The sequence below is a fragment of the Oncorhynchus nerka genome, linkage group LG11, assembly GCF_034236695.1.
Source record: "Oncorhynchus nerka isolate Pitt River linkage group LG11, Oner_Uvic_2.0, whole genome shotgun sequence".
Lineage (NCBI taxonomy): Eukaryota > Metazoa > Chordata > Actinopteri > Salmoniformes > Salmonidae > Oncorhynchus > Oncorhynchus nerka.
Window position 1 is genome coordinate 21,429,585 of NC_088406.1, and position 72,089 is coordinate 21,501,673.

The following is a 72,089-nucleotide window of genomic DNA, read 5'->3' on the forward strand; positions in this document are numbered from 1 at the left end:
TCTCTGGAGCAAGAATGGGATGGAGAAGTCATCTCTTTCTCAAAGGGACTCGTGTTTTCAGTAGATTATTCTTACTCTTGATGAGTACACCTGTAAACCAATCAACAAGTTCATTTAAGCATGGGCTCTGCTTCACTAAGACTGAAGAGTGGTGAGGAATCATGACTTAAATGAAGTATGTGTCTCAGTTCTTTGAGCTCACAGACAACAAGGTGTGTTGCCAGGATTCTGTTGTATTTAGAAACATCTCAGACACAGTTTCAGAGTGTTTCCTTCAAACTAATAAGATGTGTCATTTCTATGAACTATAATCACTGACCATAACAGACTGACAGTGCTCTCTGAACAGGTTTGACATGGGAATAGGAATTGGTCTGTCATCTTAGACTAACGATGGAACATTCCAGAGAGACAGTAGAGCGCTAAAGAAAAATGGCCTGCCATCCACTCATGAACATGACACTTCCTATTCTCCAAAGTAATTACTCTGTAATGGACTTGGACCAGTTTTAATACAGAATAGGTGAAGGAGGAGAGGACCAAGGTGAGGGAGAGGAGAATATATTTGTCTGGAAATAAAAGGCCAATGTCTTTTGTGAAAGACTTGCGACAGGTTCAGAGGCTGTGTGTGCATTCTCGTAGTACATACATGTACATGCATTCTACATCCGCTGTGTTTTACAACAGGTGTATATATACGCTATGTCTGAGGCAATACAAGCTGGGATTTAAGATAAGTGTCAGCGAAATCAAAATCAGAGGGAACATAGACGTCAATTTCCAAACATGCACTTTTATTTTCTTCCCTATCTCCACCCTTTTCCTCTGACAATGATACATCCAATAAGGAGAATTACAGTGCATGCTGTGGAGATATTTTACGTGTCCAGAAAGCATATGCTGTCATTTTGATGAATCCATGTCTAAAATGAACACTCTCTGATTGAAGAAAATATTCACCCTCCATACCAGCGAGCACAAATTAAAGTCAGCTTCCTGCAAAGCAGGATAAAACCAAGGGGGAAATTCAGCTTCTATCACCTCTTAGTGGTATGTCACGCCCACTAACGTGACTACCAGAGGAGAGAGGGTTAAGGAATATGCCCTTTGAACCTTTCACTCAATGCACATGGGACGAGAAACAAAAGACACCGAAGGAACCTTCCACTAATAGGACCAGACACATGTATTTGCATAATATATTCCCCATGAACATCCCCAAAATCAAACTGAATCAATCAACCATTTTCAGTCACATTACATTTTATGTGCTCTGAATATTGTTTTTTACCAAAGTGTTATAGGAGACATGACAAAGGAAACATTGACATAAACCCATCAGCCCTGAAGAGAAAACGTAATAGAAAAACTCTGGCATTATTTGTGGCCTACATTTATCTTGATTATGTATAGTACTACCTCAAAATACTAAAAAGCTATTGACACATAGGATGTCTAAAGATAGTTGCATTTTAATTTTGCCATGAAAGGCTAGAAATGTAAACAAAACATCTGAAAGCCAACATCAATACGCCCACATGAACATCAATACGCCCACAAGATGAACATCAATACGCCCACTTGATGAATACGCCCACATGATGAATATCAATACACCCACATGATGAACATCAATACGCCCACATGATGAATACGCCCACATGATGAACATCAATACGCCCACATGATGAATACGCCCACATGATGAATACGCCCACATGATGACCATCAATACGCCCACATGATGAATACGCCCACATGATGAACATCAATACGCCCACATGATGAATACGCCCACATGATGAACATCAATACGCCCACATGATGAACATCAATACGCCCACATGATGCCCACATGATGAACATCAATACGCCCACATGATGAACATCAATACGCCCCACATGATGAACATCATGATGACATCAATACGCCCACATGATGAACATCAATACGCCCACATGATGAACATCAATACGCCCACATGATGAACATCAATACGCCCACATGATGAACATCAATACGCCCACATGATGAACATCAATACGCCCACATGATGAATATCAATACGCCCACATGATGAACATCAATACGCCCACATGATGAACATCAATACGCCCACATGATGAATACGCCCACATGATGAACATCACGCCCACATTATGCGCCCACATGATGAACATCAATACGCCCACATGATGAACATCAATACGCCCACATGATGAACATCAATACGCCCACATGATGAACATCAATACGCCCACATGATGAATACACCCACATGATGACCATCAATACGCCCACATGATGAACATCAATACGCCCACATGATGAACATCAATACGCCCACATGATGAATATCAATACGCCCACATGATGAATACACCCACATGATGACCATCAATACGCCCACATGATGAACATCAATACGCCCACATGATGAACATCAATACACCCACATGATGAACATCAATACGCCCATATGATGAATATCAATACGCCCACATGATGAACATCAATACGCCCACATGATGAACATCAATACGCCCACATGATGAATACGCCCACATGATGAACATCAATACGCCCACATGATGAATACGCCCACATGATGAACATCAATACACCCACATGATGAACATCAATACGCCCACATGATGAACATCAATACGCCCACATTATGAATACGCCCACATGATGAACATCAATACGCCCACATGATGAATACACCCACATGATGAACATCAATACGCCCACATGATGAACATCAATACGCCCACATGATGAACATCAATGAATACGCCCACATGATGAACATCAATACGCCCACATGATGAACATCAATACGCCCACATGATGAACATCAATACGCCCACATGATGAACATCAATACGCCCACATGATGAATACGCCCACATGATGAACATCAATACGCCCACATGATGAATACGCCCACATGATGAACATCAATACGCCCACATGATGAATACGCCCACATGATGAACATCAATACGCCCACATGATGAATACGCCCACATGATGAACATCAATACGCCCACATGATGAATACGCCCACATGATGAACATCAATACGCTCACATGATGAATACGCCCACATGATGAACATCAATACGCCCACATGATGAATACGCCCACATTATGAATACGCCCACATGATGAACATCAATACGCCCACATGATGAACATCAATACGCCCACATGATGAACATCAATACACCCACATGATGAACATCAATACGCCCACATGATAAACATCAATACGCCCACATGATGAACATCAATACACCCACATGATGAACATCAATACGCCCACATGATGAACATCAATACGCCCACATGATGAACATCAATACGCCCACATGATGAACATCAATACGCCCACATGATGAACATCAATACGCCCACATGATGAACATCAATACGCCCACATGATGAACATCAATACGCCCACATGATGAATACACCCACATGATGAACATCAATACGCCCACATGATGAACATCAATACGCCCACATGATGAATACCCACATGATGAACATAAATACGCCCACATGATGAACATCAATACGCCCACATGATGAACATCAATACGCCCACATGATGAACATCACGCCCACATGATGAATATCAATACGCCCACATGATGAACATCAATACGCCCACATGATGAACATCAATACACCCACATGATGCCCACATGATGAACATCAATACGCCCACATGATGAACATCAATACGCCCACATGATGAATACGCCCACATGATGACCATCAATACGCCCACATGATGAACATCAATACGCCCACATGATGAACATCAATACGCCCACATGATGAATACGCCCACATGATGAACATCAATACGCCCACATGATGAATACGCCCACATGATGAACATCAATACGCCCACATGATGAATGAATCAATACGCCCACATGATGAACATCAATACGCCCACATGATGAACATCAATACGCCCACATGATGAACATCAATACGCCCACATGATGAACATCAATACGCCCACATGATGAACATCAATACGCCCACATGATGAACATCAATACGCCCACATGATGAACATCAATACGCCCACATGATGAACATCAATACGCCCACATGATGAATACGCCCACATGATGAACATCAATACGCCCACATGATGAACATCAATGAACACGCCCATGATGAACATGATGAACATCAATACGCCCACATGATGAACATCAATACGCCCATATGATGAACATCAATACGCCCACATGATGAACATCAATACGCCCACATGATGAACATCAATACGCCCACATGATGAACATCAATACGCCCACATGATGAACATCAATACGCCCACATGATGAACATCAATACGCCCACATGATGAACATCAATACGCCCACATGATGAATATCAATACGCCCACATGATGAACATCAATACGCCCACATGATGAACATCAATACGCCCACGTGATGAATACGCCCACATGATGAACATCAATACGCCCACATGATGAACATCAATACGCCCACATGATGAACATCATGATGAACATCAACGCCCACATGATGAACATCAATACGCCCACATGATGAACATCAATACGCCCACATGATGAACATCAATACGCCCACATGATGAACGCCCACATGATGAACATCAATACGCCCACATGATGAACATCAATACGCCCACATGATGAACATCAATACGCCCACATGATGAACATCAATACGCCCACATGATGAACATCAATACGCCCACATGATGAACATCAATACGCCCACATGATGAATACACCCACATGATGACCATCAATACGCCCACATGATGAACATCAATACGCCCACATGATGAACATCAATACGCCCACATGATGAATATCAATACGCCCACATGATGAATACACCCACATGATGACCATCAATACGCCCACATGATGAACATCAATACGCCCACATGATGAACATCAATACGCCCATATGATGAATATCAATACTCCCACATGATGAACATCAATACGCCCACATGATGAATACGCCCACATGATGAACATCAATACGCCCACATGATGAATACGCCCACATGATGAACATCAATACACCCACATGATGAACATCAATACGCCCACATGATGAACATCAATACGCCCACATTATGAATACGCCCACATGATGAACATCAATACGCCCACATGATGAATATCAATACGCCCACATGATGAACATCAATCAACGCCCACATGATGAACATCAATACGCCCACATGATGAACATCAATACGCCCACATGATGAACATCAATACGCCCACATGATGAACATCAATACGCCCACATGATGAACATCAATACGCCCACATGATGAATACGCCCACATGATGAACATCAATACGCCCACATGATGAATACGCCCACATGATGAACATCAATACGCCCACATGATGAATACGCCCACATGATGAACATCAATACGCTCACATGATGAATACGCCCACATGATGAACATCAATACGCCCACATGATGAATACGCCCACATTATGAATACGCCCACATGATGAACATCAATACGCCCACATGATGAACATCAATACGCCCACATGATGAACATCAATACACCCACATGATGAACATCAATACGCCCATGATAAACATCAATACGCCCACATGATGAACATCAATACACCCACATGATGAACATCAATGAACATCAATACGCCCACATGATGAATACGCCCACATGATGAACATCAATACGCCCACATGATGAATACGCCCACATGATGAACATCAATACGCCCACATGATGAATACGCCCACATGATGAACATCAATACGCCCACATGATGAACATCAATACGCCCACATGATGAACATCAATACGCCCACATGATGAACATCAATACGCCCACATGATGAACATCAATACGCCCACATGATGAACATCAATACGCCCACATGATGAACATCAATACACCCACATGATGAACATCAATACGCCCACATGATGAACATCAATACGCCCACATGATGAACATCAATACGCCCACATGATGAACATCAATACGCCCACATGATGAACATCAATACGCCCACATGATGAACATCAATACGCCCACATGATGAACATCAATACGCCCACATTATGAATACGCCCACATGATGAACATCAATACGCCCACATGATGAACATCAATACGCCCACATGATGAACATCAATACGCCCACATTATGAATACGCCCACATGATGAACATCAATACGCCCACATGATGAATACGCCCACATGATGAACATCAATACGCCCACATGATGAACATCAATACGCCCACATGATGAAATCAATACGCCCACAATACGCCCACATGATGAACATCAATACGCCCACATGATGAACATCAATACGCCCCACATGATGAATACGCCCACATGATGAACATCAATACGCCCACATGATGAATACGCCCACATGATGAACATCAATACGCCCACATGATGAATACGCCCACATGATGAACATCAATACGCCCACATGATGAATACGCCCACATGATGAACATCAATACGCCCACATGATGAATACGCCCACATTATGAATACGCCCACATGATGAACATCAATACGCCCACATGATGAACATCAATACGCCCACATGATGAACATCAATACACCCACATGATGAACATCAATACGCCCACATGATAAACATCAATACGCCCACATGATGAACATCAATACACCCACATGATGAACATCAATACGCCCACATGATGAATACGCCCACATGATGAACATCAATACGCCCACATGATGAATACGCCCACATGATGAACATCAATACGCCCACATGATGAACATCAATACGCCCACATGATGAACATCAATACGCCCACATGATGAACATCAATACGCCCACATGATGAACATCAATACGCCCACATGATGAACATCAATACGCCCACATGATGAACATCAATACGCCCACATGATGAACATCAACACCCACATGATGAACATCAATACGCCCACATGATGAACATCAATACGCCCACATGATGCCCACATGATGAAACAATAAATACGCCCACATGATGAACATCAATACGCCCACATGATGAACATCAATACGCCCCATGATGAACATCAATGATGAACATCAATACGCCCACATGATGAATATCATGATGAAATCACGCCCACATGATGAACATCAATACGCCCACATGATGAACATCAATACGCCCACATGATGAATACGCCCACATGATGAATACGCCCACATGATGACCATCAATACGCCCACATGATGAACATCAATACGCCCACATGATGAACATCAATACGCCCACATGATGAATACGCCCACATGATGAACATCAATACGCCCACATGATGAATACGCCCACATGATGAACATCAATACGCCCACATGATGAATATCAATACGCCCACATGATGAACATCAATACGCCCACATGATGACCATCAATACGCCCACATGATGAACATCAATACGCCCACATGATGAACATCAATACGCCCACATGATGAACATCAATACGCCCACATGATGAACATCAATACGCCCACATGATGAACATCAATACGCCCACATGATGAACATCAATACGCCCACATGATGAATACGCCCACATGATGAACATCAATACGCCCACATGATGAACATCAATACGCCCACATGATGAACATCAATACGCCCACATGATGAATACACCCACATGATGAACATCAATACGCCCACATGATGAATACACCCACATGATGACCATCAATACGCCCATATGATGAACATCAATACGCCCATATGATGAACATCAATACGCCCACATGATGAACATCAATACGCCCACATGATGAACATCAATACGCCCACATGATGAATACGCCCACATGATGAACATCAATACGCCCACATGATGAATACACCCACATGATGAACATCAATACGCCCATATGATGAATATCAATACGCCCACATGATGAACATCAATACGCCCACATGATGAACATCAATACGCCCACATGATGAATACGCCCACATGATGAACATCAATACGCCCACATGATGAATACGCCCACATGATGAACATCAATACGCCCACATGATGAACATCAATACGCCCACATGATGAACATCAATACGCCCACATGATGAATACGCCCACATGATGAACATCAATACGCCCACATGATGAATACACCCACATGATGAACATCAATACGCCCACATGATGAACATCAATACGCCCACATGATGAATACGCCCACATGATGAACATCAATACGCCCACATGATGAACATCAATACGCCCACATGATGAACATCAATGATGAACATCAATACGCCCACATGATGAACATCAATACGCCCACATGATGAACATCAATACGCCCACATGATGAATACGCCCACATGATGAACATCAATACGCCCACATGATGAACATCAATACGCCCACATGATGAATACGCCCACATGATGAACATCAATACGCCCACATGATGAATACGCCCACATGATGACCATCAATACGCCCACATGATGAACATCAATACGCCCACATGATGAACATCAATACGCCCACATGATGAACATCAATACATGATGAACATCCCACATGATGAACATCAATACGCCCACATGATGAATACGCCCACATGATGAACATCAATACGCCCACATGATGAATACACCCACATGATGAACATCAATACGCCCACATGATGAATATCAATACGCCCACATGATGAACATCAATACGCCCACATGATGAATACGCCCACATGATGAACATCAATACGCCCACATGATGAACATCAATACGCCCACATGATGAACATCAATACGCCCACATGATGAACATCAATACGCCCACATGATGAACATCAATACGCCCACATTATGAATACGCCCACATGATGAACATCAATACGCCCACATGATGAACATCAATACACATGATGAACATCAATACCCACATGATGAACATCAATACGCCCACATGATGAACATCAATACGCCCACATGATGAACATCAATACGCCCACATGATGCCCACATGATGAACATCAATACGCCCACATGATGAACATCAATACGCCCACATGATGAACATCAACGCCCACATGATGAACATCAATACGCCATGATGAACATACGCCCATGATGATCAATACGCCCACATGATGAACATCAATACGCCCACATGATGAATACGCCCACATGATGAACATCAATACGCCCACATGATGAATACGCCCACATGATGAACATCAATACGCCCACATGATGAATACGCCCACATGATGAACATCAATGAACATCAATACGCCCACATGATGAATACGCCCACATGATGAACATCAATACGCCCACATGATGAACATCAATACGCCCACATGATGAACATCAATACGCCCACATGATGAACATCCACATGATGAACATCAATACGCCCACATGATAAACATCAATACGCCCACATGATGAACATCAATACGCCCACATGATGAACATCAATACGCCCACATGATGAACAATACGCCCACATGATGAATGATGAACATCAATACGCCCCCACATGATGAATACGCCCACATGATGAACATCAATACGCCCACATGATGAACATCAATACGCCCACATGATGAACATCAATACGCCCACATGATGAACATCAATACGCCCACATGATGAACATCGCCCACATGATGAACATCAATACACCCACATGATGAACATCAATACGCCCACATGATGAACATCAATACGCCCACATGATGAATATCAATACGCCCACATGATGAACATCAATACGCCCACATGATGAAATCAATACGCCCACATGATGAACATCAATACGCCCACATGATGAATACAATACGCCCACATGATGAACATCAATACGCCCACATGATGAATACGCCCACATGATGAACATCAATACGCCCACATGATGAATACGCCCACATGATGAACATCAATACGCCCACATGATGAATACGCCCACATGATGAACATCAATACGCCCACATGATGAATACGCCCACATGATGAACATCAATACGCCCACATGATGAACATCAATACGCCCACATGATGAACATCAATACGCCCACCCACATGATGAACATCAATACGCCCACGCCCACATGATAAACATCAATACGCCCACATGATGAACATCAATACGCCCACATGATGAACATCATACATGATGAATACCCACATGATGAACATCAATACGCCCACATGATGAATACGCCCACATGATGAACATCAATACGCCCACCCACATGATGAATACGCCCACATGATGAACAATCAATACGCCCACATGATGAACATCAATACGCCCACATGATGAACATCAATACGCCCACATGATGAACATCAATACGCCCACATGATGAACATCAATACACCCACATGATGAACATCAATACGCCCACATGATGAACATCAATACGCCCACATGATGAATATCAATACTCCCACATGATGAACATCAATACGCCCACATGATGAACATCAATACGCCCACATGATGAACATCAATACGCCCACATGATGAATACGCCCACATGATGAACATCAATACGCCCACATGATGAACATCAATACGCCCACATGATGAATACGCCCACATGATGAACATCAATACGCCCACATGATGAACATCAATACGCCCACATGATGAACATCAATACACCCACATGATGAATACGCCCACATGATGAACATCAATACGCCCACATGATGAATACACCCACATGATGAACATCAATACGCCCATATGATGAACATCAATACGCCCACATGATGAACATCAATACGCCCACATGATGAATACGCCCACATGATGAACATCAATACGCCCACATGATGAATACGCCCACATGATGAACATCAATACGCCCACATGATGAACATCAATACGCCCACATGATGAATACGCCCACATGATGAACATCAATACGCCCACATGATGAATACGCCCACATGATGAACATCAATACGCCCACATGATGAATACGCATGATGAACCACATGATGAACATCAATACGCCCACATGATGAACATCAATACGCCCACATGATGAATACGCCCACATGATGAACATCAATACGCCCACATGATGAATACGCCCACATGATGAACATCAATACGCCCACATGATGAACATCAATACGCCCACATGATGAATACGCCCACATGATGAACATCAATACGCCCACATGATGAACATCAATATTCCCACATGATGAACATCAATACGCCCACATGATGAACATCAATACGCCCACATGATGAACATCAATACGCCCACATGATGAACATCAATACACCCACATGATGAATACCCCACATGATGAACATCAATACTCCCACATGATGAATACGCCCACATGATGAACATCAATACGCCCACATGATGAACATCAATACGCCCACATGATGAATACGCCCACATGATGAACATCAATACGCCCACATGATGAACATCAATACGCCCACATGATGAATACGCCCACATGATGAACACATCAATGATGAACATCAATACGCCCACATGATGAACATCAATACGCCCACATGATGAATACGCCCACATGATGAACATCAATACGCCCACATGATGAACATCAATACGCCCACATGATGAACATCAATACGCCCACATGATGAACATCAATACGCCCACATGATGAACATCAATACGCCCACATGATGAACATCAATACGCCCACATGATGAACATCAATACACCCACATGATGAACATCAATACGCCCACATGATGAACATCAATACGCCCACATGATGAATACGCCCACATGATGAACATCAATACGCCCACATGATGAACATCAATACGCCCACATGATAAACATCAATACGCCCACATGATGAACATCAATACACCCACATGATGAACATCAATACCCCCACATGATGAACATCAATACGCCCACATGATGAATACGCCCACATGATGAACATCAATACGCCCACATGATGAACATCAATACGCCCACATGATGAATACGCCCACATGATGAACATCAATACGCCCACATGATAAACATCAATACGCCCACATGATGAACATCAATACGCCCACATGATAAACATCAATACGCCCACATGATGAACATCATCACATCAACGCCCACATGATGAACATCAATACGCCCACATGATGAACATCAATACGCCCACATGATGAACATCAATACGCCCACATGATGAACATCAATACGCCCACATGATGAACATCAATACGCCCACATGATGAACATCAATACGCCCACATGATGAATACACCCACATGATGAACATCAATACGCCCACATGATGAATACGCCCACATGATGAACATCAATACGCCCACATGATGAACATCAATACGCCCACATGATGAACATCAATGCGCCCACATGATGAACATCAATACGCCCACATGATGAACATCAATACGCCCACATGATGAACATCAATACGCCCACATGATGAACATCAATACGCCCACATGATGAATTCCTACAACGCAACAGCTCCTTGTCTTTCCCTTTTTCCATCTCTCCAGTACATCCTAGTTTTCTAGCTCAGCAGGAGAGGCTGTCTGGCGCGGTTCATCCATTGTTCCCTTCCCTCTTGATTCGTGTGAAGTTGATCCACCTGTGTTGTGCGAACTCCCCTCCTGTGGTTGTGATTGATTCACTATGACCTGACTGACTCAGAGCCCAACAGTGTCTTTCCTGATTACCAGAAACTACAGATCGCCAAAAAAGAGGAAAAACAAAAGTAACCTTCTCAATAAACGCACATTTCCACCAGAAAGCCTCTAAGGGTTTTGAGAATCCTCATTCAGTGAAGTGAATATATTCACACCATGAGAACCAAGAGGAGGATGCATCCTACAGGGATCTCTCCCAAACCTTGATACCAGGTTTAAGATGAAGCTGCTGTTCACTTCCTTTATCCAGGCTGTTCTCTAGATGTGTGATTAGATTAAAGTGCCCAGCAGTGAAGATATGAGCCCACTCCACAGCTCTTAGAGGAAAAGCAATGTTCCACAAGACTACACATTCATTACTCAAAATAAATCTCCATTACACAAATGCCGTATGCATAATTATAGAAATAATTATAGTTGTGATTATTTCCTCCGTGAGCCGAACTCCTTTAAATTGTGATTGACACATAGTGTGAAAGACTAACACAGGCACATGTGAATAAATAAATCTAGTCACAGACACTCACACACGTTGAATATGCTTTAGAAATGTGTTTCAGCGTGATGGCAACCAGTATAATATAGAAACATAACAATGGGAGCATGGATGGCTAAACACATACCACCACTCATTCATAATTATATGGAACAGTGTGAATACATTTGAGGATACAGGAAAATCAGAGAAAGAAATAATTATATTTCCTTGCTTTTGAAGAGCACATTTTCATGTAAGTACATCATTTTCTAATAGAGATAATAACCAAGATCAAATCTATAGCATGTTGTTTAAGCATACAGATAGGATACAGTATAGGCTAAAAAAAACTCAGTTGTGGGTGGAAGTATGGGAGGGTAGCAGGACATTGATATGGATCACCTCCATCAACAACGCACTGAACTCAGACACCCTCCCACTGTGAGCCAGCAGGCCTCAAATTAATCAAACTACAGTACAAATGAGGGACGAGGGAACACAAGCAAAACCCCAAACACACAACCAACCCAGTCTGAATGGGGCGGGGAGCTGGCCGATCCCTTATAAAGGACCTGATTACCGCCAAGCCCTTGATGTGTCCCACAGCACAGCAGTGCAGTCCCGCTGGCAGGGAATAGGAGAGATATCCTCGTGAAGGAGTGTCCATTACACGTCTGGGCCTGGACCACTTAATGTGCACCTTTCCCCCCAAAGCCATCTCCTATGGAAACAATAACCAGCCTATATACAGCATCCCTCCCTGGGCCTTTTGATTTCATCCCTCCCTGGGACTTTTGATTTCATCCCTCCCTGGGCCTTTTGATTTCATCCCTCCCTGGGACTTTTGATTTCATCCCTCCCTGGGCCTTTTGATTTCATCCCTCCCTGGGCCTTTTGATTTCATCCCTCCCTGGGCCTTTTGATTTCATCCCTCCCTGGGCCTTTTCAATACAACAGGAGGGGGAAAGCATACAGACATGAATGACCAGGTGACATGGGGTGACTTCTGCATGTTATTCACGCATGGGCCTTGCACCAATAGAGAATGATAGAGGCCTTTCGTGGCCAAAAGGCCTTATTAGCATGGACAGCGCAATTGAGGGCTTCCACCATTTGAATCTAGTCAACTGGGTGAGACTTCCAAATTCATTGGCTGATCCCTCCTGGTGACCCTGTTGGAGTCATGTCCAACCGGGTCATCAGGAGGGATCAGCCAATCGTGAAGATTGACTACTTAAAAATGATCCTCAATGGCGCTGCCCATGCTGTCACATACACTACAATGGCACAGATAAAGAGTAGTCCTCTATCTATCTCTATGCTTGCACCTCTCACAATACATTTGGTAAAACCAATGTCAGCAGGTTTCATACATATGCAAAGGACTAGACAGCCTGCACAGTCTGGCTTCGCTTCCATTTTAATGGGATTACCAGGAATGTCAGATAAAAAAAGCATTGATTGAAAATTGAGGATTTATGTGGTTCTACCACCGGTTACGAAAGGAGACAATTTACAGACTATTCCACAACTGCCTTTTGGAATACAATCTCACCAATCCACATGGCTTCACTCAAACATGTCACACCAAAACCATGAAAATTATTCCATTAAGCGGGTGAAAAAAATATGCAACACCAAAAATAAGATATGTTCACATTTATTTCTTGTGCAGGGACTTTTATATACAGATACATTTTATACACCTAATTTACATGAATTGTGAAATAAATGTATCAGCTAGTGTTCCAATATTCCTAATTTTTAATGTTGACTTTGGAAGTACTAACATAACAGAATTAGAAAAAGGAGCACAATGATAAGTGAACAGTGACATGAGATACAGTATAGTATTATACAATTCAATCCAGTCTAATTATGTCAGATAGTGTTTCTATATTTTACATGTTTAATTTTGTTAGTCAAATAACTATTGCACTAAATACTTCTGACAAACACATTTCATCTGTATTTTATTATTTTTTTACATAAAAACCACAACTAGTCTGATTTGTTCTCTAATACAATCAATAATGAGCAACTGTGCAACTGCTCCTCAGTAGTGTCCATTATAGTGTATGAAAACAATACAAAATACATTACTTAGAGGGACCATGGCCCAAACAGAGCAAAAAGTGGTACAAAAAAATGTAAATAAATAAAATCATAAATCATTCTCTCAATGTTATCCCTGTCCCAGGGCGCTGACTAAAGGAGACAGATACTGACCTGCTCTCAGCTACTCAGTGGAAAGGACCTGACAGTGACAACTAATCTACTACTAGCATATATATTGATAGACACGGATACAGGCTAGTGACATGCCTTACAAACAGGTACAGAATTCAGCCCTCTTTACCATGAAGTAGCACACATCTAGTATGTTACAATAACTAAGAGTTCAGCACTAAACCGCTGCAGGCAGATATGAACCTGGTTATTCCTCTAAGCTATTAAAACATGCAGTGTGTGGTGAGGTCCTACACTACTATTTTGGTGGTGGTGGTTACCAGCTGCGGTTGACTGACTCAGATAGAAAACTCAGGCCTTGAGCTGTTGTGTTTTCTCAGTCACTTTTCCATGATCAGAAGTCTATTTTCACCATTGCCTCTTGTTGTTGGCTAAGCCCTAGTCAGATATAGCCAGGCCCCTACATTAAAGAACCCACAGCACAGTGTGTGCTGCTATATAACCGTTTGGAAGCCATTCTACCAACACCACATACAGGAAAGTCTGATTATTGCACAGAAGCACTGAACTTGCAAATGTTCATGCAAATGTAGGGGAAACGCAACTACAGTACACTCTGAAATCACTGGTTGTTCACTACGACGCGACATGATTATTCACTTCTTTAATGGAAGACTAAAACACACTGTTTGCAGTGGGGAACATGAAGCTCTCTAGGTGAACCTTGGGCTCTTAGAACCCCAGTTGGACAGGAGTAGAGGCTGAGGAGTGTACAGGGTAATGACACGTAGAAAACAAACATCAGGAGACTCTACTAGGCTCGACAGTGACTGCATGACCTTCTTCAGACACCAGTAGAACATTTTTTAAAAGAGGTGCTGTTACTGTTTGGGGAAGAGCACGGCCCCATGACTCAACCATAGTTGCAAAGAAATTAGATGTATTTCTGTGTGGAATCCTCCTAGCTTCCTACAGTGAAGAAACATGTAGTTACATCCCATAATATGAACGCTTCCTGCCAGACATGGTTTCTGCTAAAACACAAAAATAGTGACAAACAGATTAAATCCCAACAACAGAACAAACAATGGGCCGTTGTCAGGGCTTATTCAGTTTGAGTACAAAGCTAAAGGAGAGTTATACAGTAGATGTATAGAAAAAAAACACTTTGCAATCACTAGTAAGTAAGCATTTCCTCAGTTACATATAACTCCATGCACTAATGAAAGGACTATCTCTAAGGAAGGCCAAAAGGAGTGTAAGGCCGACAGAAACGGCAGAAAGCGAGAGAGAAAGAGAGAGAGGAGTGGAGGAGTGAGCTGGAGATGCTGTGATGGGTTAGTGTTGGTGGGGAGGAGATCTTCTCTCTTCTGCTCAGGGGGACTGGGACCCTGACCTGTACTGCTTGAAGCTTCCCAGCAGACTCTGGACCCCCATCCTGACCCGGCGGGCCATGGAGTCAGCGGGCGGAGTGGGCAAGCAGGAGCCCAGGCTGGGAGGCCTCGCGTCCAGACACTTCTGGTAGCGCAGCTGTGTACAGAACACACACACAGCAGGACTCCATCAGTACAGACACTGAAACACATCAATACCATTCCAGTTTATTAATAAAATGTTCTATAGTCTAGACAACATATCATCCTTCAGCCCGTCTCTCTAGACCACTGATTAATCAATAATCAGTCTGTTGACTCACCATGCAGGCGGCCTGCACCGCCTCACTCAGGCTGGCAGCGTTGGGCTCACACCAGAACATGTGACAGATGAAGTCCCCGGGGCCCTTGGCCATGATGAAGGCAAAGGTGTGGATGTCCTTTCCCACGCCCATGAAAGACAGGAACCGCACCCGGCACTCTGACATCACCTCCTCAGTCTGGGGAGGACAGAGGACACAGCAGGGTCAGGAGAGAGCCATACTGACATGACTGCTACCAAATGTCTGTGTGTAACAGAGATGTTGTGGATGGGTTAGTTAGTAACTACCTCTCTGGTGAGGATGGTGAGAGTGGCAGGGGCCACGTTGACAGAGACGGGGGTCCAATCCTGCTTCCTTGTGCTGTTCATTGCAGCCTCCAAAGCATCATTGATTGTATCCACACCTAGGAGACGAGAAAGTTTGGCTGTTAACAGTATCCACAGGGCAAGGTAAACTGCATGGGAGTAGCTAGCTAGCCACATGTGAAGTGAAGCAAAACACAGTCCCACACAAAGCACAGCCATATGCTTTATTGCACAGCTAGATATATTTACCTAACTACTAAGTAAATAAAAGATGTCCTTACCCATGCGTCCCTTACCTACAGGCTTGGTCACAGGTACGTTACCAAGGTAATACACAAGGAAACGTTGGAAATTCTCATTTTTTGGAACGGGAAACTCTGCAGAGGAAGAAGATAGGGATGGAGTTAGTGTCTGGTGTTTTACTTCTGTTCTAAAATTAACTGTAGAACTATCACAGGGGTTACCTTGAGTAGGAATCTCCATGGCTTTGCACTGGTCAGAATTGTACCTGCTCAGAAATGGCTTGGATAGTTTCCTCTCTGTCATTATCTGAATGTAAAGAGAGACATATTCAGCTCATCGTGAAATGAGATTCCACAGGAAATAGTATATTAGATATGTGACATACAGTGGAAGTTGTAAGTTTACATACACCTTAGCCAAATGCATTTAAAACTCCGTTTTTTTAAATCCTAGTAAAAAATCCGTTTTAGATCAATTAGGATCACCACTTTATTTTAAGAATGTGAAATGTCCGAATAATAGTAGAGAGTGATTTATTTCAGCTTTTATTTTTTTCATCACATTCCCAGTGGGTCAGAAGTTCATATACACTCAATTAGTATTTGGTAGCATTGCTTTTAAATTGTTTAACTTGGGTCAAACGTTCCAGGTAGCCTTCCACAAGCTTTCCACAATAAGTTGGGTGAATTTTGGCCCATTCCTCCTGACAGAGCTGGTGTAACTGAGTCAGATTTCTAGGTCTCCTTGCTCACAGACGCTTTTTCAGTTCTAACCACACATTTTCTATAGGATTGAGGTCAGGGCTTTGTGATGGCCACTCCAATACCTTGACTTTGTTGTCCTTAAGCCATTTTGCCACAACTTTGGAAGTATGCTTGGGGTCATTGTCCATTTGGAAGACCCATTTGCGACCAAGCTTTAACTTCCTGAATGATGTATTGAGATGTTGCTTCAATATATCCACATAATTTTCCATCCCCATGATGCCATCTATTTTGTGAAGTGATGCTGCCACCCCCGTGCTTCACGGTTGGGATAGTGTTCTTCAGCTTGCAAGCCTCCCCCTTTTCCCTCCAAAAATAATGATGGTCATTATGGCCAAACAGTTTTATTTTTGTTTCATCAGACCAGAATACATTTCTCCAAAAAGTACAATCTTTGCCCCCATGTGCAATTGCAAACCAGTGTTTTTCTTAATGGCGGTTTATGAGCAGTGGCTTCTTCCTTGCTGAGCGGCCTTCGAGGTTATGTGGATATAGATACTTTTGTACCAGTTTCCTCCAGCATCTTCACAAGGTCCTTTTCTGTTGTTCTGGGATTGATTTGCACATTGACACCAAAGTACGTTCATCTCTAGGAGACAGAACCCGTCTCCTTCCTGAGTGGTATGACAGCTGTGTGGTCCCATGGTGTTTATACTTGCGTACTATTGTTTGTACAGATGAACGTGGTACCTTCAGGCCTTTGGAAATTGCTCCCAAGGATGAACCAGACTTGTGGAAGTCCACCATTGTTTTTCTGAGGTCTTGGCTGATTTCTTTTGATTTTCCCATGATGTCAAGCAAAGCGGCACTGAGTTTGAAGGTAGGCCTTGAAATACATCCACAGGTACACCACCAATTGACTCAAATGATGTCAATTAGTCATGACATAATTTTCTGGAATTTTCCAAGCTGTTTAAAGGCAGAGTCAAATTAGTGTATGTAAACTTCTGACCCAATAGAATTTTGATACAGTGAATTATAAGTGAAATAATCAGTCTGTAAACAATTGTTGGAAAAATTACTTGTGTTGTGCACAAAGTAGATGACCTAACAGACTTGCCAAAACTATAGTTTGTTAACAAGAAATGTGCATAGTGGTTGAAAAATTTGTTTTAATGACTCCAACCTAAGTGTATGTAAACTTCCAACTTCAACTGTAGAAGACATTGGAGTCTCACCCTGGAGCACATCTCATGCAGACTGGTGGCGATGTTCTTGGCAGGTGAGTCACAGCGGAACACGTGACACTTGAGTACCTGGGTCAGGTTGTCTCGCGCTACATAAGCAAAGTCTCTGTTGTAACAAATACAGAAAAGTACACCATTTACATATTGGTACATGAACCCACGCATTTCTCCAACTTTAATGATAACAACCCACAAGAAAAATACTGGCAAAACAAAAATGATTGCATGCAATCATGTTAGATATGACAATACAATAAATTTAACTATATGTAGGATAAACAACATCGGACATGAGAATACATTTCTAAAAGAAAAACTGCAAATAATCATATCTGTACAATACCTTTCCCTGTATAGGGCAGCGAAATGCAGCATGAAAATAAATAATGATCAGTTAATCACAGTTATTACAAAAACACTAGCAGAAAATTCTAATCAGATTCATGGTGAATGTCATTGAAAGGAAATGTTATTGCAATACCATGGACAACCCACCAGAGGGCAGATGTATGGACAACCCACCAGAGACAACCCACCAGAGGGCAGCTGTATCATTGCAACACCATGGACAACCCACCAGAGGGCAGTGTTGTCTCATGGGTGCAGTTCTGTATTTAAGCATGCCATTTGCCAAGTTGGGTTCAAATCCTGTTTGGACCCATAGGCCGCATTTACAAAGGCAGCCCAATTCAGATATTTTTTTCACTAATTGGTATTTTGACTAATCAGTTCAGGTCTAAAAAATTCTAATGTGAAAAAATCTGATGTGATTGGTCAAAAGATCAAAATGTGGAAAAAAATATCAGAATTGAGCTGCCTGTGCAAATGCAGCTGTAATGACACACAGCTGGGCAAAGAACTGCTATGTGCAAATTCAGCAGGAAAACAGACCCATATCCACAGGTCTAGGATGGGAAAACACTACCCTAAGGCATGAAGATGAACATGTTTTAATAACACTTTATTTTTTACATTTATTTCACCTTTATTTAACCAGGTAGGCAACCTGGCCAAGATAAAGCAAAGCAGTTCGACACATACAACAACACAGAGTTACACATGGAATAAACAAACATACAGTCAATAATACAGTAGAAAAAAAGTATATATACAGTGTGTGCAAATGAGGTAAGGGAGGTAAGGCAATAAAGTAGGTCATAGTGGCAAGGTAATTACAATATAGCAATTAAACACTGGAGTGATAGATGTGCAGAAGAGGAATGTGCAAGTAGAGATACTGGGGTGCAGAGGAACAAAATAAATAAATAAATACAGTATGGGGATGAGGTAGTTGGATGGGCTATGTACAGGTGCAATGATCTGTGAGCTGCTCTGACAGCTGGTGGTTGAAGTTAGTGAGGGAGATAAGAGTCTCCAGCTTGGAGAGTGTGCTGTGGATGGGTGCTGCTATGGTGACCAGTAAACTGAGATAAGGCGGGGTTTTACCTAGAACAATGTAATGCTGCAATATGTAACTTTTTGGGGGGGCCCGACCAAATTCACATACAAATGAGAGTTATAGATCTGTCACTCATTGAAAGCAAGTCTAAGAAGTGGTAGATCTATTCTATGTGCACTATTTCTATGCTTCAATGAGAATGAATATTTTTTGTGTACACCAAATTCAAACAGCTGAAAATACAATATTTTTAGTTTTGCAAAATATATTTCACAGCGGTTTAGAAGGTACAAACATTCTCTACACTTAAACTTGCTTGTTTTGTCACAAACTGAAATTTGGTAAACTATTAGAATTTTTGCAACCAGGAAATGGAGTAGCAATTTCTACAGTGTGCATCTTTAAGAAAATGGAACAAATTACCAGCTATTATGTCATTCCCAGTGTCTAATATCTCTTAATTAGGTGTGGATGGGTCATGATGAAGTAATAGTTAAGTGACGGCTAAGACTAGATAAACAATTTACTAATAGATTGTGCTAAATAAACACTATATAAAATAGTACAAATTCCAAAGAGTTAAACAGCATTTGCTGTTCCTGTAAAAGTAGCTACACCACTTAATCGGACTGCAACAGTTGTGCAGTGCTTTACAACCTCCAGATGTGGTGCCAAACGGTGACTAACTAGTAGACACTGACCTGCCGTTGTCTCGGCCCACACCCCACACGCGGATGCTGGCAATAGGCTGGGAGTGCAGCAGAGTCTGGCCCAGTGGGTCGATCAGATTCATAGTGTCATTCTCCAGGACCATCAGCATGTCCTTACCCTGGTAACACAACACAAACATATCACCATCCTCCTGAAGCACCACCATGCACAGCAAACTGAACCAAATTACATTTCAATGTGCCATCTGTTCTACAACTGATAATATTCTAGCAAACACCTGTTAGACTTGGTCCCGTTTTAGATGGAGACATTCCCAAGCATTGGTGCATATGGATGACTATAATTACTCTGATGTTCAACATTATTCAACACAGAGCAGCTGCAGGGAATAGCAGTAAATGTGAGAGGTTGCTGGGTAAAAATAGACCAAGCAAGGTAAACAGAGGGTGTTGCCCAGACATCAACCCCATGCCCTTCCCCCAAAAAGGAAGAGCCCACCCAGTCCCTTACTGTAGCCCTGCTCCTCAGACTCACCTCTCCCCAGATGCCAGCAGTGTCATGGAGGTTGTGTTTATGGTAGGACAGCTGTCTAATGCAGTTGTTGACAGCCACGCTGCTCTTCGCTGGTGCCATGTCCTCTTCAGACATCTCCACCCAGCCCAGAGAGCGCACAGCAAAATACTGGAATAGCAAATTGAGGCAGGAGAGAACACAGGATGGCCCGGAGAGAGGGAGAGGGATAAACCGACAGACGCAGTCCAATTAGGAAAGGGAAGGGTAGTTGTATGTTGACAGGGAAGGGAAGGGACAGGCAGATGACTACAGTCTTCCTGCCTCAGTGCATTAGTGAGTGTAAATGTAAGTGAATTTGAATGTACCTTAGCCTCCAAGTCAGTGCCATGGGGATCAAGGTTCTCCTCTTCCTCAGATTGGGAACAGCTAGTTACGAGGCAGGTATAGTTTGAGAAAGAATAAGAGAAGGGTTTAAGAGAAACTGTTTTGGCTGAGAATGAGAAAGCTTATCACATAATGTACTACCACCACACCACTTACTTCAGGTTGATGGATGCATAGCGCAGGGTTGCCCCTTCAAACTCCTTCAGGCTCTGATCAGAAGCCACCTCTCCCTCCTGCAATCACGAAAAATACGAAGAATTTGTCAATTCATTATCACCAAGTTGATCAACATCCAGATGTGTTGCCTTCTAAACTCCACTGTTTCTAAAACTGAAATATTGATGGTTGAAGCTGGGAAATGTCGTGTGCTCTGTTATTTTATTATTATTTTGGCTATTGAAGCGTAATGCTCTGCTTCTGTCCCTTAGTACACGCCAAGACAGTAAAAACAAAACGTAAGCCTACTTTTTCCCATGTCAACTATTTTCCACATAATAATGATTTATCCGCAGAGTCTGTGGTAAGAGTTTCGTTGACTGTATATTACAAATTATGTTTTCAATGAATAATCGGAGACATAAAAATTATGTTTTCCATACTCATTAAAATAAATAGAACATATTTTAACTGTCAGTGTTGACCTTTTGGTATAGGATATCCTAAATGTGAGGTCTTAGCCATGTCAAGATTCTCATTAGTACTTATTAATATTCCCTTACCTTCCACAACTCTCCATCACTAGTCCCTTCATCTGGGTTAGAGAGGTCTCCCCATGTTTCCTAGGAGTCAGACAAAAACATGATGCCGTTTTTATTCTAAATTGGGAGAGCATAGATATAAGTCTTCTAAGAACAGAACATGTCACAAATCATCCCTAAGGCCTATGAGTAAGAGCTCACCTCCTGCTCTTCCTCACAGGGTGTTGTCTCCAGGGACATACTGGAGGACATCATAGAGTCTCCCACCTTGTCCAGAGGGGAGGGGGGCTCCCACTGAGTAGTTCCAGTAGGGATGTGCCAGTAGTAGGTGCCTGAGGTGTCTCGAACCCGCATCCACCCAGAGGGCAGGTCTGTGTCCGCCTCAAAGGCCTCCGAGTCCCAGAAGGACTCTGTGTGGAGAGAAGGGGAGGGTTAGAACGAGGTGTCTCAACGTTGCTTGCAACCTGAGAAGCACTTGTTATGTTAGACTAGACTATAATCATCATTGCTCCAACAAAACAGTCACACGACTGATTTCAACAACTCGCCCTTACCTTTGTTTCCATTTGGAGGGATTTCAGCAGTGCTTTCCTGAGACAGTGCAGGCCAGTTGGTTTCTTCATCACTTGGTGTTCCATTCACGTTAGAAAACAGCAGACAGGGATTTCTAGCCACCCCACCTCCCTCTCTTTCAGACTCCACATTACTCTGTTCGGGCTCCCTCTCTTCCTCTATAAAACTGCAGGCCTCTTCATCTGCCTCAGATGGATCTTCCTTTTCTTTGTCATTTTCTTCGCCCTCACCCTCTTTATCCTCGGCAGACAGTAGAGTATCAATGAGTACTGGCTCCTTGAGGATGGTCTTGGCGGTCTTGGGAGATTTGGTCTGCTCCTCGTTCCTCTGCTCCTCCTCAGTGGTGTTATGAGGGGAGAAGTCCTCTTGGTTCCCATTCTGGTCCTGATGTTTCTCAGCAACTTTCCTCAGCTGGTTCTGGCCCTCCTTGACCCACTTAGCATTGTTGCCGCCAGTAGATTCTTGGTCACTCCAAAGGCCACTGTCATTCAATTTGTTTTTCAGCACTTCATCTTGATGATGGTTGTTGGCTACATGATAAGACATATCATCATCATCATGGCCACCCATGGTACTATACAGCAGCTCTGAGGGGAATACAGGGGGGTACGGTTTGAGAGAAAATACATGCCTTTGCTTATCTGATCGCTCGAATGTCCAGAAAAATAACTATTGAGAGGTGTGTCAGTTTAGTAATGAGAGAAAGTGACCTGGCTGGCTAGTCAACTGTTTGACATTGTAAGGTTAACTAACATTAGTTAACTTGCCAGCGAGGTAAATGTAATGTTAGCAAGCTAGCCAGGTAGCTAGCTACCCAGCCCAACTAGTTCGCTAACTAACGTTGACATATTAAAGTAGTAAGCTAGGTAGCTAATGTTAACTGCGTCATTAGCTAGCTACAGTACATTATCCATGATGACACAAATCGCTACGCTATACAGCTAGCAAACGTTACTAGATAACGATAGTTGGCTAGGCCTCTCTACCTAGCTTGCTAGTTGCTAATTTAGCAAGCAATCAATAACAATTTAAATGCCATGACAATGTCAAGCGCTAGCTACTGTATTATTGCTAATTTAGCATACCAGTAATGTGGGTTAGCTAACGTTAAGTCAACTAAAAGGAAAGGTACGCGGCTTCGTTAGCCTCCTTGCTAGCTAGCTACAGAAAGTAGCTAGGTGACCATCTGAAAAAACGGGCATCATCCGCCATCATCATCCCATAATATAGCCAGAATTGGTACAAGAACACAAAGGACGGCACTTTAAAATGTGCGCCACTAACTACTAAATATACTTACTTGTGCTGTCAGTGTGTCTTCGATTAAATATGTTCTCGTTATTGTTACATATTTCCACACGTATAGAGGGGTCGTTTATCTGGATTCCCAGGCAATACTGATGTTGCGCTGATGTGTATAGTGATGATGAAAGATGGGAAGGGGAGGCGGGCGAACGTCAAGAATTTGTCGCTCTGTGTTGCCTCGAAGTTCTCTGCCTCAACCCTCTTACGATCGCTGATCGGAGTCCACAAAATACATTATCAAAATAGATTTATAGAGGTGTTTTCGTACTAAATCAGTGCCATAGTACAGTGGTTTGAACTAAATGACTATCGCCCCATAGCACTCACTTCTGTCATCATTTAGTGCTTTGAGACTAGTCAAGGATCATATCACCTCCACTTTACCTGTCACCCCTAGACCCACTTCAATTTGCTTACCACCCCAATAGCTCCACAGACAATGCAATCTCCATCACACTGCACATTGCCCTATCCCATCTGGACAAGAGGAATACCTATTTACGAATGTTGTTCATTGACTATAGCTCAGCATTCAACATTTACATTTACATTTAAGTCATTTAGCAGACGCTCTTATCCAGAGCGACTTACAAATTGGTGCTTTCACCTTATGACATCCAGTGGAACAGCCACTTTACAATTCAACACATTTACATTTAAGTCATTTAGCAGACGCTCTTATCCAGAGCGACTTACAAATTGGTGCGTTCACCTTATGACATCCAGTGGAACAGCCACTTTACAATAGTGCATCTAAATCTTTTAAGGGGGGGTGAGAAGGATTACTTTATCCTATCCTAGGTATTCCTTAAAGAGGTACCTTGGAGTACCCTCCAAGTTCATCATTAACCTTGCGGCCCAGGGTCTCAACCCCGCCTTGTGCAATTGGGTCCTAGACTTCCTGGCGGGCCACCCCCAGGTGGTGAAGGTAGGAAACAACATCTCCACTTCGCTGATCGTCAACACTGGTGCGTGCTCAGCCACCTCTGGTACTCCATGTTCACCAATGACGCCTCCAACTCAATCAAGTTTGCAGACGACACAACAGTAGAAGGCTTGATTACCAACGAAGACGAGACAGCCTACAGGGAGGAGGTGAGGGCTCTCAGAGTGTGGTGTCAGGAAAATAACCTCTCCCTCAACGTCAACCAAACAAAGGAGATGATCGTGGACTTCAGGAAACAGAAGAGGGAGCACCCTATCCACATAGACGGGATAGTAGTGGAGAAGGTGGAAAGTTTTAGGTTCTTCGGCGTACACATCACGGACAAACTGAAATGGTCCACCCACACAGACAGTGTGGTGAAGGCGCAACAGTACCTCTTCAACCTAAGGAAGCTGAAGAAATGTGGCTTGTCACCTAAAACCCTCACAAACTTTTACAGATGCACAATTGAGAGCATCCTGTCGGGCTGTATCACTGCCTGGTATGACAACTGCACCCCCCACAACTGCAGGGCTCTCCGGAGGGTGGTGCGGTCTGCACAACACATCAACGGGGGCAAACTACCTGCCCTCCAGGACACCTACAGCACCCGATATCACAGGAAGGCCAAAAAGATCAAGGACAACAACCACCCGAGCCACTGCCTGTTCACCCCGCTACCATCCAGAAGGCAGGGTCAGTACAGGTGCATCAAAGCTGGGACCGAAAGACTGAAAAACATCTATCTCAAGGCCATCAGACTTTTGAACAGCAATCACTAGCACAGAGGCTGCTGCCTTCATACAGACTTGAACTAATTGGCCACTTTAATAAATGGAACACTAGCCACTTTAATAATGCCACTTTAATGATGTTTGCATATCTTGCATTACTCATCTCATATGTACACTACCGCTCAAAAAGAAATGTCCTTGTTTTTGAAAGAAAAGCTCATTTCTTGTCCATTAAAATAACATCAAATTGATCAGAAATACAGTGTAGACGTTGTTAATGTTGTAAATGACTATTGTAGCTGGAATCGGCCGATTTTTTATGGAATATTTACTACATAGGCGTATAGAGGCCCATTATCAGCAACCATCACTCCTGTGTTCCAATGGCACGTTGTGTTAGCTACTCCAAGTTAATCGTTTTAAAAAGGCTAATTGCTCATTAGAAAACTCTTTTGCAATTATGTTAGCACAGGTGAAAACTGTTGTTCTGATTAAAGAAGCAATTAAACTGGCCTTCTTTAAACTAAATGGGTATCTGGAGCCTCAGCATTTGTGAGTTCAGTTACAGGCTCAAAACGGACAGAAACAAACAACTTTCTTCTGAAACTCGTCAGTCTATTCTTGTTCCTAGAAATGAAGGACTTTCCATGCGAGAAATTGCTAAGAAACTGAAGATCTCGTACAGCGCTGGGTACTACTCCCTTCACAGAATACCCGCAAAACACCAGTCTCAACGTCAACAGTGAAGAGGTGACTCCGGGATGCTGGCCTTCTAGGCAGAGTTGCAAAGAAAAAGCCATATCTCAGACTGGACAATAAAAATAAAAGTTTTAAGATGGGCAAAAGAAAACAGACACGGGACAGAGGAACTCTGCCTAGAAAGCCAGCATCCTGGAGTCGTTGAGACTGGTGTTTTGCAGATATATATTAAAAGGAAGTCCGGGTTTAAAATTACTCTTGAAAATTGGAATCGTAAAATGCACAAGGTACAATTCAGAAATGGGGTAGTGCATCATCAGTTCCTCTTGTCTGTTAATCATTGCATACCTTAGAGCTATCTATAACGTGTCAGAAATGTCCAGATAAACTAGCCTATGTCAGCTAATGTTTTCCCCCAATGCTGGAAGGGGGGGCCCCCAAGTGCAAAGGTTTGGAACCCCTGATAAACACTGAACAAAAATATAAATGCAACATGTAAAGTGTTGGCCCCATGTTTCATGAGCTGAAATTAAAGATCCCAGAAACTTTCCATACAAAAGCTTATTTCTCTCAAAATGTATGCACAAATTTGTTTTCATCCCTGTTAGTGAGCATTTCTCCTTTGCCAAAATAATCCATCCACCTGACAGATATGGCATATCAAGAACCTTGTGCTGGTGACAAAAAAACAAATCTAAAATGTGCAGTTTTGCCACACAACGCAATGCCAGATGTCTCAAGTTGAGGGAGCGTGCAATTGGCATGCAGGAATTTCCACCACAGTTGTTGCCAGAGAATTTTAAGTTAATTTCTCTACCATAAGATGCTTTCAAGGTCGATTTAGAGAATTTGGCAGTACGTCCAACCGGCCTCACAACCACACCAGCCCAGGACCTGCATATCCAGCTTCTTCACTTGCAGTATCGTCTGAGACCAGCCACCCCGAAAGCTGATGAAACTGAGGAGTGTTTCTGACTGTAATAATGACCTTTTGTGGGGAAAATCTCATGATTAGCTGGGCCTGGCTCCCCAGTGGGTGGGCCTATGCCCTCCCATGGCTGCGCCCCTGTCCAGTCATATGAAATAAATTCATTAGGCTCTAATTTATGTAAGTTCACGGATTTCCTTATATTAACTCAGTAAAATCGTTGCACTTATATTTGTGTTCAGTATAGTAGACCCAATATTTTTTTAAAGTCAGAAAATTGAGGACAAGCATTTCGCTACACCCACAATAATATCTGCTAAATGTGTATGTGACCAATAAAATTAGATTTGACACTTTGTAGTAAATGCTGGTAATTCTGCCAGATACTTTCCTGTCTGTGCCTACCTGCATGAATTAACCTCCACTATCATGCACTAGTCTGAGAAAAACACCAAAACAAGATCTTTCGGACTAGATACCAACATTTTTTTTATTAATATACTTATAAATTACATACATTTGTATAAGACATGCTTGGTTTTGACTTTCACCCCAGTGATTCAGCAGAAATAAGCAAGCTGGTGGAGGCACAAAGAACTTGTGTTCAAAAACAAATAAGTATAACATTGGCCAATAAAGACGGAAGTCATATCAGGGCACAACAATGCAGTGAAGTCAAAAAGCAACAGATAGCAGAATGTTAATGTTATCCCCTTATTGTCCATTTCATCTTCACTCGCCTGTGAAAAGTTGAGAATTGCCTCAGGCATAAACATAGCCACAGAATTCAACGAAGATGAGAGTTGAAGAAAACAAATCCCAATGATCTGAGGGCAGAAAATACTGTGGATGAAATATCCCAAACTGTCTGATGCAGTGCACAGAGAGGTATGCTTCCCAGTCGAAAAACTTTGTGCATATATTGACAAAATGTTGTCATTTGATTTGGTGTTCAGCAGCATTCGACAGGTGGTTTTTTCACCTGTTACAGCACACTTCTCTTCCTTGATGCAAGCTGAAGTTTGGTAGCAAAAGACCACGCCCTTTCATCAGTGATTGGTCAACAGGAATTCTTCAATTACATGTTGTCATTCTATGAGAAGTTTTCACACACATTTTGTTAACTTGAGAAATACTGCAACATGCAGCTTAGATGTAAAATTGTTGAACTAAGACTTCAGCAAAAAGGTCAATATTGATTACAGATTCCTTGATTTATGTTAGATTAATTCAGGCAATTTTGAGGAAGTATGGCTGTGTTGTTGTACGGCTTCTGATGCGGGCTAAAGTAATATTGACGCTTCTTTCTCGTTTTTCAAGCAAATGTCTTAATGAAGTATGCAAGGCACAGACATTCCCGTCGCCTAACCAAGTTATGCTAGGATCAAACCGAACCTAGTATGCGGATGCCTTATAAAGTCAGATACTATACTTCTGACTTCCCACTCACGAGGGTAGTTCCCTCTTTCAACATCCATTGGAATCAAAGATGAACAATTAACACAAAGTAGCGCACGTGTAAAAAGTGGTTCCGCTCATTCCCCTGCACTTCCTGAAGAATACTGGACATGGAAATGCTTTGTTGGATAAATAGCAGGAGCAGTCCTATAACCCTGTTTGCATACATACATACTACTTGCACTTGAAACGATAAAGGAAACAAGCCACATAGTACACACTCAGTTCCACAAGACAAGCTTCAGGATAATACAGCAACGTGTTGTTTTCGGAAGAGCTTTCATTATCAGGAATAATAGGTTGCAAGTCACTTAACAGCGTCTGACCCCTAGTTAGTGAGACCTCCTCCAAAGGTAAAGAAAGCAGTGCGAAAGACACATTGTCATCCTGACCTCCACAGGTTATTCAGTCACAGAGGCTTGTACTCAGTCCACATGATTAGAACACAACAGTCGTAAGTGTCAGTTCTTAGCTCCAGCATGGACGCGATAAGACAGTGACGTAGATGAAAGTACTGATAAAAACGTGTGTTGATAAGTCAAGTAAAAATCATAATCAAGAATAGAATAAGTGACTGTCGCCGGTTTCAGAGGCTTAAGTTAGTGACATTGAGGGCAGCGGTAAGTTTTGAGAGTAGGTCTAAGGCAACACTGGTAAGCACCACATCTCTGGATGATATCTGGGGCAAGATATCTGGGGTTTTGCTCTGCTCAAGGCAGAGCAAAAAAGCAGTTCACTTGTCCTGCATTTTCTCTAGGATGGGTACGATCATGTCAAATTTAGGCCTCTTGGCTGGATCTTCGTTCATACAGATCTTCATGAGCTTGCAGATGTGGGGTGAGATGCCCGGAGGAATTGTGGGTCGTAGGCCTTCCAGGGCCACCTGAGGGCAGAACAGAGATAGAACCATGTCAGAGACACTGGGAAGGACAAGACTAAACTGAGACATGTGTTTTGAGATTCCTGTTGTAACGAATCCTATAACTTCCAGCACCCTGAGCTCCAGCGGTCTCACCTTCATGCCAATCTCCATGTTGGAGAGGTCAGCGAAGGGCACCTCCCTGGTCACCAGCTCCCACAGCAACACAGCGAAGCTCCACATGTCTGCTGACCGCCGGTTGATCTCCTCAGGCTTCTTCTGCAGGGCTGCATGGGCACAGGACAGAGAGAGAAAGAGGATCACACACACATTCATAGCTGTAGGAGTTGGATGCCTTATAGTTACATAAAGCAAATATTTACATTCTCAACGGTGAAAAGCGGTAAGCAGAGAAAAAGTTGCTGAGTGTGTAATGTACCTTCAGGGGCTACCCATGCTGGGGAGTACATCCTGCCAGGACACTGGAAGGAGAACTTGACGTCTGACATGCTGATCCTGGCTGTCATGTCCTCGTCGATCTGTCAAGGAATATCAGGTCATTATAACAGTGGGTTTTGAACACAAAGTCAGTCATCCACCAAGGCATAAGAAGCATGAGTGAAACACATGACAACTACAGTACATCACTGAATATGTCATGTTAATGTCAACATCTCTCACCATGACACTTTTGCTGTTGAGAGAGTGTCGAGAGATCATGGGCTCGAGCGTGTGGAGGAAGGCCATCCCACAGGCAATGTCCAAAGCAAACTTCACCGCCTGTGTCTGGTCAACCACAAAGTCTGACAGACGACAACAGAGCCATGTCAGTCATTTTCACACGTCAGCAACAGCTGTAACATTGTACTCCGTCTCTAGTAACTAGTACAGTAATATGAATTGCTCTCTTTTCCAATACTTAAGCCTGCACTTCCAAAAGACGTCCAGGAATATTCTATGAATCAATGACCTTATTGGAAGTCTTTAGTACAGTGCAGGTTAATGTGGTACTCACTGGTGCCCTCGTGAAGCACGTTGTAGAGGGAGCCATAGGGCATCCAGTGTGTGATGATGATGGGGTGAGGGGCGGGAGGAGACTGACACGCTCCCAACATGGGCAGCACATTGGGGTGGGAGAATATCCTGGGATGGGCCCAAGGAAGAGGGACAGGGGGGGAGGAGACAGACAAATATGCATATAGGATGGGACATATGAGGGACAATCCAGTAAATAAAAAAAGGTACAAGAGGAAGACAGACATGATATCCACACAACAGGAGAAATTACACCTACAATGAACAATAAGCAGGTAAACCGTTATTACCGGAGTTTGGGATACTCCTCATTGAAGTCTCTGCTTTTTCTGGTGGACCAGTCGCGAACCTTCAACACTTTCACCACAACCTCATTCCCCTGCCAGCGGCCTTGCCACAACTAAAGAAGAAAGAAGCATTGAGACAAAGTTCCAGCATAACCTCCACAATATGACAACATACAGTGTAACTATGCAAAACAAAACATATGCTGGTGTGAGATTGATCACTTTGTAACATGCCTTATTGTGGACATCAGTAACAGATAAAACAACAGTCATGTAGAAACAACAGCTCCATACCTCTCCAGACTGGTTCTCATTGATCTTAGCCAGGAGGGAGAGCTGTTTGAAGTCAATGCCCGCTGCTTTGTTCAACGTGCCGTTACCTGTAGGCATTGACGCACAGAGGACAGAGTTGAAGAGCATAGCTAAAGGCCGAGGTCTGGCAAAAAGCCTTACTATTTCTGCACAATTTAGCACACTGAAAGGCAGTGGAAATGTCATCAGGCACCTTGGGGACTACCAGAGACCTGTGGGACATTTACTGGATAATCATTCCTACAAACTGTACCCGATATTCACTTCTCTTCTTGCTAGTAAATGGCTTTGTGGCTGTGGGACTTACGGGGTCGAGTTCTGGTGGTGCCTTTCCAGAACGTGTCCTTGAAGGGGACCTTGGTCAAACTCTGGCCCAACTTCTCTGCTTTCTCTGAGAGGGGGGCGAACACAAAGCACGCATTGATTAGGTAACAGGGCTAACACACAGACAATAATCACCTTTTTCTTGCCAACATTGCAGAGTAATGGGATGTTGAATACCTTGGAGGGCTTCACGCAGGTGAGGTTTGGCTTTGTCCAGAGGAGTTTCTCCATACTTATTACAGATGTTCACCTGAGCTCCGTTAGTCACCAGGTCCTGAGGAAGACAGACATCAATGTAACTCTAGTGGTACAAAAGCTGTTGTTCACACAGAAAACAGAGACAGTGGCCAGAGTAGGCCACCAGGGGGCATACTGACCTCGGCCACTAACTCCTGTCCCCAGAAGCAGGCGTAATGCAATGGTGTGTTGCCGTGCTCATTGGCAGTGTTGGTGTCTGCTTTGCACTGGATCAGCTAGGAGACCGAAACACAAGATTAGACACAACAAAAGGCTGTCCAGATCCTGTTTGGATTATATACAGTGATGCCAGTAATCCAACTATGGCAGGCCTGGAAAAGGATATCTCCTGTCTGCTCACACATTCCAGAGGTATCGTGACATGTCTAATATTAAACCAAATCATAACCATGGTTATGCAGCGCTACCAAACCAGAAACTGTGACTGATGTCAGTCAGCACTGCAACAAGAGCAGACAAGTCTTAACCATGCAGTGAGTTGGGGTGTTGGGCAGCCATCAACTCTGGTTTCTTAAGTTCCTTCCTGGGCTTTAATAGCTGAAGCTATATCAACCTAAAGAGAAGCTGTATCAACCCAATGATATAATTGACATCAAGTGTTTGTGTGTGTGTAGTAAGTGCAGTGTGTATGTATGTAAGTAGTTTTTGTGCAGTGTCTCCACTCAGCCCCACCTTGCCCACGATGTCTCTGTGGCCGTGGCTGGAGGCCAGGTGCAGGGGCGTGTCATCTCCTCTGTTCATGACGTTGATGCGAGCCCCTCTCATGATGAGCATGTCCACCACGCTGGAGCGGCCTTCCCTGCAGGCCCAGTGGAGAGGACTGAAGCCATGGTCATCCCTGAGGACAGAATAACATCACACCATACTGCTTTCACACCACGGACCGTTTGCTACTAGCAAGGAGGAAACTACTAGCCCCTGGTCATTTAACAACAACCACCCAACCCTGTCATATAACAGCAGTTTCGAACTGAAAGCGCCTAGCAGGACTCTGTCTGACTAATGGTGTAGGCCTATCTGGATTCTCAGTACTAAAGGACATGAGATACTGCTACCTACAGCATAGCCTTGTACGTAACTGAGAGGTAAGCAAAAACTCCCTGTGCCTGCTTGGCCTAATGGCTTATAGAAGCATGAAGTGCCTTTAAGTAAGCCTAAGCCTATCTAGTTAAAACAGCAGAGTTTGGCAGTAGGCAGGGGAATGCAGTGCAGCAATGCACAGCTGTGAGCAAAGAACAGAGAAATGGTGAAAACAGATGATCATGACTGATAGTGAAATTCTGTCAACATCCAGCCAGGAAACAGGAACTGAATATGAACTCAGCCTGCCCTGCAGTCAGTCACAGAGCAACAGAGGAGATGTGCTGCTGGCAGTGGCAACCCGTCCCACTCTGCATTAGTCACATTGACAGAAACACATGTTAGGACAGTGGCCTGACAGGACAGAAGTGACACCTCATGACAGCGTCCCCACGATGACCTTAACAACCATAACAGTGACAATGACAGTCAGACAGAGGGGCAAGAGAGCATGGTTAGTGTGTTCAGTCCGATTGAACGTTGCGTAACGCTTTGTACTGAACAACATGTTTCTCCAAAACCTTCAACACAGGAACTGTTTAACTGAAAATGTCACATTTTCTTTTTCATACTGAGCCCAGGCAGAGAATGTGTGCATGAAAAGGAAAGCAAAGTAGAAATGTGGACAAACAGAGCTGGCCGGCATATGGTAGAGAGGCAGCGGGGACAGACCGAGAGCTGGCCGCGCGTATGGTAGAGAGGCAGCGGGGACAGACCGAGAGCTGGCCGGCGTATGGTAGAGAGGCAGCGGGGACAGACCGACAGAAAGTAGTGCGAATGGCCCAGTACATCACTGGGGCCAAGCTTCCTGACATCCAGGACCTCTAATACCAGGCGGTGTCAGAGGAAGGCCCTAAAATGTGTCAAAGACTCTAGCCACCCTAGTCAAAGACTAGTCTCTCTGCTACCGCATGGCAAAGGGCACCGGAGCACCAAGTCTAGGTCCAAGAGGCTTCTAAACAGCTTCGACCCCCAAGACTCCTGAACATCTATTCAAAATGGCTACCCAGACTACTTGCATTGCCCCCCCTCCCCTTTTACACCGCTGCTACTCTGTTATCATCTATGCATAGTCACTTTAGTAACGCTACCTACATGTACATATTTCCTCAATTACCTCAACTAACCGGTACCCCCATGTATATAGTCACGCTATTGTCATTTTACTGCTGCTCTTTAATTACTTGTTACTTTTATTTCTTTTGTATTTTTTTTTAACGGCATTGTTGGTTAAGGGCTCGTAAGTAAGCATTTCACTGTAAGGTCAACACCTGTTGTATTCAGCACACGTGACTACTACAATTTGATTTGGTATAGTAGTGAGGCAGTGGGGGCAGACAGAGCTGGCTGGCGTATAGCAGTGAGGCAGTGGGGGCAGACAGAGCTGGCTGGCTGGCGTATAGCAGTGAGGCAGTGGGGGCAGACAGAGCTGGCGGGCTGGCGTATAGCAGTGAGGGCAGACAGAGCGGGCTGGCGTATAGCAGTGAGGCAGTGGGGGCAGACAGAGCTGGCTGGCTGGCGTATAGCAGTGGGGGCAGACAGAGCTGGCGGGCTGGCGTATAGCAGTGAGGGCAGACAGAGCGGGCTGGCGTATAGCAGTGAGGAAGTGGGGGCAGACAGCTGGCGGGCTGGCGTATAGCAGTGAGGCAGTGGGGGCAGACAGAGCTGGCGGGCTGGTGTATAGTAGTGAGGCAGTGGGGACAGACAGAGCTGGCTGACTGGTGTATAGTAGTGAGGCAGTGGGGACAGACAGAGCTGGCTGGCTGGTGTATAGTAGTGAGGCAGTGGGGACAGACAGAGCTGGCTGGCTGGTGTATAGTAGTGAGGCAGTGGGGACAGACAGAGCTGGCTGGCTGGTGTATAGTAGTGAGGCAGTGGGGACAGACAGAGCTGGCTGGCGTATAGTAGTGAGGCAGTGGGGACAGACAGAGCTGGCTGGCTGGCGTATAGTAGTGAGGCAGTGGGGACGGACAGAGCTGGCTGGCTGGCGTATAGTAGTGAGGCAGTGGGGACAGACAGAGCTGGCTGGCGTATAGTAGTGAGGCAGTGGGGATAGACAGAGCTGGCTGGCGTATAGTAGTGAGGCAGTGGGGACAGACAGAGCTGGCTGGCTGGCGTATAGTAGTGAGGCAGTGGGGACAGACAGAGCTGGCTGGCTGGCGTATAGTAGTGAGGCAGTGGGGACAGACAGAGCTGGCTGGCTGGTGTATAGTAGTGAGGCAGTGGGGACAGAGAGCTGGCTGGCTGGTGTATAGTAGTGAGGCAGTGGGGACAGAGAGCTGGCTGGCTGGTGTATAGTAGTGAGGCAGTGGGGACAGACAGAGCTGGCTGGCTGGTGTATAGTAGTGAGGCAGTGGGGACAGAGAGCTGGCTGGCTGGTGTATAGTAGTGAGGCAGTAGGGACAGACAGAGCTGGCTGGCGTATAGTAGTGAGGCAGTGGGGACAGACAGAGCTGGCTGGTGTATAGTAGTGAGGCAGTGGGGACAGACAGAGCTGGCTGGCTGGCGTATAGTAGGGAGGCAGTGGGGACAGACAGAGCTGGCTGGCGTATAGTAGTGAGGCGGTGGGGACAGACAGAGCTGGCTGGCGTATAGTAGTGAGGCAGTGGGGAAAGACAGAGCTGGCTGGCTGGCGTATAGTAGTGAGGCAGTGGGGACAGACAGAGCGGGCTGGCTGGTGTATAGTAGTGAGGCAGTGGGGACAGAGAGCTGGCTGGCTGGTGTATAGTAGTGAGGCAGTGGGGACAGACAGAGCTGGCTGGCTGGTGTATAGTAGTGAGGCAGTGGGGACAGACAGAGCTGGCTGGCTGGTGTATAGTAGTGAGGCAGTGGGGACAAAGAGCTGGCTGGCTGGTGTATAGTAGTGAGGCAGTGGGGACAGACAGAGCTGGCTGGCTGGTGTATAGTAGTGAGGCAGTGGGGACGGACAGAGCTGGCTGGCTGGTGTATAGTAGTGAGGCAGTGGGGACAGACAGAGCTGGCTGGCGTATAGTAGTGAGGCAGTGGGGGCAGACAGAGCTGGCTGGCTGGTGTATAGTAGTGAGGCAGTGGGGGCAGACAGAGCTGGCTGGCTGGTGTATAGTAGTGAGGCAGTGGGGACAGACAGAGCTGGCTGGTGTATAGTAGTGAGGCAGTGGGGGCAGACAGAGCTGGCGGGCTGGCGTATAGTAGTGAGGCAGTGGGGACAGACAGAGCTGGCTGGCTGGCGTATAGTAGTGAGGCAGTGGGGACAGACAGAGCTGGCTGGCTGGCGTATAGTAGTGAGGCAGTGGGGACAGAGAGCTGGCTGGCGTATAGTAGTGAGGCAGTGGGGACAGACAGAGCTGGCTGGCTGGCGTATAGTAGTGAGGCAGTGGGGACAGACAGAGCTGGCTGGCTGGCGTATAGTAGTGAGGCAGTGGGGACAGACAGAGCGGGCTGGCGTATAGCAGTGAGGCAGTGGGGACAGACAGAGCTGGCTGGCTGGCTGGTGTATAGTAGTGAGGCAGTGGGGACAGAGAGCTGGCTGGCTGGTGTATAGTAGTGAGGCAGTGGGGACAGAGAGCTGGCTGGCTGGTGTATAGTAGTGAGGCAGTGGGGACAGACAGAGCGGGCTGGCGTATAGCAGTGAGGCAGTGGGGACAGACAGAGCTGGCTGGCTGGCTGGTGTATAGTAGTGAGGCAGTGGGGACAGACAGAGCTGGCTGGCTGGTGTATAGTAGTGAGGCAGTGGGGACAGAGAGCTGGCTGGCTGGTGTTTAGTAGTGAGGTAGTGGGGACAGACAGAGCTGGCTGGCTGGTGTATAGTAGTGAGGCAGTGGGGACAGAGAGCTGGCTGGCTGGTGTATAGTAGTGAGGCAGTGGGGACAGACAGAGCTGGCTGGCTGGTGTATAGTAGTGAGGCAGTGGGGACAGACAGAGCTGGCTGGTGTATAGTAGTGAGGCAGTGGGGACAGACAGAGCTGGCTGGCTGGCGTATAGTAGTGAGGCAGTGGGGACAGACAGAGCTGGCTGGCGTATAGTAGTGAGGCAGTGGGGACAGACAGAGATGGCTGGCTGGTGTTTAGTAGTGAGGCAGTGGGGACAGACAGAGCTGGCTGGCTGGCGTATAGTAGTGAGGCAGTGGGGACAGACAGAGCTGGCTGGCTGGTGTATAGTAGTGAGGCAGTGGGGACAGACAGAGCTGGCTGGCTGGTGTATAGTAGTGAGGCAGTGGGGACAGACAGAGCTGGCTGGTGTATAGTAGTGAGGCAGTGGGGACAGAGAGCTGGCTGGCTGGTGTATAGTAGTGAGGCAGTGGGGACAGAGAGCTGGCTGGCTGGCGTATAGTAGTGAGGCAGTGGGGACAGACAGAGCTGGCGTATAGTAGTGAGGCAGTGGGGACAGACAGAGCTGGCTGGTGTATAGTAGTGAGGCAGTGGGGACAGAGAGCTGGCTGGCTGGCGTATAGTAGTGAGGCAGTGGGGACAGACAGAGCTGGCTGGCTGGCGTATAGTAGTGAGGCAGTGGGGACGGACAGAGCTGGCTGGCTGGCGTATAGTAGTGAGGCAGTGGGGACAGACAGAGCTGGCTGGCTGGCGTATAGTAGTGAGGCAGTGGGGACAGACAGAGCTGGCTGGCGTATAGTAGTGAGGCAGTGGGGACAGACAGAGCTGGCTGGCTGGCGTATAGTAGTGAGGCAGTGGGGACAGACAGAGCTGGCTGGCTGGTGTATAGTAGTGAGGCAGTGGGGACAGACAGAGCTGGCTGGCGTATAGTAGTGAGGCAGTGGGGACAGACAGAGCTGGCTGGCGTATAGTAGTGAGGCAGTGGGGACAGAGAGCTGGCTGGCTGGTGTATAGTAGTGAGGCAGTGGGGACAGACAGAGCTGGCTGGCTGGTGTATAGTAGTGAGGCAGTGGGGACAGAGAGCTGGCTGGCTGGTGTATAGTAGTGAGGCAGTAGGGACAGACAGAGCTGGCTGGCGTATAGTAGTGAGGCAGTGGGGACAGACAGAGCTGGCTGGCGTATAGTAGTGAGGCAGTGGGGACAGACAGAGCTGGCTGGCTGGCGTATAGTAGTGAGGCAGTGGGGACAGACAGAGCTGGCTGGTGTATAGTAGTGAGGCAGTGGGGACAGACAGAGCTGGCTGGCTGGTGTATAGTAGTGAGGCAGTGGGGACAGACAGAGCTGGCTGGCTGGTGTATAGTAGTGAGGCAGTGGGGACAGACAGAGCTGGCTGGCTGGTGTATAGTAGTGAGGCAGTGGGGACAGACAGAGCTGGCTGGCTGGTGTATAGTAGTGAGGCAGTGGGGACAGACAGAGCTGGCTGGCTGGTGTATAGTAGTGAGGCAGTGGGGACAGACAGAGCTGGCTGGCTGGTGTATAGTAGTGAGGCAGTGGGGACAGACAGAGCTGGCTGGCTGGCGTATAGTAGTGAGGCAGTGGGGACAGACAGAGCTGGCTGGCTGGCGTATAGTAGTGAGGCAGTGGGGACGGACAGAGCTGGCTGGCTGGCGTATAGTAGTGAGGCAGTGGGGACAGACAGAGCTGGCTGGCGTATAGTAGTGAGGCAGTGGGGATAGACAGAGCTGGCTGGCGTATAGTAGTGAGGCAGTGGGGACAGACAGAGCTGGCTGGCGTATAGTAGTGAGGCAGTGGGGACAGACAGAGCTGGCTGGCTGGCGTATAGTAGTGAGGCAGTGGGGACAGACAGAGCTGGCTGGCGTATAGTAGTGAGGCAGTGGGGACAGAGAGCTGGCTGGCTGGTGTATAGTAGTGAGGCAGTGGGGACAGAGAGCTGGCTGGCTGGTGTATAGTAGTGAGGCAGTGGGGACAGACAGAGCTGGCTGGCTGGTGTATAGTAGTGAGGCAGTGGGGACAGAGAGCTGGCTGGCTGGTGTATAGTAGTGAGGCAGTAGGGACAGACAGAGCTGGCTGGCGTATAGTAGTGAGGCAGTGGGGACAGACAGAGCTGGCTGGTGTATAGTAGTGAGGCAGTGGGGACAGACAGAGCTGGCTGGCTGGCGTATAGTAGTGAGGCAGTGGGGACAGACAGAGCTGGCTGGCGTATAGTAGTGAGGCAGTGGGGACAGAGAGCTGGCTGGCGGCTGGTGTATAGTAGTGAGGCAGTGGGGACAGACAGAGCTGGCTGGCGTATAGTAGTGAGGCAGTGGGGACAGACAGAGCTGGCTGGCTGGTGTATAGTAGTGAGGCAGTGGGGACAGACAGAGCTGGCTGGCTGGTGTATAGTAGTGAGGCAGTGGGGACAGACAGAGCTGGCTGACTGGTGTATAGTAGTGAGGCAGTGGGGACAGACAGAGCTGGCTGGCTGGTGTATAGTAGTGAGGCAGTGGGGACAGACAGAGCTGGCTGGCTGGTGTATAGTAGTGAGGCAGTGGGGACAGACAGAGCTGGCTGGCTGGTGTATAGTAGTGAGGCAGTGGGGACAGACAGAGCTGGCTGGCTGGTGTATAGTAGTGAGGCAGTGGGGACAGACAGAGCTGGCTGGCTAGTGTATAGTAGTGAGGCAGTGGGGACAGACAGAGCTGGCTGGCTGGTGTATAGTAGTGAGGCAGTCACTAAAGGGGGACTAAAAGAACAACAGGACAAGCATTCTCTGCAGGCCTTATAAGGGTCGGGGAGACTTCCTTCACCAGGGGCGCACACACACACACACACACACACACACACACACACACGACTCCCCAGCTGCTATGTGTTATGTCATGCTGCATTTCTCGGGCCTCTGCTGCTTTATCCTGTCACTGGCCTTCATCACCTCAGCCCCCCCTCCAGATTGTTCCCGCACACGCCAAAACTTCTCCACTACCCTCCCTTCTACCACTAGCTCCCTCCCTCTTTCCTTCTCTCTCTCTCGCTCTCTCTCTCTCACACAGCCTGTCAACAAATGGAGAGGAATTTGGCGATGAAATTTTCCATTCTCCACTTATTCCTGAATGTCAGAAGAATTCCATAGGGCTCTGGTGTGCTTATGATTTGTGCCAAGATGTGTGACGCTCTGTGTATAAATTAAATCATGCTGCACTTTCTAGAAACACAACAGTGAGAGAAAAGTGCTGAATGTTTAGATCTGGAAGTTGAGAACTGAGGGGGTATTGTGATGAAAACAGCCCCCTTTATGGAGTTCTAACCCTCCACTTCCACAACAACACACAGAGGAGACAGTGTTCCAGGGAAAACAGCATCAATGAGGCCCACAGAGACCCTGCCTCCCCTAACACACACCATCCAGAAACCTGGGTGGATGACCTGTAGATGTGCTCAGAACAGATTTAGCCCAATGTACTCATACGGCAGTGGGGGCAGACAGAGCTGGCTGGCGTATAGTAGTGAGGCAGTGGGGGCAGACAGAGCCCTCCTCTGTGGGGCGGCAGGGTAGCCTAGTGGTTAGAGCGTTGGTCTAGTAACCGGAAGGTTGCAAGTTCAAACCCCCGAGCTGACAAGGTACACATCTGTCGTTCTGCCCCTGAACATGCAGTTAACCCACTGTTCCTAGGCCATCATTGAAAATAAGAATTTGTTCTTAACTGACTTGCCTGGTTAAATAAAGGTAAAAAATAAATTTAAAAAAACACTCCAGCAGACAATGATATCAAGTAGGACAGTAATTGTAAATCAATGATCCCAGCAGAGTTCATTCAGGATGAATACTATGGCTGTACAATATGGGCCCCAAAAAATCTAATTGCCATTTGTTTTCACCAAATATTGCGATTTGACACACAATATGAAGCAAACCACTTAGATGAACTGTTGGAATCAAAGAAATGTAATGACTTGTATTTCAAAATATTGCATGCGATATGGATATTGAGCGTCAATATTACGATTTCAATGTGAATTTGATTAATTGTGCGGCCATAGTAAATACAGGCCATTTAAAGCGACCTATCAACCCCTCAGTTGGTCACTAAAGAAAGCAGTGGTGTAGTGGTGCTTGGAGAAATGGGTATAATCAAATTTAGCAAAACATTTCCCAAATTGCCCACCAGGCAAAGATAACCCCCGTGAAAAATGTAATGTGAAACAGTGACATACCCTCTGAATGACCTAAAATGATCAATCAAATATTGGTCTTTCACAGTAAGGACAACCAAAGCTGTAAAAAGAGTGTCAAATGAGCCAGACATTTTTTCTTCTTTTTTTCCCCAGTCACTTTTTTTTAATAGAAAAAAAACATTAATTGTTGTCGAAGTCCATAACAATGCTTAAACCACAACAACACTTGAGGTCTGTAGTTAGTTACCCTTTAATTCTAGTGCACAGGCACCTAGAACTGTTGTTTGGTTAATGGGTAGCCTAGTGGTTAGAGCGTTGGTCTAGTAACCGGAAGCACATGAGATGGAGGTTGCTAAACAAATGGCCACTGGATTGACGCAAATAATCATGGCGTCTTTGTAGCTAGTTAACATTTAATTGAGGTTTTTCGGAAAGCCTTCCCCTCTACCAGAAGACTGTTAGGCCCATCATTAGCATTGCTATATTTTTACTGTTCCTTAATTGTTTGAAATCTGGACGTTTCACTTGATATGAGGCATGTCTTAACTTCTTCGAGATAGGGGGCGCTCTTTTAATTTTTGGATAAAAAAACGTTCCCGTTTTAAACAAGATATTTTGTCACGAAAAGATGCTCGACTATGCATGTAATGACTATGCATGTAATTGACAGCTTTGGAAAGAAAAAACTCTGACGTTTCCAAAACTGCAAAGATATTATCTGTGAGTGCCCCAGAACTAATGCTACAGGCGAAACCAAGATGAAATTTCATACAGGAAATGGGCCAGACTTTGAATGCCCTGTGTTCCAATGTCTCCTGATATGGCTGTGAATGCGCCAGGAATGAGCCTGCACTTTCTGTCATTTCCCCAAGGTGTCTGCAGCATTGTGACGTATTTGTAGGCATATCATTGGAAGATTGACCATAAGAGACTACATTTACCAGGTGTCCGCCCGGTGTCCTCTGTCAAAATTATTGCGTAATCTCCAGGTCCATGCGAGTTCCATTTTCTCCAGAGGAGAAACCAAACTGCCACGAATGATTTATCATCGATAGATATGTGAAAAACACCTTGCGGATTGATTCTAAAACAACGTTTGCCATGTTTCTGTCGATATTATGGAGTTCATTTGGAAAAAAGTTTGTTGTAATGACTTAATTTTCTGTTTTTTTCTCAGCCAAACGTGATGAACAAAACAGAGCGATTTCTCCTACACAAATAATATTTTTGGAAAAACTGAACGTTTGCTATCTAACTGAGAGTCTCCTCAATGAAAACATCCGAAGTTCTTCAAAGGTAAATGATTTTATTTGAATGCTTTTCTTGTTTTTGTGAAAATGTTGCATGCTGAATGCTAGGCTTAATGCTATGCTAGGCTATCAATACTCTTACACAAATGCTTGTTTAGCTATGGTTCAAAAGTATATTTTGAAAATCTGAGATGACAGTGTTGTTAACAAAAGGCTAAGCTTGAGGGCAAATATATTTATTTCATTTGCGATTTTCATGAATAGTTAACGTTGCGTTATGGTAATGAGCTTGAGGCTATAAATAGGATCCCGGATACGGGATTGCTCATCGCAACAGGTTCTTGCTTCAAAGTACCCTATTGCCCAAATCCCACCATAGAAACATGGAGGCAATAATTTGATAAAGGATTCCTCATATGCATTCTCTTGTTCTATTGGTTTTCTAAATGCTTTGTCTAGAAGCCAAAGTCATTATTCCTAGTGTTCCATCATAAGAGCTCTCCTCTAAATTTCTAACAGATATTTCCATCTCTGTCCATGAAACTGCTCACATAAACAATGCGCATTTTAGAATGGTCTTTTCCCACAAATTGCATTTTGGAACTTTCACACGTATACCAGTGGCGGATTGTGCCGTTTAAGTTGAGGGAGGACGATTATTTCTCTCTCTCTTCATGAGCATGGCCTTATTTCTATTACAGCATATTGGATGACTGTCATTCATATTCCATTCACCCAGTTCAATTTAACAGCAGTAGGTTTAGGCTACTACATGATACTCTAATTTTCCTTATACCCATCATGAGGTAGCTACAGCCTAGACTATGAATGAGAGTTTACTAGGTGCACAGGTCGAGAGAAGATTGAGGTGACACATGGACAGACAGTGACACATTCAATAACGCCTCGCACACTCTTGCCTGTATCTAGCTGATCTAGGGTGTAATCATTAGTCCAAACAGCTGCATAAGAGTTTCTATTATACAAATTCAGAAATGTTTAACACCATTTCATTCACTTCCATTTAAGATTTTTTTATTTTTTTATTTCCCCAACAGAATCAGCAGAATGAATACACCCTTGAGCACACGTAAACACAGTTCACTTTCATAGCAGCCACGTTGTATTCCTTCTTGCATCTATGTGCTCTCCTCTTATGACCCTTTCCCTTCGTTTGTGGACATCAAATGCACAACACATCAGTTGTGTTACCAGGCCAAAAAAATAAAAAATAAAAATTCCAAGCCTAACCATATGAGGTCGACCGATTATGATTTTTCAACGCCGATACCGATTGTTGGAGGACCAACCAAAGCCGATACCGATTAATAGGCCAATTAAGTTTTTTATTTTTTTGTAATTATGACAATTACAAACACTGAATGAACACTTATTTTAACTTAGTATAATACATCAATAAAATCAATTTAGCCTCAAATAAATAAACATGTTCAATTTGGTTTAAATAATGCAAAAACAAAGTGTTGGAGAATTACTTTAAAGTGCAATATGTGCCATGGAAGAAAGCTAACGTTTAAGTTCCTTGCTCAGAACATCAGAAAGCTGGTGGTTCCTTTTAACATGAGTCTTCAATATTCCCAAGTAAGAAGTTTTAGGTTGTAGTTATTGTAGGAATTATGATTTTCTCCCTATACCATTTGTATTTCATATACCTTGGACTATTGCTTGAAGCATTGCGAAGAGCTGCTGACAAAACGCACAAAAGTGCTGTTTGAATGAATGCTTACGAGCCTGCTGGTGCCTACCATCGCTCAGTCAGACTGCTCTATCAAATCATATACTTAATTATAACATAACACACAGAAATATGAGCCTTAGGTCATTAATATGGTCAAATCCGGAAACTATCATTTCGAAAACAAAACGTTTATTGTTTCAGTGAAATATGGAACCGTTCCGTATTTTATCTAACGGATGGCATCCCTAAGGCTAAATATTGCTGTTACATTCCACAACCTTCAATGTCATAATTACGTAAAATTCTGGCAAATTAGTTTGCAATGAGCCCAAACTGTTGCATATACCCTGGCTCTGCGTGCAATGAACGCAAGAGAAGTGACACAATTTGACCTGGTTAATATTGCCTGCTAACCTGGATTTCTTTTAGCTAAATATGACGGTTTAAAAATATATACTTCGTTGTATTGATTTTAAGAAAGGCATTGATGTTGATGGCTAGGTACACGTTGGAGCAATGACAGTCCTTTTTAGCGAAAGCGCATCGCATCGATTATATGCAACACAGGACACGCTAGATATCTAGTAATATCGTCAACCATGTGTCGTTAACTAGTGATTATGATTGATTGTTTTTTTTATAAGAGAAGTTTAATGCTAGCTAGCAACTTACCTTGGCTTACTGCATTCGCGTAACAAGCAGGTTCCTCATGAGGCAGGTGGTTAGAGCATTGGACTAGTTAACCGTAGGGTTGCAAGATTGAATCCCTGAGCTGACAAGGTGAAAATGTCATTCTGCCCCTGAACAAGGCAGTTAACTCACCGTTACCAGGCAGTCATTGAAAATAAGAATGTGTTCTTAACGGACTTGTAAAAATAAATGTAAAAAAAAAAAAATTGCCGAAAATACCTATTTCCAATTGTTATGAAAACTTGAAATCGGCCCGAATTAATCTGCCATTCCGTTTAATCGGTCGACCTCTAAACCATATCCTAGCTGCTACATACAACTTACATCGTTGACACCATATTACCTAAGGTCAACATAGCTAATAGAACTAACGTGTTACAATAGAACGAACCTGCTACAAACACACAGTAATGTTACAGAGTAGAGGTCGAATGATTAATTAGGGCCGATTTCAAGTTCACAACAACCGGAAATCGGTATTTTTGGGCGCCGATTTCCGATTATAAAAAAATAAAAACACATTATACCTTTCATTTAACTAGGCAAGTCAGTTAAGAACACATTCTTATTTTCAATGACTGCCTAGGAACTGTGGGTTAACTGTCTTGTTCAGGGGCAGAACGACAGATTTTCACCTTGTCAGCTCAGGGGTTCCAATCTTGCAACGAATGTAGTAGAAGCCAAGGTAAATTGCTAGCTAGCATTAAACTTGTCTTATAAGAAACAATCATAATCACTAGTTATAACTACTGATCCAGTTTAGCAGGCAATATTAACCATGTGAAATTGTGTAATTTCTCTTGCGTTCATTGCACGCAGAGTCAGGGTATATGCAACAGTTTGGGCTGCCTGGCTCATTGCGAACTAATTTCCCAGAATTTTACATAATTATGACATTGAAGGTTGTGGAATGTAACAGCAATATTTAGACTTAGGGATGCCACCCGTTAGATAAAATACCGAACGGTTCCGTATTTCACTGAAATAATAAACGGAATATGAAATACAAATGGTATTGAGAGAAATAGTCCTATAAATACTATATTAACTACAACCTAAAACTTCTTACCTTGGAATATTGAAGTTATGTTAAAAGGAACCATCAACTTTCATATGTTCTCATGTTCTGAGCAAGGAACTTAAACGTTAGCTTTTTTACATGGCACATATTACTTTCTTCTCCAACACTTTGTTTTTGCATTATTTAAACCAAATTGAACATGTTTCATTATTTATTTGAGGCTAAATTGATTTTATTGATGTTTTATATTAAGTTAAAATAAGTGTTAATTCAGTATTGTTGTAATTGTCATTATTACAAATAGTTTAATTTTTTATCAAATCGGCCGATTAATCGGTATTGGCTTTTTTGGTCCTCCAATAGTCGGTATTGAAATCGGTCGACCTCTATTGCAGAGTACAGTCAGTAAGCGTTTAGCACTTACACCGCCGGTAATAAATTAGTAAAACCAAAAACGTACCATGATTTGGAAGAGTTCCAGTGTTGTGTTGGATAGTCATAGCCAGCTAGCTAACATAGCATCCCTCTGTTTGAGTAAGGTGTTTGAGTCAGGTGTTTGAGTAAGCTAAACTAGCTAGCTGCATTTGCTAGCTAAGTAAGTGAAACTGGAAAAAAAGATGAAATCTCTTGCTTCTCCTTCATTTTGGAAGAAATTCATTTTTAAAAACTGTTCAACTATTGTATTCATCTCTCAGAGTCAATTACTCACCACATTTAATGAACTGCAGTTCTAGCTAGCTGTAGCTTATGCTTTCAGTACTAGGTTCATTCTCAGATCCTTTGATTAGGTGGACAACATGTCAGTTCATGCTGCAAGAGCTCTGAAGGGTTCGAGGACATCCTCCAGAAGTTGTCATTATTTCGGTGTAAGTCTATGGAAGGGGTGAGAACCATGAACCTCCTAGGTTTTGTATTGAAATCAATGTACCCAGAGGAGGATGGAAGCTAGCAGTCCTCCGGCTACACCATGGTGCTACCCTACAGTGCTGTTGAAGGTCTACAGTAGCCTCATTGCAAAATAGTTTTATCTATTATTTGGTGACATGAATATATTTAGTAGTTATCTAAAAAGGATCCATTTTAAAATGTTTCACAATTTATTTATTTTTATTCACCCTTCCTCCTTCGAGGAGCATCTACTGGCGTAGACCTACCGCCGTGTGCCCATTTCTATGCCTAAAATGTTAAGAACCATTAACATTTTAAGATAAACATTCTGATTGATTCCATCAGTCTTAATTGTTACGGTGTGTGGGGATTAAGTAGTGAGTATTCTCAATGTCAATTGAAGAATACGTGGGTATACAGCGTATACCCTCCACTACACCACTGCAGGAGATATTATTTCACAGAAAATGCTTGTTTAGTTGTCTGAGTTGAGTGACAAAGTAGCTAACTGCCCTCTAAGGTCTCTTCGTTGAGCAGAGCAGCCCAAGCAGAGCCGTTGCTATGGATACTCAGAGCCGCAATATGCAGAGTGCATGCAGAGAGGAGAAGCTAACGGATTTACTAAAAGGAAGTTATTTCTGATTTCGGCCAGGGCCTTAAATTTGGCAGAAGCGATCTGGCTTGGGTAGTGTAGGGCTGGAACATCGCGGGCATGGTTCGGGATTAAAATTCATGCCTGTGCAGGGCTCTGACCCAGGCCAATGAATCAGTCAGTGGAGCCAGGAGTGGGGGTGTCTCCAACCTTTCCCAGCAAGGTTGCCCAGGCCAGGGGGCTTCAGAGGTGCTTTCTCCTGCCTGCCCCCCCTCCCAACCCCCTGGGTGGGGTTATTTCAGGCAGTTCCACCTGCCAACAGGGCTCAGATTTGTAGACTGAAGAGCCCCATCTACACCCTGTCTGTCTCTATGCTGAGCTCACTGTGAGATCATATGACTCACATCAATAGGCTGATACGGATTTACTCTTTCACACTAGTCTATTTGCACACAAGAAACAAGTCATCCACACAGCCACAGAAAGGAGAGTCAAGCTACCAATTAAAGAGGTATGACCTTGATTTGAGAAATCTCATACTTGTTTCGTGTCTGACTGTAGCCTACAGTAGGATTGGTTGCAGCTGGCTCCAGTGGGAGCTGGGAAGGCCAAGAGTATACAGCTGGCTCTACAGTTCACACCCCAGTCCCGGGCCAGCCCCTCTCACACAGACGTAACGTTAGGTTGGTGACCCTCCAAGACCACTATGTGATCTGCCCAGTCAGGGGCTAGGCGGGTGAACAATATTTACCAACCTCCCCTGGGGAATTAAATATAAACAGCATTCTCCATGACCATACACAACCCACCCTGCCTCCTCACCAAACAAGGAGCCTCTAACTCATTACCATGGTATATCACAGCACTGAATATAGACTGGAGGTCGACCGATTAATCGGAATGGCCGATATCAAGTATTCATAACAATCGTAAATCGGTATTTTGGGGTGCCGATTTACAGATTTAAAAAAATATAGCCTCAAGTATATATATATATACTATATTTATAAATATACCTTTATTTAACTAGGCAAGTCAATTAAGAACACATTCTTATTTTCAATGACGGCCTAGGAACGGTGGGTTAACCGCCTTGTTCAGGGGCAGAACATCATATTTTCACCTTGTCAGCTCGGGGATCCAATCTTACAGTTAACTAGTCCAACGCAATAACGACCCGTCTTTCTCTCGTTGCACTCCACAAGGAGACTGCCTGTTACGCGAATGCAGTAAGCCAAGGTAAGTTGCTAGCTAGCATTAAACTTATCTTGTAAAAAGCAATCAATCATAATCACTAGTTAACTACACATGGTTGATGATATTACTAGATATTATCTAGCGTGTCCTGCGTTGCATATAATCTGACTAAGTATACAATTATCTAAGTATCTGACTGAGCGATGGTAGGCAGAAGCAGGCCTGTAAACATTCATTCAAACAGCACTTTCAGGCGTTTTGCCAGCAGCTCTTCGTTGTGCGTCAAGCATTGCACTGTTTATGACTTCAAGCCTATCAACTCCCGAGATGAGGCTGGTGTAACCGAAGTGAAATGGCTAGCTAGTTAGCGCGCACTAATAGCGTTTCAAATGTCACTCGCTTTGAGCCTTCTAGTAGTTGTTCCCCTTGCTCTGCATGGGTAACCGCTGCTTCGATGGTGGATGTTGTTTTGTGTTGCTGGTTCGAGCCCAGTCCTATAATTCCTATAATAACTACAACCTAAAACTTCTTACCTGGGAATATTGAAGACTCATGTTAAAAGGAACCACCAGCTTTCATATGTTCTCATGTTCTTGAGCAAGGAACTGAAACGTTAGCTTTCTTACATGGCACATATTTTACATGGAACATATTGCACTTTTACTTTCTTCTCCAACACTTTGTTCTTGCATTATTTAACCCAAATTGAACATGTTTCATTATTTACTTGAGGCTAAATTTATTTTATTGATGTATTATATTAAGTTAAAATAAGTGTTCATTCAGTATTTTTCTATTGGCCGATTACATCGGTATCGGCTTTTTTGGTCCTCCAATAATCGGTATCAGCGTTGAAAAATTATAATCGGTTGACCTCTAATATAGGCCTAATGACAGCTTTTCACCCACAGCAGAAATCTACAGAAGTAGTCAGCTAGACTAGAGAAGAAATTAAAGCAAGAATCCTTAACATGAATTATACTTCTTGAATGTGCTTTGACTATACTACGCCTCCAGCCATGGTTCACACTCCTTTGCCACCCGACAGTTTTCTGGAACAGTCCACAACACAAACAAGGTATTTTCAAGAGTGGGGAGTCGCATTTGTAATGTTCTGGTGTCGGCTTTTTCTATGCTAAGTGGACCAAATACACTGACCGTCTGAAAAACCTGCGTTTACACAGGCAGCTCTTTCTGGTCTTTTGCCAAATTGATCAGCTCTTTTGCCAATAATTGGTCAAAAGATAGGAATTGGGCTGCCTGTGTAAACGTAGCCAATATTATCTTTAAGAGCCTCAATCTTCAGTGTAGGAATTTTCTCAAATGTTCAATTACAGTTTCAGTTAAAATCAGAGATGGGTATAAGAGAAAATAAAGTAGTATGGTAGAGTTGGCCTAAATGAAAGATTCAAATTCAAGAAATAGCCTTATGCTGCATTTTTTTAAAGTGTCACTCATTTGCGTACGTTTGTAATTAGCTGGTCCATCGTGAGGAAATGTCAAGGGGAAATGAGTGGCACCATCTAATACCACTGGGAGAGGAGTACAGGAAACAGAAGAATGATTGAGAGGAAGGTGTTATGGCTCTGCCTGTGCATTCCTTCTGCAAAAACTCAAACTACGTTTCATCCATAGTCAAGTAATTCCGTATAAAAGAAAAAACAATATCTGTGATGGAAATAGGAAGTGTCGGTACAATTTTATAAATGGCGACAGAATTTGTTCGTTCGACATGGAGGGATCATTTTGTGTCTGTAAATCTCATCATGCAAAAAAAGGCGGTGGAAAGAGCTTTATGCACAAATAGATTTATTAACCAACATCAACTACGTTATATGGAATTGTTTTAACAAGGGCAAACCAGGGATAAGCTTTCAATTTGATATTCAATTAAGATACCTTGAAGTATATAAAAAATATATAAAAAAGTGAAAAACATTGTGTTTGCTTTACTGCCATACAAACGCATTGAATAACAGATTCACAACATGGAACAGATTGTCCCCCAACAAAATCTAAAGGTAGTGTGTTCTGAAGTATCTGTCCTAGATCTGAGACAGGAAAGATCAGGAAACCTTTCCATTTATTTCATGTGTATTTAACCCTTTATTTTTGCCACTAAAAGGTCTCCATATGTACTTCCATTCATTTTTTCAGCTGGTACCAGGGACCTTCAGACGAGTCGTTTTATTACGGTAATTAAGACTTCTGCGGGGGCGTGAACATCGACCTTAGGGGCTTAAGATAACATTTGAGGCCCACATCTTGGCAGTGTAGAGAAATCTTGCCATTTTAAAACCAATTTGCAGCTACTCTACAAATGTCTTCATGGAGCAGAGATAATTGTTTGCCTTTTAAAAACAAATTTACTGCAATTTCATGCAGTTTGCCATGGATAAAAAATACGATAATGCTAAAGTCAGGTGACTGTCTAGCTTCTATTTTAGCAATTGTTAGTTCTCAAAGATTATTCAAAGAAATATATAGGTCCATCATCTTTTCTACATACTGTATATATGTTTTGTCATTTACGTTTGCACAGAAAGCATTTTACCGTCCCGGAAATGTATTTTTAATAAATATACATAAAAAAATTTAAAAAAACTGTTTGTATTTCAATGGCAGAAAAATCCTTGCACACACTAAGGCTGCGTTTGCCCAGGCAGCCGAGTTCTGATCTTTTTTCCACTAATTGGTCTTTTGACCAATCACATCAGATATTTTTCAAAGCTGATCTGATTGGTCAAAAGACCAACTAGTGAAAAAAACAGAACAGAAATGGGCCGCCTGTCTACACGCTGCCTAACACACGTTTGCAACCTACGTCCAGCCCACAACAATTCCCTGGTTTACACCTCCCCCTTTCTCTTGCTCATTTTTGGCGTGTTATTCCTTGTAAGGGAATTCAGCATTCCACTACGGTCCTTGTCTCAGATTTACGTTTGTGCATCCACACAGAGAAGAGAGCTCACAATCACCTTCACTAAACCATCAATGAGAAAGTGTGGGATAGGAATATATAGGATATGGTGGGATTCAACAGGGTGGATGTGGGTGTTTGTACAGTCAGCTATAAAACCCATGTAATCACAGTTATTGCAGGGGCTGAAAGGCCCAGTAGGAAAATATACATCAACCTAACCGATAAGTGGGACTTGACAGGCAATCGGCTAATGGAGAAGGGTCACACGTGTTAGGTTGGCCGTGCAAACTCACACAAATACAATAGATCCATGCATGTGTATCCCATAGGCTACTTACAGTGAAGTACACACAATAGTATGAACGCAAAACTAAAAATGAAACAATGAACGCTGGTAAATAAAATCTATGCATAGTGCTCTGTAATGTCTAAGCAAGGTAATCAACAACAATCAAGCCTCTGCATGAGACTGAGAAAAACAGCTTCAGACAGCATTGCCCTGGGGGCAGCAATTGTGTCTCTCTATAGTTCCGAATGCAGAGATAACAGGCCTGAATATAGGACAGAAGAGGTTAAAAAAAAATGTATATTTTCTTTTAAGTCACCTTCCTCCAGAAATGTCTGAGATCCAGCAGTTGTGACAAGGATACATACAGGAGAGGAGGCCAGGACGCATGATGTAGCCTGCTTTGTAAGGCTGTGTTCACACAGACAGCCAATTGTGATATTTTTTCCCCAATTGGCCTCTTGACCAATCACATCAGATTTTTTCACATGGGATATTTTTCTGAGTTGATCTGACTGGTCAAATGACCGAGAAAAAAAAAGTTAGAATTGGGCTGCCTGTGTAAACGCAGCCTAATGGACCTCCAAATGCAACCATTAGAGCAAGGCTATAGCTTTGCAGTCTACAATAGAGTCAAATGAAAACAGCCACATAAACAAGCTAAGGCAGGAAACACCCATTATTTTTTATCTTCTCTTCTCTCTGTCTTTGCCCAGTAACCTGATATAAATGGCAAGCCAAACAAATGTTCAGAGCAGTGCACATTTCCAAGACATTTGCCATCCTTGGCTTCATTTTAAGTTCACATTCCAAGCCAAGTCACATGTTCAGAAAGAAGTGGATTCAAATCTCAGGTCACAATCACACAGAGTTGGGGAGTCGGGCTGGCTAGGAGTCCAGCAACAAACAACCCTCGACAACAACCACATCAAAAGAAAGACAATAACAGCGCAATTACCCAGCAATGTTACCCATCAGCTTTTGATGTACGAGTAAACCAATACACATCCATGTCCTCTCATTGTACATGGGATGATGTGGTGGCTATCTGTACATTCCTGGAAGTTTTCCCCATTTCAGCTGTGTGGAACTAATTGTATGCACAACTCAAGGGTCATAACATCACAGGGGATTGGCAAAGAACAGATGTAAAAGTATTAATTGCCAATATCTGAATCCATCGAATGACTCCACCAAGCAACTGCATCATTTGTGTATTGCGCTATAGAATAATGACTGAGCAGTCCAACATTTGGATGTGATATCATATTTTAACATCGAAGAGTGTGTCCAATAGAGACATGGCTTCCTGATAGCGCGTCACAAGCTCCTGCCTACATGCATGATTCTGAGACTTGATACTGATAGCAGGTGAATGAATATCCTTGTACGTACAATTCAACATCTGACACAAAAATGTTTATGTAAAAAAAGGTGCTGATAAGTTACTCACCCCTGATTGAGGTCATTCTCTGTGTTGTCCAACCATAGGCGAACAGCTACTGCGTTGCCTTCCCGGCACTGGGTAAAAATATCATCCATGATGGCTCACTCTGCTTCTTCTGTTAACTTACACTCACACTCTGAGAGACGTTGATGGGACTGGGATACACAAGGGAGGCAGCTAAAGGAATTCAGGGGTGGCCTGGAGTGCATTCGTCCCTTAGCAAGGAGACAACAGCTACAGTCAGGGACACCGACAGGAGACGTTCAGCTACACTGGAGTTCCAGTGACACAATCCTGAAAAGACAAACACGAGAAGTATGATGCTCGACGAACAGAACTACAGACAAAGATTCCTCACAGTTCTTAAATACATTCTAAAACATGACAGTGAACACTGTTCCGACTACCAACCAATGTAATCTATAGACTAAAAACTTTGACGAGGTCACAGCAGGCTTTCAGGGTCCTCATTAGTTTCACAGCACTGCAGCACAAGGATTGTCTAGTTGCACTGCAACAGGAGACCTCTCAGGCATTGAGCAATCCAGTCAAACTCTGAATCAACTGCATTGGGTGTGCAGTAAAGCCAAGTTGTTTGTGATTTACCTAATACAGTGTTCCCCAAAAGCAGGGTGCACGTTTTGGTTATTACCCCAACACTACACAGCTGATTCAAATGATAAAACTTTGATGATTAGTTGAATCAGCGGTGTACTGTGCTAGGGCAAAAAACAAAACGATTACCGAGTTTGGGATACCCTGACCTAATGCCTGGTGACTCACACCTTGACAAACTGCAGTAATCCACTACTCGGAGTTGAGTTTAAAACCCTGTTTGAACAATTTTCTGAAGGCTTCTCAGGGCTAGAACACAAACTGCATACACTTTCATTTTGGGTTTAGTTTAGACTGATTTGAAATTCATAGATTAATGTATTTGTAAAGTCAAGCAATGGTCATATTAGTGCTATTGGTGGATATTATCGTACATGCACAGATAAATAGCCCATGAGACCCATGGCATGAGCAGTGGCTGTCAGGAAGCATTCCACATTACATTTCACTAGCTAATCGCATAAAACTAGCTAATTTATAGTACCTGACAGTTAGTTTGAGCAAATGTTCTTGCTAGGGTTCTTTCCCAAAATACAATTGCTAGTTAGCTATAGCCATTTAGGTAGTTAGCCTAGTAGTTAGTGACGAATGATTTATTTGAGATTAATTAAAATATAACTCGGTGCTGTGTAAATTACTGTGTTGAAGCAAAGTGTAATATTGTGTAAAAAAATAATGTACAAAAAGTACAAATACTGTATCTACCATTGTAGACACTGACAACAGCAACAATCAGGGATCATTGGCCAAAGGCAGCCCAACATATCTAGCTACTAACGTTATACTAAGTTAGCTGGCCCGCTACTCCTACTATAGTACAGTACCTGGCATTCGAGCTAGTTTGATAGTTAGCGTTACTTAGCAGCAGTTTTGAATACTGATAATAGGCTACTGTTTTCAGTCCAAAGTTATACTGTGGCTAGTTACTGCACTAGGTACTTAACTTTGTTCAACAACCATTTATACTTAGTTACATTATCAAGCCCCGTAAAGAGGGAAAACAGTTGGAGCCGTTTTTCCTCCTCTTCTTCTTCTTTGACTTCAGACCGGACGCCTGAAGCTAGCAATCTCGATAGCAAACAAACCCAATACATATTATGATTTCTAAGTGTGAATATACATCAGCGTAAAAGACAACTGAATTGAACTTACCCTATGGATTCAACAGGATATATTACTACACAGAAAGAGTTAGCTAGATTGGGATTGAAGCAGATTGTCTACGTCCCCAGTGTCCACACCCCGACCGTAGTTTTACGTGGGAGGAAAAATATTTGCCCTCGTCCACTACCAAATTACCCATACTAGCGCCCTCTATCGGAAAACAGCCACTTCTTTCCTGTGTGAAGATTCATTTCCGTTCCTCCAGGGCACGTTTTTCTCTCAGGTTTTAATGACACCTTTATTCTAGGCTTAGCTGTATATTTTCATTTCACCGAACCCAACATGACAACAAACATGTCCATTAAGAAGTCTCTGCTGGGGGGCTCCAACTGTGGTGAAGACGAGAGAATGAGGAGAGGACAGTGAAAGTACCCTCCAGACTTAATGATGAAAAGCTTTTTTGTCTGTGGCCATGCATCTTGGATGGTGATTCAAAGATTGTAGGAAGCTCTACGCTTTGAGAATAAGTGCTGAGGTATGTAATAAATAACATGTAAATGCAATGTCTCATCCTTCTCACTAGGTGGCAGTATAAACCAGCTTTTCTCGACAATGATAGGCAGATGAGCAGAAGCCAGAGCCAGAGCCCCAAGCTGCCTGCAGCATGTTTAAGATTCACTCAAAGAGTTGAAAGAGTAAAGAAGATGACATTTCATTCTGCTTGTCTCCTTCTCTCCAGGGGGTATAGGGGTGTTCCACTGTGTTACATTAGAAAATCTTATGCCTCAGAAATCAAGGCTACAGGCAATCTTAATGGGGATGATACAAAGCCACAAGCTCACTCATGAATTTGCACAGTGAGATACATTTACACTTTTTCTCACTTGCTGAAACACACACACACCAGACTGATTGCATACATTTCACCCGCTCAAATGCGCCCATTATCTTTGGTTGTAGGACTGACCAGGACAGAACCTCCACACTTGGGGGATGAAAGCCTCTCTGTATTAAACTGAGCAGAGGATGCATTCGAGTCTCTCCTGATTCAAGCACATTGGAAATAAGAATAACCACAGAATCTATTTTGTATTTAGGAAATAAAAGGCAAATTACATTTCTAAATCAACATTTGTCTATTTTACATTTTCTTCCTCTGTTCCCATTCCTCAAAGAGGGAACATGTGGGTTAAGAGAATGCAGCATGATTTATATATACAGTACCAGTAAAAAGTTTGGACACACCTGCTCATTCCAGAGTTTTTCTTTATTGTTTTACAGTTTTCTACATTGTAGAATAATAGTGAAGACCTCAAAAACTATGTAACAACACATATGGAATCATGTACAGTTGAAGTCAGAAGTTTACATTCACCTTAGCTAAATATATTTAAACTCAGTTTAACAATCCCTGACATTTAATCCTAGTAAAAATCCCCTGTTTTAGGTCAGTTAGGATCACCACTTTATTTTAAGAATGTGAAATGTCAGAATAATAGTAGAGAGAATGATTTAATTCAGCTTTTATTTCATCACATTCCCAGTGGGTCAGAAGTTTACATACACTCAATTAGTATTTGGCAGCATTGCCTTTAAATAGTTTAACTTGGGTCAAATGTTTCAGGTAGCTTTCCACAAGCTTCCCACAATACGTTGGGGGAATTTTGGCCCAGTCCTCCTGACAGAGCTGGTGTAACTGAGTCAGGTTTGTAGGCCTCTTTGCTCGCACACGCTTTTTCAGTTCTGCCCACAAATCTTCTATAGGATTGAGGTCAGGGCTTTGTGATGGCCACTCCAATACCTTGACTTTGTTGTCCTGAAGCCATTTTGCCACCACTTGGGAAGTATGCTTGGGGTCATTGTACATTTGGAAGACCCATTTGCGACCAAGCTTTAACTTCTTGACTGATGTCTTGAGATGATGCTTCAAAATATCCACATCATTTTCCATCCTCATGACGCCATCTATTTTGTGAAGTGCACCAGTCCCTCCTGCAGCAAAGCACACCACAACATGATGCTGCCACCCCCGTGCTTCAAGGTTGGGATGGTGTTCTTTGGCTTGCAAGCCTCCCCCTTTTCCTCCAAACATAACGATGGTCATTATGGCCAAACAGTTCTATTTTTGTCTCATCAGACCAGAGGACATTTCTCCAAAAAGTACAATATTTGTCCCCATGTGCAGTTGCGAACCGTAGTCTGGCTCTTTTTAATGGCGGTTTTGGAGCAGTGGCTTCTTCCTTGCTGAGCGGCCTTTCAGGTTATGTCGATATAGGACTCGTTTTACTGTGGATGTAGACACTTTTGTACCTGTTTCCTCCAGCATCTTCACAAGGTTCTTTGCTGTTGTTCTGGGATTGATTTGCACTTTTCGCACCAAAGTACGTTAATCTCTAGGAGACGGAACACCTCTCCTTCCTGAGCGGTATGATGGCTGCGTGGTCCCATGGTGTTTATACGTACGTACCATTGTTTGCACAAATGAACGTGGTACCTTCAGGCCTTTGGAAATCAGAATCAGAAGGGTCTAAAGCCAAGAAGGGTCTAAGCCTGTTTGGCCCTGTCCGGGGGTGTCATCGGATGGGGCCACAGTGTCTCTTGACCCCTCCTGTCTCAGCCTCAGCTGCAGTAGTTTGTGTCGGGGGGCTAGGGTCAGTTTGTTATATGTGGAGTACTTCTCCTGTCCTATCCGGTGTCCTGTGTGAATTTAAGTATGCTCTCTCTAATTCTCTCTTTCTTTCTCTCTCTCGGAGGACCTGAGCCCTAGGACCATGCCTCAGGAATACCTGACATGATGACTCCTTGCTGTCCCCAGTCCACCTGGCCGTGCTGCTGCTCCAGTTTCAACTGTTCTGCCTGTGATTATTATTATTTGACCATGTTGGTCATTTATGAACATTTGAACATCTTGGCCATGTTCTGTTATAATCTCCACCCGGCACAGCCAGAAGAGGACTGGCCACCCCACATAGCCTGGTTCCTCTCTAGGTTTCTTCCTAGGTTTTTGCCTTTCTAGGGAGTTTTTCCTAGCCACTGTGCTTCTACACCTGCATTGCTTGCTGTTTGGGGTTTTAGGCTGGGTTTCTGTACAGCACTTTGAGATAACATCTGATGTACGAAGGGCTATATAAATAAATTTGATTTGATGACGTACTTTTCTGGAATTTTCCAATCTGTTTAAAGGCACAGTTAACTTAGTGTATGTAAACGTCTGACCCACTGGAATTGTGATACAGTGAATGATAAGTGAAATAATCTGTCTCTAAACAATTGTTGGAAAAATTCCTTGTGTCATGCACAATGTAGATGTCCTAACCGACTTGCCGAAACTATAGTTTGTTAACAAGAAATTTGTGGAGTGGTTGAAAAATGCATTTTAATGACTCCAACCTAAGTGTATGTAAACTTCCGGCTTCAACTGTGGTAACCAAAAAAGTGTTAAACAAATCAAAATATATATATTTTTTTACATTAGACCGGTGGAAATCTGTCCTTTGGTCTGATGAGTCCAAATCTGAGATTTTTGGTTCCATCTTTGTGAGATGCAGAGTAGGTGCATGGATGATCTCCACATCTGTGGTTCCCACCGTGAAGCATGGAGGAGGAGGTGTGATGGTGTGAGGATGGTTTGCTTGTGACACTGTGTGATTTTTTTTTAGAATTCAATTCACACTTAACCAGCATGGCTAGCACAGCATTCTGCAGTGATATGCCATCCCATCTGGTTTGAGCTTAGTGAGACTATCATTTGTTTTTCAACAGGACAATGACCCAAAACACACCTCCAGGCTGTGTTAGGGCTATTTGACCAAGGAGAGTGATGGAGTGCTGCATCAGATGACCTGTCCTCCACAATCACCCGACCTCAACCCAGTTGAGATGGTTTGGGATGAGTTGGACAGCAAAGTGAAGGAAAAGAAGCCAACAGGTCCTCGGCATATGTGGGAACTCCTTCAAGACTGTTAGAAAAGCATTTCAGGTGAAGCTGGTTGAGAGAATGCCAAAAGTGTTCAAAGCTGTCATCAAGGCTACTTTGAATCTCCCATATAATATATATTTTATTTGTTTAACACTTCTTTTGGTTACTACATGATTTCACGTGTTATTTCATAGTTTAATGTCTTCCCTATTATTCTACAATGTAGAAAATTGTAAAAAAAATATATAGAAAAACCCTTGAATGAGTAGGTGTGTCCAAACTTTTGACTGGTACTGTATATATTTATTATTATACAAAATGATCAACTTACATCCCTACATCAAACATGTCTAACAAAACAAAACACAGGTATAAACAAGAAAATACTAAATACATACAACAACAAAAAATATATATAAATAACATTCAAAATATATATTAAAAAAATATTTAAAAATTATGACAATTCTAGTGCAATTGTATTCACTCAGAAAAAAGTATCATTGTAATGATTCAGCAAGATGCTATTCTTTTTGTTATTCACTATGGCTAATGTCTTAACAAGATATTTGTAATTTTGGTATAGAATTCTGGAATTTTTGTTTGTGTATAAAGTATTTGGCAGCAAGAATAAAAAGAATCACAATCATTTCAATGGTCTTGTTATCATTGCAATAGTAACATATTATATCCTTCATGTTAAAAACATGGGTAGTGTTAAAAAAGGTAAATAAGTACACTGCAAGGTTTTTCCAAAAATATATCACAGATTTACACTCATAGAACAAGTGAGTCAGATATTCACTGTCTTTTTCACAGAAAACGCAGATATCATCAATATCAACAAATTTCGACAACATAGAATTACATGGATATAAGTTGGTTCCGTGAATGGAAAATGTGTCTTATGTATTTGTTACAAGATTTCTCAAGCTCACACCTTCCAAACTGAGTTCTGGATAAGCTCTGTGGTCATCACCAAAGTTAAGATGAGTTTTCATTCGTGTAGTAAGACCACTGGGAATGGTTTTGATCACAGCAATAAACTCTCTGAAAGGTATTGGAAACTCATTCAATATTATAAATTGAAATGTGAAAGAAACATGAAAGAATATTACACCTGTTGTCAAAAACATCAAGAACAAAGTGAATATTCTTTCTTCTCATGCCAGCTAGGGTAGAACAATTACTTCTTCTCTACAGTTATGTCTGAATTATGCCACAAAAGAGCTTTGTGTTGTTAAAAATTGTGCAGGAAACATATTTTCCAGGACATTAAAGCTTGTTGGTGAAACCTAGCCAATTTAGCGGGTAATATTTCAGGAATATAATTACATTTCAGTTCAAACTGAATACCTCCCAACTTATTAAACACATCGTTTAGAATTAAATACCAAATTGATTCTGTATTGACCAAACATATTTTCAACCAATTGCTCTTGAAAGTGTTATTTATGTCAACAAAATCCAACACTTCCAGACCTCCTTCAGATATTTTATTTGAGAGGACTGACTTTTTTAGTTTGTAAAATGTATTTTCCAGATGAAGTCAATAAAGGTGTTGCTGATGTCTTTATAGGTAGAGGGATTTACAAATAAAGATAATGAGGCGTACACAAAACGAGACAGTCCCTCTGCCTTGGACAGAAGCACTCTCCCAAGTATAGAAAGATCCCTTTGTAGCCAATTATTAAATATATTCTTGGTTTTCTTAAAAAAAAATTAAAAAAATGCGAGAAATTAATGTCTGACTAAGTGCTTTTTTGGTAGATGTATTCCTAAATATTTAACACAGCCCTTTACAGGAATATTTTCTATTTCTTTACATCAGAGTCATATAATCATAAGATTTCACATTTAGAAATGTTCAGTTTGAATTCAGATGTGATAGAGAATGCAGTGATAGCATTAAGGGTATGGACGACCTGGTCTTTGTCTTAAAAAATTTTTTTTAAAGAGTCGTATCATCAGCCATTTGGGAAATTTTGATTGCTATGTAAAAATGGATAAGCCATGCAGATTTGTATTATTAAGAATATCTAGAGATAAAGTTCCACTACCAAAATGAATAAAAAGGCTGAAATTGGGCATCTCTGTTGTACACTTCTGTTGATACTGAATATTTTGGAAGTAGTAAGGTTTAATATCACATAACTATTTATCTATGTAAAAAAACATGTGAATGACTTTGAAAACACTTTCTCCGAAACCAAAATGTTTAAGAGACCGAAAGAGAAATGAATGTGTCAAAGGTTTTACAGAAGTCCAAAACTAAAATGACAGCATCGGAGTCAATTGCATCTGAACACAAAACGAAAGGTGGAGCTTAAATGACGGCCCTTCATACATATTTTGTCATAAACCAGAGCAATACATTTGTAATCAATATTTAATAAAGTAATTGGTTTCCAATTGTCAATGAAAGAAGGGTATTTGTCAGGCTTCGGAATCAGTGAAATAAGGCCCTTTTTCATAGTGGAGACTATTTTACAATTTTCAATGAAACCTTGAAACATATTAAAAATAGGGCATTCTAGTATCTCCCAAAACTGCCTATAGAATTCATCTGGGCCAAGTTATTTCCCTTTTTTCATTGAATTCAGGGCCTCATCTAATTTCTTCGATTGACACAGGTGAATCGCAAACAGTGGAACTAATCTTCAATTACAGGGACATAATTCTGAATGTGGCAAATGTAGCTATGTAAATGTAGCTATCACAGCCATCTTCCTGAAATTGTGAGTTGTAAAGGTTTTCATAAAAGGACTAGACAAATGTTGATTGTGTAGCGACCCGCACAGACAGCTGTGTGTTATGTGCTAGGCTAGGAGGTGGTTGTGTTGTACTGACCAGTACCCGGTGTTCGCGGGGTCCGACATGTCAATCAACCTGCTATCTGCCAATCACGGGAATGCCTGGAATGTTCTGATGCCGGGCATCCTGGTGGTTGGCGGAGTGGCGTGGATGGGGGTTGGGCATTGGAAGTTAAGACCAGGTTCAGCCTTTGTTCTCTCTCTCTTACGTCTGGGCTTCACAAGAGAAGGTTACGATTGGCTTGTGGGTTATCTGTCATCTATTTGGCATGTGCTACGGCCCAAACAGTAGCCTGTGTAAAGTTGGTTCAATAAACCGTCAATTCGCAAACTCAAGCCTCTGTCTGGACAATTGTTCATTTATGATCTAGTCAGGTCATTACATTGGTGTCAGAAGTAAAAACGTTGATACAAGTTAGCCAGCTAGCTAGCTGACTTATGTGGCTAGCTACCGTAGGTGAGAACGGGGATTGAAAATGCTTCGAGGGAATCCGAAAGTGAAGGTGGAGGTAGGGGACGATTATGGCCAAGGAGGTGCGTGTGAATGGACGTCGGGGGTTCTGTCTGAGGAGATCGCCAGGGCGTCGGAGCGCAGAGGCCGCTTGAGGGAGGACGTTAGAGTGATGGTGGCTGAAGCGGGCATGAGTGCATCGTCGAGTGTATTTCGCGCGGATTCTGGTGGGCGGACCGAAGTGGCGACGTCGACGCGGCGTGACGAGGAATCTGGGGCTCAGGATGTAAACAAACATGGCGGCGCCCAGTTCCCGGCTGCGTCCGTATCTGTTAAGACCCCAAGTATTCCGGTAAGGCGGATTGGGAAGCTTTTCATGCTCAGTTTGAACTGTTAGCTCATTTTAGGGGTGGTCGGATGAAGAAAGGGCACTGCAGTTGGCTTTATGCCTCACGGATGAAGCTCTGTCCTGTTTGATATTGATTAGCCCCGAGGACAGGCATGATTATGGTGCTCTAGTGGGAGCACTGAGGAGGCGCTATGGACAGTGTGTACAGCCCGGGCTACTGCGCTCCGAACTGAGGAATAGACGCAGGCAGCCTGGAGAGCCTCTACGGGTGCTAGCTAATGACATTGAGAGCCTCTCTCGGCGGGCATATGCTCACATGCCCCCTCCGTGCAGAGCGAGCTAGCACGGGACCAGTTCATACAGGCGCTCTCCCTACGGAGCTGCGCATACAGACCCAGCTGGCTCATCCTGAGTCCTTGCAGACAGCCTTGGAGATGGCTTTGGAGAGGAGCTGGTGTGGGCTGGGGCTTCAGCTGGGGCTTTGGTGGGGGTGCAGGGAGACACACCCTCTGTGCGAGCTGGGGGCAGAGCAGCCCGGAGCCGGAAAAGCCTGCTTGGGTGGCCGAAATGACAGAACTAATTCGGGCTGTGTCCCTACAGGCGGCACGAAACACAAGCCCTGGTCCCAGGGTCTGCTGGGGTTGTGGCCAGCCAGGCCATCTGCGCCGAGATTGCCCCATGTCCCCCAGAGCTCAGGGAAACGGCTCGGGGTCCGCATAGACCGGGTAGTGCGGACCCTGGCTTTCTATCCCAACCACCATCATCTTCAGGAGGAGCCCACCGGCACAGACGGGGAAGCAAGGCTCCACTTCCCCAGAAGCAGACGAGGGCAAGCGGAGGGAGCCTGTTGTTGTGGTGGGCCGGACCTGTGTTGGGGACTTTTGTCATGTCCCTGTCACTGTGGAGGGGGTGCCCTGCTCCGCCTGGTGGACACTGGGTCCACAGTAACCCTGGTGAGGCCAGATATTGTGCCAGGTTGGACTCAGTGTGAGCCTACAACTGTGCAGCTCCGCACAGTCACAGGTGAGCTGGCACCCATGAAAGGGAAGGGAATAATGACTCTGACGGTAGGGGCATGACTGTGCGTCATCCTGTGTGGGTGGCGGCTGTGCAGGACCCTTGTATCCTGGGTTGGACTTTCTTAGGAGCACAGGCTGCCAGTTAGACCTAAATAGGGGCACACTGAGCTTCCAGGGAGGGACGGAAGTCACCATGGCCCCCCCTAATGTCACATTCACTCAACCCAACAAACCCTTTACTCCAACAGTTAAAGCAGCAGAGACTCATGGCTGTGCCCCCTCCCCCACAGCTGTGTGTGACTTTTCCCCAGTCCCCCTGTCACCTACGGCGGTGTGTTACATTCCCCAGCTACCTCCATGACACAGCCCTCTGTGAGCCCGGGCCGCACCCCCCAGCCCAGCTACCCCAGATGGGAGAGGAGAGGACACTGTCTGCAGTGAGGGAGATATGGGGGAGGAACTGTGTTGGTCTTGACCCTGAGCAGCAGGAACGGTTGTGGCAGTTGCTGTTTGAATTCAGAGACAGCTTTGCGTTGAGTGAGGAAGAGGTGGGTCAGACTCTTCTGGTGCAGCATGAGATCGACACAGGTGATGCTCGACCCATCAAGATGCGTCCCCGCCGTATCCCGCTGGCACGCCAGGAGGCGGCAGACAAGGCTGTGTTGGAGATGCAGCGGGCAGACTTCATTGAGCCCTCAGACAGCCCCTGGGCGGCGCCAGTCGTCATGGTTCCGAAGGGGGCAAGCTGAGGTTCTGTGCGGACTACAGGCGGCTGAATGAGGTAACCAGGTAGGACTCATACCCCATACCACGTATCGATGAGTCGCTGGACCTGGTTAGGGGGTCCTCCTGGTTCTCCTCACTAGACCTCCGCAGTGGCTACTGGCAGGTGCCCCTCTCCCCAGAGGCCAGAGCCAAAACTGCGTTCTCCACTAACAGAGGACACTGGCAGTTCAAGGTCCTGTGCTTTGGCCTGTGCAACGCTCCAGCTACTTTTGAGCGTTTGATGGACAGGGTGCTGGATGGCATCCCCCGACAGCAGTGTCTGGTATACCTCGATGACATCCTGGCCCATGGCAGCTCCTTCCAGTCAGCCCTGGGGGCGCTACGGCGTGTGCTGGAGAGGGTGGCTGCCGCAGGTCTGAAGCTCCACCCCGAGAAGTGCCACTTCATGAGGAGAGAGGTGTCCTTCTTGGGCCACCGAGTGGGGAAGGAGGGGATCAGCACCATGGAGGACAAGGTAGGGGCTGTCAGAGACTGGCCCACCCCCACCCGACCAGCGTCAGCTGAAGAGCTTCCTGGGCCTGGCCTCGTACTACAGGAGGTTTGTACGGGGCTTCTCAGCGTTGCTGCTCCACTGAACCGCCTGCTGCCGAAGGACAAGGCTTTCACTTGGACAGTGGAGTGTGAGGAGGCGTTCAACACCCTCAAACGTGCACTGATCGAGGCCCCGTGCTCGCCCCCTGACCTCACCTTGCCCTTTATCCTGGACACAGACGCGAGCAATGTGGGCATGGGTGGGGTGCTGGCCCAGGTGGGGCCAGAGGGGGAGAGTGGTGGCGTACTTCAGCAAAACATTTGACAAACATGAGCGCCGCTACTGTGTCACCCGGCGGGAGCTCTTGGCTGTTGTGGCTTCCGTCAAACACTTCAAGTACTACCTGGGTGGTCTGCCCTTTACTGTAGGGACTGACCACTCTGCTCTCCAGTGGCTCATGTCTTTCAGAGAGCCAGAGGGGCAGGTGGCACGCTGGTTGGAGGAGCTTCAGCCGTATGACTTCACGGTGGTGCACAGGGCAGGGGCACGCCACTCCAACGCCGACGCCATGTCCCGTCGGCCCTGTACTGCAGACGGCTGCCGCCACTGTGAACGGAGAGAGGGACTGGAGAGAGCTGCGGGCAGAGGAGGGTGTCTGTGCCACAGTGTGTCGGGCGAGCGGGCCTGTCTGCTGTGAGCTGCAGACTGTCGACGTGGCTGAATGGCGGCAGCAGCAGGGACGGGACACAGACCTACAGCCAGTGCTACAGTGGGTAGAGGCGCAGGTGAGGCCACCATGGGAAGAGGTGACAGCGCTCTCACTCGCGACCAAAGGGTTGTGGTCGAAGTTTGAGAGACTGCGGCTGGCTGATGGCGTGCTACAGCGGGCATGGAAGGAGTCAGCTACGGGAGAGGAGAGGTGGCAGGTGGTGGTCCCAAAAGCATTGCGGAGGCTGTGCTCCAGAGTACTCATGGGGGTGGGGACTGGACACTTTGGGGTCACAAAACACTGCGCCGTCTCCGTCAGGGCTTCTACTGGGGCAGCACAAGAGGGATGTGGCGGACTTTTGTCGCCGCTGTGACAACTGCACAGCGAGAAAGGGCCCCCAGGCCGCTCTCATGCTCAGCTCCAACAGTTCCCAGTGGGGCTCCCATGGAGAGGGTGGGAGTGGATGTAGTTGGGCCGTTCCCACCACAGACAGTGGAAACCGCTGGGTGCTCACGGCCATGGACTATTTCACAAAATGGCCCGAGGCCTATGCTCTGCCTGACCAGGAGGCAGAGACCATCGTCGACGCCCTGACAGCGGGGATGTTCAGCAGGTTTGGAGCTGCAGAGTCCATCCACAGCGACCAAGGCAGAAACTTTGAGTCCCGTGTGTTCGCCACCATGTGTGAGAGGCTGGGTATGCACAAGACCCGCACTACTCCTCTCCATCCTCAAAGTGATGGCCTTGTGGAGCGCTTCAACAAAACGCTTGGACAGCAGCTGGCCATCGTCTCTTCCAAACACCAGCGTGACTGGGACAAGCACCTGCCTATGGTCCTCATGGCATGCCGCTCCGCTGTCCAAGACTCCACCTCCTGCACGCCTGCCCTCCTCATGCTGGGGAGAGAGATCCGCACCCCTGCGGAGATGGCGTTTGGTCGGCCCCTGGATAGCCCTCATGTTCCTCCGGGGCCGGAGTATGCCCGGAGACTCCAGGACCGCCTGGAGACAGCCCACACCTTCGCCAGAGAGCAGCTGGTGAATGCAGGTGTGAGGCAGAAAAGGAACTATGACGTGCACACCCGGGAAGGCACTTTGTGGCTGGGGAGCTGGTCTGGGTCTACAGCCCCTAAGGAAAAAAAAAGGCAGATGCCCCAAGTTGGACAGTCACTGGGTGGGACCCTGCAGTGTCCTGGAGAGGGTAGGGGAGGTTGTGTACCGGGTGCAGCTTCCTCCCAGGGGAGAAAGGTGGCACTGCACCGGGACAGGTTAGCCCCATACAGAGGGGCCTCTTCTCCCCAAACCCCAGGAACCCCCACAATTCCCTCTCTGGCAATGACATTCTCCAGGCACCCACCCTCAGGTGCCGCAGACAAGGCTCCAGACAGCCCACTCCCCTGTCTCCCCCCTGTGTCACCGCGTGGTTCCCCAGAACCACGGACTGTATTACCCGTTCCGCTTCCTTGTCCCCCATATCCCTGCCTTCATCCCCTGGTTCCCAGAGGGGCACTCTGCGACCATCACGGCCACGCAGGCAAAGGAGACCTCCGGGTCGCTTCAGAGACTTTGTTTGTTCCCTCGGGGACGAGGGACTTTGTGGTGGGGAGGCTGTGTAGCGACCCGCACAGACAGCTGTGTGTTATGTGCTAGGCTAGGAGGTGGTTGTGTTGTACTGACCAGTACCCGGTGTTCGCGGGGTCCGACATGTCAATCAACCTGCTATCTGCCAATCACGGGAATGCCTGGAATGTTCTGATGCCGGGCATCCTGGTGGTTGGCGGAGTGGCGTGGATGGGGGTTGGGCATTGGAAGTTAAGACCAGGTTCAGCCTTTGTTCTCTCTCTCTTACGTCTGGGCTTCACAAGAGAAGGTTACGATTGGCTTGTGGGTTATCTGTCATCTATTTGGCATGTGCTACGGCCCAAACAGTAGCCTGTGTAAAGTTGGTTCAATAAACCGTCAATTCGCAAACTCAAGCCTCTGTCTGGACAATTGTTCATTTATGATCTAGTCAGGTCATTACAATAATATCAGCTATTGTAATGGGATCTTTGCATTATTTTTACCTTTATTTAACTAGGCAAGTCAGATATGAACAAATTCTTTTTTCAATGACGGCCTAGGATTAATGGTTCATTTTTACCTTGTCAGCTCAGGGATTCGATCTTGCAACTCCTCGGTTACTAGTCCCACGCTCTAACCACTAGGCTACCTGCCGCCCCTTATACGTCATCAATTTTGAGTGCCATTACACATTTTATTTTGTAGTATCTCTTTTCAAGTGCAAACAAATAGTTGGTGTTTCTTTTCGAGTTCTCAGTTGTTTCATGTGGGGTGGCCTCTCAAAACGTCATATCCTGTTTGTGAGCGTTTGGACGGGGCCTGCTGATTATAATTGAAGCACCAGCAATAACAGGGGACTGAAGGTAAAAGCTAAGATTGTTATAACGTAAAAGGGAGAACAATAATGCCATAAATACATATGAACTGTAATTCCAAATCATAACGATTTGTAATTCTTTAAAAGTTGACTAGTAAAAACTAACGTACAATTCGCGAGTTTACACGACCACCGTTTTACTAACATTATCTTGCTAGCTAACGTTATGCTAAGTTAGCTAACTAACCTGCAATAACACGCCGCCGTTGTGGGAAGAAAAACAAGCTCAGCTGGCATTCGTTGGTTATTTTTTGGAGGATGTGAGACAGAGCTCAATACACCACCTTGGAGAATCTGCAGAGGATTTGCTACTTCGTGAGAGCGTTATCCAGTTTGCTATTATTTCGGGGAGAGGGTCTCTTTGGCTAAAGTATCTACAGAAGTCAAGGTAAGGAGCTTATCGTCAGTCGACGCAGAACTCGAATGATTGAGAACGAGCTGTTAGTCACTAACCAGCGAATGTTAGCCAGCTAGCTGCTAACAACACACAACTAACGGCAGTAAAACGTTCATTTAATATTCAATTCAAATGTCTTTATTGACATGGGAAACATGTTTACATTGCCAAAGCAAGTGAAATAATCAATACAAAATGTACAGTAAACATTACATTAACAAAAGTTTCAAAGGAATAAAGACATTTTAAATGTCATATGGCTATGTACAGTGTCATAATGATGTACGAAAGGGAAAATAAACATAAATATGGGTTGTATTTACAATGGTGTTTGTTCTTCACTGGTTGCCCTTGTGCCAACAGGTCACAAATCTTTCTGCGGTGATGACACAATGTGGCATTTTACCCGATAGATATGGGAACAAAATGTAATCTGTTTTCATATTCTTTGTGGATCTGTTTAATCTGAGGGAAATATGTGTCTCTAATATGGTCATACATTTGGCAGGAGGTTAGGAAATCCAGCTCAGTTTCCACCTCATTTTGTGGGCAGTGTGCACATAGCCTGTCTTCTCTTGGGAGCCAGGTCTGCCTAGGGTGGCCTCTCAATAGCAAGGCTATGCTCACTGAGTCTGTGCAGAGTCAAAGCTTTCCTTACTTTTGGGTCAGTTACGTGGTCAGTTATTCTCCCTCTGTACTCTCTGTTTAGGGCCAAATAGCATTCTAGTTTGCTCTGTTTTTTTGTTAATTCTTTCCAATGTGTCAAGTAATTAATTTTTTGTTTTCTCATGATTTGGTTGGGTCTAATTGTGTTGCTGTCCTGAGGCTCTGTGAGGTCTGTTTGTGAACACAGTCCCAGGACCAGCTTGCTTAGGGGATTCTTCTCTAGGTTAATCTCTCTCTAGGTGTTGACTTTGTTATGGAAGGTTAGGGAATCTTTTCTTCGGGTGGTTGTAGAATTTAACGTCACTTTTCTGGATTTTGATAATTAAGGGTTATAGGCATGATTCTGCGCTGCATGCTTTATTTTGTGTTTTACATTGTATAAGGAAGATGGATGTTTTTGCAGAATTCTGCATGCAGAGTCTTAATTTGTGGTTTGTCCCATTTTGTGAATTCTTGGTTGGTGAGCGGATCCCAGACCTCACAACCACAAAGGGCAATGGGTTCTATAACTGATTCAAGTTTTCTTTTGCCAGATGCTAAAGGCCCTCCTTGTCTTGTCACTCCGTACATGTTGGACCACCAACAGAGCGGATGAAAATGACTAATCAAGCCTTGTTCTTTGTTGGTAAATAGCAGTTTGTTTGGTTGATTAAGTTAATGTGAACAAATTGGTCAGGTCGTTGGCTAACTTTCACAGGTTACCGGCATCTTTGGCTTTATTTTAGCATGTTTAGTAAGTAACTAGCTATCTACTAAGGTTAACGTTTTGTCTTGCTAACGTTGCTTAGTTAATGTTATTAATTTCAGTAGGCCATACAGGATGGCTAATTATAACTTCATTTTGTAAACATCAGTCATTGGTAGCTAGGTGGAGAGAGCCAGATGGCTAGCTAACCGGCCATTGTTCACAGCAGGTCCTGCAGAGGCGAATTTAGTTCAGTGTTTTATTAACTAACCATTACCCATTGTTCATTCACCCACGCCTCCATGCAGTTGTCATTTTATCTGTCAACAACATTTTTACAAGGGTCAGGTGTAGATGGCGACCTAGCCGATTAAACTAAACTCCACGATTTATGATGACTTGAGTCGGCTAATATCTATTCACGTGTAAACATTCATTCAAACAGCACTTTCGTGAGTTTTCCCAGCAGCTCTTCGTTGTGCGTTAAGCATTGCGCTGTTTATGACTTCAAGCCTATCAACTCCCGAGATGAGGCTCGTGTAACCGAAGTGAAATGGCTAGCAAGTTAGCGTGCGCAAATTGTCGTTATGTTGCAGGTTCGAGCCCAGGGAAGAGCGAGGAGAGGGACGGAAGCTATACTGTTACACTGGCAATACTAAAGTGCCTATAAGAACATCCAATAGTCAAAGGTTAATGAAATACAAATAGTATTGAGGGAAATAGTCCTATAATTCCTATAATAACTACAATTTAAAACTTCTTACCTGGGAATATTGAAGACTCATGTTAAAAGGAACCACCAGCTTTCATATGTTCTCATGTTCTTGAGCAAGGAACTGAAATGTTAGCTTTCTTACATGGCACATATTTTACATGGAACATATTGCACTTTTACTTTCTTCTCCAACACTTTGTTTTTGCATTATTTAACCCAAATTTAACATGTTTCATTATTTACTTGAGGCTAAATTGATTTTATTGATTTATTATATTAAGTTAAAATAAGTGTTTATTCAGTATTGTTGTAATTGTCATTATTACAAATAAATAAATCGGCCCATTAATCGGTATCGGCTTTTATGGTCCTCCAATAATCAGTATCGACGTTGAAAAATCATAATCGGTCGACCTCTACTTTGTAGGTCTAATCTGAGATTTGACACTGCAGTGTTCAGGCATGTTGCCCATCCCTTGGAACAAAACAAATCGCTAGTGACATACCAGTAGAGAGCTCATCTCTTTACCTGGCAACACCAGAGTACCAGTACTGTTGCCTACCTCCATCTGTCATTACGACTTGCATCATGCCATTTTCTTTTGAAATGTCAGTTGGAAGTCAGAGTAATGGGTAAACAAACCGAAAAGAGGCGACAGCTCAAGCTAGCTGCAAAAGATTTTACCCAATAAGGTCATGTTACTACCATGATGGTAGCACTAGTTCTGTTTTGTCTTGTTCCTCTAGAGCAGTGGTTCCCAAACTGAGGGGTTGGCAGGAACTCAACTTACTCTTTAAAGTTGTAATTGTAGAATGCACCTTGGGTATTGCATTGTCAGTTCTTCTGGTCATGTTTTCTAGCCCATATATATTGTTTTAGTCACTCAAATATCACA

The 72,089-nt window shown here is 44.2% G+C and overlaps 3 protein-coding genes across 5 annotated transcripts in view; 1 reads left to right on the forward strand and 2 right to left on the reverse strand.

Annotated features, from left to right (window-relative positions):
• Positions 1–14,898: 14,898 nt before the first annotated feature.
• Positions 14,899–25,357, reverse strand: LOC115136591 (amyloid beta precursor protein binding family B member 1-like). Of its 2 annotated transcripts, none has more exons than XM_029672133.2 (14): positions 25,179–25,357; positions 23,860–24,465; positions 23,507–23,715; positions 23,327–23,386; positions 22,764–22,840; positions 22,589–22,649; positions 22,245–22,391; positions 21,740–21,867; positions 19,631–19,745; positions 17,910–17,994; positions 17,742–17,822; positions 17,428–17,543; positions 17,141–17,317; positions 14,899–16,974 (listed from the first exon to the last, which is right to left on the reverse strand). In XM_029672133.2, the coding sequence occupies exons 2-14, from the start codon at positions 24,446–24,448 to the stop codon at positions 16,819–16,821; spliced, it is 2,001 nt and encodes a 666-aa protein (XP_029527993.1). In that variant the 5' UTR covers positions 24,449–24,465; positions 25,179–25,357; the 3' UTR covers positions 14,899–16,818. The 2 variants fall into 2 exon arrangements, with proteins under 2 accessions (XP_029527993.1, XP_029527990.1); XM_029672130.2 differs by having other exon boundaries at positions 17,727–17,822; positions 25,179–25,355.
• Positions 25,358–28,933: 3,576 nt separating this feature from the next.
• On the reverse strand, positions 28,934–55,957 carry LOC115136594 (integrin-linked protein kinase). The gene is made up of 13 exons (XM_029672137.2): positions 55,822–55,957; positions 54,061–54,348; positions 33,675–33,840; positions 33,122–33,217; positions 32,922–33,018; positions 32,728–32,811; positions 32,403–32,488; positions 32,112–32,221; positions 31,802–31,929; positions 31,468–31,589; positions 31,226–31,325; positions 30,943–31,073; positions 28,934–30,810 (listed from the first exon to the last, which is right to left on the reverse strand). Exons 2-13 carry the CDS (start codon positions 54,147–54,149, stop codon positions 30,661–30,663), a joined length of 1,359 nt encoding a protein of 452 aa, XP_029527997.1. The 5' UTR covers positions 54,150–54,348; positions 55,822–55,957; the 3' UTR covers positions 28,934–30,660.
• Positions 55,958–68,605: 12,648 nt separating this feature from the next.
• Positions 68,606–72,089, forward strand: part of akt2 (v-akt murine thymoma viral oncogene homolog 2) — a 21,966-nt gene continuing 18,482 nt past the window's right edge. Inside the window, exon 1 of one of the 2 annotated variants that reach the window (XM_065024290.1) lies at positions 68,606–69,118. The gene's annotated coding sequence lies outside the window, so the exon portion shown is untranslated. The remainder of the gene's footprint in view (positions 69,119–72,089) is intronic. The other variant, XM_029672135.2, reaches the window with a different exon arrangement.

Excerpts from the sequence above, each read along its gene's own strand:
- LOC115136591 (XM_029672130.2), bottom strand. The coding sequence starts at position 24,448 with ATGGGTGGCCATGATGATGATGATATGTCTTATCATGTAGCCAACAAC. Across the intron at positions 23,387-23,506 it reads CCTGTGAGGAAGAGCAGGAG|GAAACATGGGGAGACCTCTC; the intron begins GTGAGCTCTTAC and ends TCTGACTCCTAG. Across the intron at positions 17,318-17,427 it reads TCACCATCCTCACCAGAGAG|ACTGAGGAGGTGATGTCAGA; the intron begins GTAGTTACTAAC and ends TGTCCTCCCCAG.
- LOC115136594 (XM_029672137.2), bottom strand. The coding sequence starts at position 54,149 with ATGGATGATATTTTTACCCAGTGCCGGGAAGGCAACGCAGTAGCTGTT. Across the intron at positions 33,218-33,674 it reads ACAGAGACATCGTGGGCAAG|CTGATCCAGTGCAAAGCAGA; the intron begins GTGGGGCTGAGT and ends TCGGTCTCCTAG. Across the intron at positions 30,811-30,942 it reads ACATGGAGATTGGCATGAAG|GTGGCCCTGGAAGGCCTACG; the intron begins GTGAGACCGCTG and ends TTCTGCCCTCAG.